The sequence below is a fragment of the Vicia villosa genome, unplaced genomic scaffold, assembly GCF_029867415.1.
Source record: "Vicia villosa cultivar HV-30 ecotype Madison, WI unplaced genomic scaffold, Vvil1.0 ctg.000621F_1_1, whole genome shotgun sequence".
Taxonomy (NCBI): domain Eukaryota; kingdom Viridiplantae; phylum Streptophyta; class Magnoliopsida; order Fabales; family Fabaceae; genus Vicia; species Vicia villosa.
The window spans coordinates 531,643-594,230 of record NW_026705279.1 but is presented as its reverse complement, the minus strand read 5'-3'; the positions used below and the strand labels follow the sequence as shown (position 1 = coordinate 594,230).

The 62,588-nt window shown below is 34.4% G+C and overlaps 6 protein-coding genes across 6 annotated transcripts; 2 read left to right on the top strand and 4 right to left on the bottom strand.

Annotated features, from left to right (window-relative positions):
- Positions 1-11,616: 11,616 nt before the first annotated feature.
- On the top strand, positions 11,617-14,851 carry LOC131629869 (ankyrin repeat-containing protein At5g02620-like). The gene is made up of 3 exons (XM_058900671.1): positions 11,617-12,257; positions 13,136-13,545; positions 13,706-14,851. The coding sequence occupies exons 1-3, from the start codon at positions 11,966-11,968 to the stop codon at positions 14,564-14,566; spliced, it is 1,563 nt and encodes a 520-aa protein (XP_058756654.1). The 5' UTR covers positions 11,617-11,965; the 3' UTR covers positions 14,567-14,851.
- A 433-nt stretch (positions 14,852-15,284) lies between these two features.
- Positions 15,285-16,202, bottom strand: LOC131629870 (probable membrane-associated kinase regulator 3). The gene has a single exon (XM_058900673.1). It carries the CDS (start codon positions 16,094-16,096, stop codon positions 15,536-15,538), a length of 561 nt encoding a protein of 186 aa, XP_058756656.1. The 5' UTR covers positions 16,097-16,202; the 3' UTR covers positions 15,285-15,535.
- A 1,602-nt stretch (positions 16,203-17,804) lies between these two features.
- Positions 17,805-23,638, bottom strand: LOC131629868 (phosphatidate phosphatase PAH1-like). Its single transcript, XM_058900670.1, has 10 exons — positions 23,378-23,638; positions 21,806-23,230; positions 21,114-21,703; positions 20,944-21,017; positions 20,082-20,166; positions 19,014-19,100; positions 18,771-18,887; positions 18,535-18,663; positions 18,342-18,440; positions 17,805-18,248 (listed from the first exon to the last, which is right to left on the bottom strand). The coding sequence occupies exons 2-10, from the start codon at positions 23,085-23,087 to the stop codon at positions 18,189-18,191; spliced, it is 2,523 nt and encodes an 840-aa protein (XP_058756653.1). The 5' UTR covers positions 23,088-23,230; positions 23,378-23,638; the 3' UTR covers positions 17,805-18,188.
- Positions 23,639-29,945: 6,307 nt separating this feature from the next.
- Positions 29,946-31,690, top strand: LOC131629865 (protein CANDIDATE G-PROTEIN COUPLED RECEPTOR 7-like). The gene has a single exon (XM_058900668.1). It carries the CDS (start codon positions 30,106-30,108, stop codon positions 31,423-31,425), a length of 1,320 nt encoding a protein of 439 aa, XP_058756651.1. The 5' UTR covers positions 29,946-30,105; the 3' UTR covers positions 31,426-31,690.
- A 1,651-nt stretch (positions 31,691-33,341) lies between these two features.
- On the bottom strand, positions 33,342-34,456 carry LOC131629867 (uncharacterized). Its single transcript, XM_058900669.1, has one exon. The coding sequence runs from the start codon at positions 34,332-34,334 to the stop codon at positions 33,984-33,986; it is 351 nt and encodes a 116-aa protein (XP_058756652.1). The 5' UTR covers positions 34,335-34,456; the 3' UTR covers positions 33,342-33,983.
- Positions 34,457-60,292: 25,836 nt separating this feature from the next.
- On the bottom strand, positions 60,293-60,649 carry LOC131629843 (uncharacterized). The gene has a single exon (XM_058900643.1). It carries the CDS (start codon positions 60,647-60,649, stop codon positions 60,293-60,295), a length of 357 nt encoding a protein of 118 aa, XP_058756626.1.
- Positions 60,650-62,588: the final 1,939 nt, after the last annotated feature.

The following is a 62,588-nucleotide window of genomic DNA, read 5'->3' as shown; positions in this document are numbered from 1 at the left end:
ATGCATTGTCAACCGTTATGGTGAAGATTTGACGCAAACCCCAACTTCTTAAGTAATCATAAATATATTTCCCAATCATGTCACCCGAGTGCCCTATGATTTGACAAAAGTTGATGATTTTCTTATGCATCTTCCACTCACTATCCACAAAATGCACGGTCAAACTCATGTAACTTAAGTTTTGAGTTTAAGTCCAAGTGTCGGTGGTCAAACAAACTCTAAGTCCAAGTGTCGGTGGTCAAACAAACTCTTGGGCTTCAACTCAAAACTTAAGTTACATGAGTTTGACCGTGCATTTTGTGGATAATGCATAAGAAAATCATCAACTTCTGTCAAATCACGGGGCACCCGGGTCACATGATTGGGAAATATATTGATGATTACTTAAGAAGTTGGGGGTTAAGTCAAATCTTGACCATAACGGTTGACAATGCATCGGCAAACACCTGTATGATTAAATATCTAAGCATAGGGATGAGATCTTGGAATAATCTTGTTTAGAATGGGGAATTTGTCCACATGCGTTGTTGTACGCATATCTTGAATTTAATTGTAAAATCGGGATTGAAGGAGGATAAAAGTTGCATAAAAAAAAATCTCCCATGTGGTTAAATATGTCAAATCTTCTCCTAGCAAACTAGCCAAATTTATGGAATATGTAGTGAAGGAAAAAGTTACATACAAAGGTGTTGTTATCCTTGATGTTGAAACCAGATGGAATTCGACTTATTTAATGTTGAAGGCTGTCTTACAGTATCAAAAATCTTTTGACTTATTCTATGCACGAGATAAGACATTTCGCGAAGAAATGGATAAAACAAATAAGGGAGTTAAGAAAGAGGATTGGATATATGCTGCATCAGTGCTTCCCTTGTTAAAATGTTTTACAAATCGTTTGTCTGGATCATTATATGCCACTAGTGCTTCATATATGACAGAGATATTCTCCATTGGAAAATGGATCATTAAGTATTTAGAGAGTGACAATGAGCACATAAAAAACACGACGGAGAAGATGAAACGTAAGTTCAACAAGTATTGGGGAAATCCTGACACAATAAACATCTTACTGCTGATTGCTTTTGTTCTTGATCCAAGGATGAAATTGTCTATTGCGGAGTTTTATATTAGTCTTTTATATGCTGACACTAGAAAGGTTGATGATCTAAAGAAAAAAATTGAAGTCTTCTCTTTCAGAACTTTATGCTTAATATCGAGGTGTTGATCACTCTCAATCTAGCCAACTAGACACACCACTGAATGAGGACGTTGGTGATACTATTTTCTGTCACTACAGTCAAGAAACTGGCCATAAGTTTGATCTTAAGAGTGAAATTGAATCATATCAACAAGAAGCACGAGTACCATACAATAAAGGAGTTGAGTATGACATCTTGGGATGGTGGAAAGCCAACTTAACTCGATATCCTGTTTTGGCAAGCATAGCTCGAAAAGTGTTGGCTATTCCCGCCTCTACTGTAGCTTCAGAATCTGCTTTCAGCACGGGTGGAAGGGTTGTTAGCACCCAAGATTGGTTGAAAGGAAAACCCATCTCCTTATTTTCTGAGGACCTTGATGAGATCCATCAATTAGAGCAAGGTAAATCATTTGTCTAACATTTTTTTATATTTATAATTTTTCAACTTATACTTCCTTAACCTCTTGATTGAAATATCTGAATCAAATTCGGTTGCTTATGTTGTAATTCTGTGCGAATAGTGTATGAGTTTCTGAAGCTGTTCATTTATATATATATATATATATATATATATATATATATATATATATATATATATATATATATATATATATATATATATATATATATATATATATATATATATATATATATATATATATATATTGTTTTCATAGTATTCTGATTGTGTGAATATTCTTTTTAATGATTCTTGAGGTTAATTACATATTAAGCATGTGACTTATATTAAAAAAATCTACATGGTTTGAATGTGTATATAATTGTATGAGCATGTTGGGATAGTTTTTTCCAGTTGATGTTTTAACTGTATAAAACCGTTGTGGACAGATTTTAAATTAACTCTTTATTGACATGAACATGATTGGTTAATGTTTAAAGATAGGAAAGCACACAATTTTCTGTTGTTATAGTTTGATTTCCCAATAGTAAAGAGAGGGTTTATGGTAGTGAACTTTGATTTGACTCACCATAGCCATTTACCAACAACATTGCAAGAATGGACACAACTCGATTATCATAAACACATCATAGCATGTCTTCAGGATTTTTGCTTTTATTTACATATTAGATTTTGTTGTTGTTTTTAGTGTACCTTTATTGTTTGTTATGGTTATGTTGATATCTTTCTTGTTTATCATTGTAATTTTGGCTTACATTTTAGTTGTGATATCTAATTTGGTTATGGTTATGTGATATCTAACTTGTCGTTGTAATTTTGATTTTGTTTTGTAGAGATAACATCTCCGACATTGGTTAATCTTGATGATGATGAAGACTTTGCAAGTTAAAAGAGTTTCAGAAGACTCTAGTTTAATTTTAGTTGCTTTTGGTTTAAGAAATGGTTCTACTGAATTTTGGTTTAAGAAAAGTTATATTTAGATACTAGGATTGACTTTTTCGAGCTTATCTACTGATATAAGTTTTATGGCACTGTTTGGGAGACTTTAGCAAAACAGCTTATGACATTTTTTATAAGTTTTTTTTAGCTTATTTTTATATGTTCTTCAAGATAGCTTATGAGAACAAACTTATAATACATATAAAAACCATTTAAATTTATTTTATTTTTTGCTATAAAAATCGCTTATGCTTATTCATAAGTGCTTATTTTTATAAGCACTTGTGCTATAAGCTGTTTATCCAAACAACCCTAAATATTGTAAAAGTTGATTAATTTGTGATTTTTTTAATGAGTTTTGCAATTTTGAATAAATTTGAATTTTGATTATGAATGTAGATTAAAAAAAATTTTAAGTTAAAAATTATGTATGATAGTATATTAAAAAAGTTTATAAAAAAATGCTAAAAGTAAATTTAAATAGATTTTTTATTAAAAAAAATCAAAACTAAGTATAACAGTTCGGTTTGGAAAATTTGTCTTCTAATGGTTTGGTATGGTTCGGAATTTCGAACCGTTATGTCAAACTAAAACTTTTGGATCATTTCGGTTCTAAAAAATTGAAACGGTTCGGTACAGTTTAGATGCCTTTATATAATGGTTCAGTTCGGTTTAGTTTTTTGAAAGAACCGAAACATGAACAACCCTAAATATGTCACACAAGACATGACAAATGGAACTTCTGGTTAGAACTATGCACAATTCTTTTCCAGTGACAGATGAGAAACCAACCCTTACCCACTCAGAAACAACATCCTTCAAAGGCACAACCTGACTAAGTGTATAACTAATTGAATTAGGATAAGTTAAACTAACATTTAACATCCTTCATATGATGCTAATTGAATTGTCATAAGTCAAACATATGTGGTTATACTGTGTGCAGGATATCCTAAAGATAATCCAATCTGACTCGAGTTGTTTACCACGGTAAGGGTTCCACCAAGTCCACAAATTGTGGCTACAAAAAGAGTCATCATGTCAAGGCTGAAAAATGGCTCCAAGTATTGTATCATCTGTAGTCCCCATTGAGATACTCCCAACAAAGTAATAATAACACATGCAAGTACTTTCAAATCTATAATCTCTAGAAAATATTTAGAAGCCTATATTTCAAATCAAAACCAGATCCACCAAAAGACCCAAGAGCATTCAATTTTAAAAGAAACTACTAAGAAAGTTCATTCATGCAATTATTTGATCTAAAATTCCATCACATGATTTTCTTAGAACCCTATTTGAAGCAACTCACTTTCAATCTGCGAACCGTTTGCGATTTTATCAAGCTCATAAACAATATGGTTGGCTTCAAAGTTGCGTATCAGTGATGTTACAGAATGGCTCAAACAACAAGTACTCTTGGTGAATATCACCACTAGGAAGTTGGTAATAGTAAACTGAACATTGGGTTCGCGACCCATTCAATAATCTGAAAAATATTGAGAGGATAACATTACATAACATGAAAAATGAAGATGAAGCAAGTTGAATGATAAACAATATATGATTTTGTTACCTTCAATTTTGATTTTGAGTTCCTTCTCTTTGATTATGAACCTTTGATTGTGAGAGCAAGCTTAGATTATTCACCAATTATAGGTTTGATGATTTGGAATCTTCACCAATTTGGGGGTTTAGGATTCTCCACCAATTTGAGGGTTTATGATTCTTCACCATTCTTCATTTGTTCTTCAAAGTTTCCACGGTTCAAAAGCTATTTGGGGGTTGAGTGTTTGAAGTTATTAGAAGTTAAAATTTTGAAACTAAAGTTTTAACGGTTCGGTTTGGAAATTAAATTCAAAGTGGTTAATTGCATATCGGTTCAGTTCCATAACCATTAATAAAATATAAGTTCGGTTCATTAATCATTAATCATAGTTTAGTTAATTTAACTCTAGTTCCGTTCGGAAGTTCATTTCGGTTCGACTGTTTTTTTTAACAGCCCTACTATTGCAGCTTCAGCCTGACGTGCAGACGTGTGCTTATTTAGAGTTGAGATCCTCTCCATTCCTCAAAAGAAATGGAGAGCACAATTACTAAAGTATTTATGTACAAATGTACATATTATTAAAATGTATGACATATATTTTGCATAATTTAACATATATACAATAAAAACATTAGTACTTGTATTCTCCATTTCTAAAAGAAATGGAGAGAATTTCCACCCGCTTATTTTAGTTTTCAAAAACTAAAGCAAAAATATTTTAAGTATTTTAAAAATGTAAAGCAAGAAACACAACAATGCACTTGATTTCCACTTTTCAAATGACTCATGCATGTCTTTTTTAATCAAAACTTGATGTAACTGAAACACACGTAAATATTCAATAAAAAATGCACAGAAATAATCTTGCAATTCTTGTAGAAAATTCCGTAAACTACTTATGAATTTGGATCTTCTCCATTTTCACTAGAAATGAAGATTTCTAATTCCATGCATATTCAGATCGCATATGGATATGACTGTTCTGGTATGTGAATAAGTTATTTTCTTCTCTCACCATGCCTGGAAGTATTTATAACAATCATGGCCTTCATTTATTATCTTGTCTCTTCTTCTTCCAGCTTCAAATGCAGGATTATTATCCAAATCCATCAAATGACTCGAGGTTGAGTTAGCTTCCTGACTCAAAGCCAAGTCGACCTTATCTTACGATGATCTTGCCCATAAAGCATGACGTGACGAGCTGGCACATATGACTCAGGGTCGACTTTGCCTCGCTTATACTAATTTAAGTACTCTTTGGGTTGAAGTTTTCTGATGCTAGATGGGCTCAAATTATTATAAATATAATGGTATAGAATTCCTCAAACACGAGACATGTAAGGGAGAAGGGATTAAGGAAGATGTATAACCATTCGTAGTCTCTCATGCACGAGGCTGGCAAGGGAGAAATAATTTAAGTAAATGGCGTGATGGTTCATGGTCAATTAAGCACATGTTTCTAAAAGCAAAGTGATTAAAGTAAGTGACATGAAGGTTCACTATAAAGGATAGGAAAAGCAAAGAAGAAGATGTTGGAGGAGACAAAAATAATGGAGGGGGCACATTCAAATAATAAGGTGACAATGCAAAGTCTCAAGGAAGCGACCAAGGCTCATGCCTTTAATGTAGAATTCGTGCAAATGGATTTGGAGGAGGCTCGTAGGACTCTCTTCTCTCTTCTGACAAAGTCTTTGAGGAGGCGAAGGAACACATATATTTCTTGTACCTTAATCTCGGTCTTAGGGAGCTTGGGTTAATTAGGAAGATCTAGGATGAGAAGTTAGTGGAAGAGGTTAATGTGGATGAGCATCTTTTGGGATGAATGCATTACCTAAATAGGTTATTTATGGTTCATTAGATTGTAGATAAAAGCATAATGGATTGATTTATGATGCATGCATATAGATTTTTTCAAGTTTAGAGGGTAAGGGTTTTGCGTGTTCGTGTTTTGCATTTTTTTGGTTTTGCCTGGCACAAAAGTCAACTTTCGAATTTTTTTGATTTGCTTTATTTGTTTGATTTTTCCTATTATGTCCCTTGGGTTTAAATTATTTGATTATGATATTATTTTACTAGTTTAATTAAATGTAAATGTCCGACGATAAAGAAAAATTAGACATGGTAGAGTGACTTAACATGTTTATGTTCAGAGGGAATTAGCTAGACCCTCTCGTTCAGACATTGGTGTCACTTCATTTGATGCAGGAGAATCGTATTCCAGAGTTCACGTGTCTTTGACATTGTCCTCCCAAAGACATGGGTCTCCTGCTGCTACCCTAAAAGCCCTAGAAATCCAACCTATTGATGTTGTTCCGGATGTTTTTTCAGGAGGCCCCTAAAACACCTCACTATATTGTATGTATACATACGATGTTGCTAAGCACATGTGAAATGAAGATGTAAAATAAACTTGTATTTATTCTCTTAAATATGTGTTATAAGATTTGAACTTCACATCGATGATGGTTTTTTACAGCACTGTCAGTCGTTGAAATATATCAACCACAATAGGAAGATAGTGAAGCTGCCATAGTCTGATGCACCATGGTTTCAGGACGTAATACAATTATGTAGGCTGCAAGATTTATGTAGGACTAAGTATAATTTTATTAACCATGCTTTGTTGTCTGGTTTCATGGAGAGATGGCTCTTAGAGACTTCTTTGTTCCATCTTTTGATCAGTGAGATGTCCATCACACTTGATAATGTATCATCCATCCTACATATTTCGACCACAGGAAGATTATTAAACTACTCCATACTTACTAGACTTGAGGCACTAGAGATGATGGTGCGATATTTGGGAGATGACCCAAGTGATGTCCAATAGGAGATAAATTATACCAGAGGATGTCATGTCAAATTTGGATTTTTGGAGAGGATGCACATATACCACTTGGATGCGGCAATTGAGGCTGATGATGATGATGTACAAGTACCACACCATAAAGTATGTGCGTTGAGGTCATACGTCTTGTATCTAGTTAGCACATCCATATTTGTGGACAAAAGTGCATATTATATCAATGTCCTCTACCTAAGATACTTCATTGACTTGGAGAGGATTCTTGAGTACAAATGGGGAGCCTCTTGTTTAGTTTACCTCAATTTCAAGTTAGGTGATACTTGCTTATGGAAAATTAAACAAATGACAACAAATAACACCTTATTTACAATAATATATTGCCTCTTTGTTATTAATTTCATAACATTTGTGCTACGCCGTTATTTAATGATCAATATATTTGATTCATATTAAAATCAAATACATTTAATATTCTATAAATTTAAAAAATAAATTTTCTCTTATAAGGAGTAGTTATGATTGTTTTGTGTGCCTATAAAAAAAGGGGTTATGGATGGAAGTGTGAACAAGGAGACAATTATGTTACATGAGATTTGTGTTTTGTGCAAAAGTGAATGAGATTGACTGACTAAGAAGAAACGAGAAAGTGGTAGTGTCGTGGTGGTCTCAATCTCAGACACCAAACCAACAATGAGTCTCTCTCTATTATTCCACCATTACTGCTTTTATTCAGTCAAATTTGGAACTTAGTAACATTTTTTTCCATGTGAGAGACACATCGACCTTCATGAGTTTCGTGAAAGGGATGATGTTATAATTACATGGACTTGTTTTGCCGAAATGTTAGATTTTATCCTTTAAAATGAAAGAAATCATGTCTAACTAGCATCTATGTCAAGGCATGTTTGGTTCAAATTTAGAAAAAATATTATGAGAAATATGATTATAGGAATTTAATATTCTCATGTTTAATTCAAGTTTTAAAAAATTATTTTAAAGAATTTTTATTTTCAGCAATCTTATTTATATATAATTTTTTAATTTTTATTTTAAGGTTTAAAGGGGGGAGAATATAACATGGGAATTAGTTCAACCAATTATAACTTTCTACTACTAAACACATTTATTTATTTATTTTTTTGTAATTTTAAATTAAATATATTTATAATTATTCCTAAAAAAGTTTAATTTCTACCAAACACATAAGAAAGAATAATATTCCTAAAAATAATAATCATTTCAAAAAATATAATTTAAAATCTTGAAACAAACCACATTAACATGAGACTAATTTTAAAAAATTTAAAACAAATTTGAAGATGTTGCATTTCTAATACAGTATTTTTAAGAATGTATTTCAAACTTTAAAATAAATACGTACGCATGTGTGTCTATTAGGTATATGTTTATGAACTTTTTTGTTATAATTTAAAAAAAAACATTATTATAAAAATTATTTTGAATTCATTTATTATAAAACCAAATATTGTTTTTCATATTTGTTTAGAAAAAAATGCATCAATAGTGTAAAATAATTTTACAAATCAATGACGACCGTGTATTATGTCAAATAAGACTGAAAGTTTTAAATAATTTATATGATATGGCGAAATGATATATTCTCAATAGATGATCGTGTAAAGTTTTTTTATAGTGTCGGCGCACCTTCATTAAACCTATTTGTTTATTTAAATTTTTATTATTTAATATCTTTAACAATATAATATTTCTAAAAAAAATTATGAGAAAATTAAGATAATAATTTGATGGCAACTAAGTTTTATAATTTGAGTGTTTGACTTACTATGGAAAACGGATATTTATTTATTTATTATAAAAAGAATCGCCTTGTTTTACAAAATATAGACATATTTATTATAGTTTTTGTTTAAAATAATTCTTTTAAAAAACATATATTGTCAAATAATAAATTATGAGAAAAGATGCATATTATGAAGCATGTGAGTATCGAGTAAATGAGAAAGAATGACATCATCAGAGATTCATCTTAATCATTTGAGAAAAATTAAAGTTTTAAATAATTTATATGACATGGCGAAATAATACATTCTTAATACATATTCGTGTAAAACTTTTTTACAGTGTCGATGCACCTTCATTAAACTTATTTGTTATTTAAATTTTTATTACTTAATGTCTTAACAATAAAATAATTCTTATATTGAATAGACCATAAATTATTTAAGGACGGGTGACTAATTTCCTTAGATTTGTAACAAAAAAAATCCCTTAGGTGAATTTACTCCAAATAATTTGAACTACTATAATTATGAACTTCTTAATGCTTTCTTCACTATCTACGAAATTGGAGAGATTGATATAGATAACATTTGAGAAATCTTTTTACCAAAGATAATGCTATTGGAATTAAATATTATTGAGAGGTTGTATGATTACTAGACATAACCCATACTCAGTCATGGCATATTTATTTTACAATCAAACCTCTTTCAATTGTCATCTAAGACATTGGGAGATTGTAATTGGAAAAAGCGAGTTAAGTGATGAGACATCTCGCATAATTATTGTCTTTTAAACAATCGTGATATAAGAAGACTCATTATGGGTTCAAGCACGGGTTAACCGCATGAAAATGGAAAATGGTTCAAAGGAGGGCTTAATCGTTTCTCTTATTATAAGTTCTCACTATCAATTTTGTTTAAGTAATTTTATAATTTTTTGCATGATGAGTTCAATCGTGATACCATAATTTTGTAGAAGTTAAAACAATCTTTGTGGATCGTTAATTTTAATTACCACTATTCCTTTCTATGAATGTCTATTTACCCAATTGAATATGTGGTTGCCTTTGACCGATTTTGAAGTGGAGGTGTTGAGCTTTTAATAATTTCCCCCTTCGTAACTTCATCCCAGTGCCTGGGATTTTATAAGGGCACACCATCTTTGGGCCAATTATCGGCCTTGGAAGCCCTTTTTCCGGCTATTCTTCCATATCTCTTTTGGGATACATACTTCTCTGAATAATATCTAGGATTAAGGCTTATTTTACTACACCATGAAATTCCTCGGTTTGACCCTTGTGTCGAGAGCTAGGACGATTTTTGGAATCACTATGTGCTGGTAAAATGTTGTACTCTATAGGACTATTCCATGTTATGTTCGATGCCTACTAAGATTTCTCTCTCCACCAACATTTAAGGCTTGCCCCCTCGGCTGTTTACAATTATGTTTCGAAAATATTGGAGTTAGGTCCATTTCAAACATGAGCCACATGAGTATGATATTCATCTAAATTCTCTTACTCCTAATGAGATTAGAATAACGAAAGACCTCGGTGCTTTTTATGAGGGTATTTGTTATGAGAAGGGGTTTGGCCCTTTCGAGGATAAGTCCTATTTGAATAGGAAACAATCCATGGACACCCGTGTTATTGTGAGAGCAACCAATTGTCTAGAGAGGAAATAAATTTTTGGTGAGGACAGAGAGTCATCCCCTCTTCTCCCCACCTTTTTTGAGACTTGATATTTTGGTAATTATAGATAAAATGAGTTCGTTGAAGAATGTTTTTTGACCCCTGGCTAAACTTGCCACCATCACTTCCTCAACTCGGTCCCATATATCTACTAATACTGAAATTCCCCCAGTCCCCACTAGTCAAGACCATCCTTGTGTCGAGGTTGCTATCGCAATTGTTAAAGACCAGGCTCGGTTTGCTACTGCCAATAAAAAAAGGAACTGGGAACAGGATCAAAGTTGTTGTTTCTCTGAAATTATGATTGGCATGAATTTTGGTAAAACTTACTTGACAGCAACATGTTGAAAAAGACAGACTTGTTCAACCTTCTGTCACATCTTTGATTTTAAACGAAGAATCCATCCCCTTCAAAGTATGACCAGTGATCAAAGTCTTGCCCACTTATAGCATAAACATCTCTCTTTCATATGTTAACCCTACATCCTTTACAAAAGAGCTTTTGATATAAAATACAACCTTAAACAACCCCATATCCTACACATTACAAGAATAAACAAGAATAAATAAGACATTATCATCAAAGTCAATACAAAATCCAAAATTTTGAGTCAACACAACATGACCTTTTACTTTATAATAAAAGTCATAACCATTACACCACATAGCCATTTACAATTAAATAGATTCATAAAATCAACTTAATCATTATTTATCAATTTTATATTTTAGAAATTTCTCCAACAGAATTTGATCTTCATATAAATTATTTAGATCAGCAGCTTAACTGAACGTAACAAACTCTAACAACCAAGTAAAACTAAAACTAACTTAGTCCAACTTACTTAAAGTAAATATAGATAGATTTGTATCTCTATTACCAAACAATTTGTGTTTGTTGAACCTTACGATGTTTTGCAAATTTTAAACAATTACATTTATGTAATTTTATATACATAATAATGGATTATACGACAACAAGACCATGTGTGAATAATATTGTCTTGATTCTTCTAATAAAAAAATAGCAACTCTAGGGCGGCGGTACGGGGAAACCATAACTAACAATCATACGTAGTACATAAGCATTCTGTACATAGTAGTCAATTTCACAACTAACTATTTTGGTCAGATTCCAATAGTACCGCTCTTTGACTCATCATTAAAAATCATGACCCAACCAGTAAGCTTAATTACTAGGTTTATTTTTATAAAACCCTTTTAACTAATTATCAAAAACAAAAGAAAAGACATGTTTCAAAACATAGCGAAAAGGGGAACGTAACTTGAGAGGTCACATAAGCAAAACAGAAATTAAGAAAACAAACAAATCAACTCAAACGTCACACTGGTCTTATTCAGTGGAAATTACACGCCAAAACCAATAACCCATTTCTTTCATTCTTCACTTTCTAGATCTATAAGTTTTTATTTTCATCAACAATCAACCATTTTTTCAGTTCCCCAATTAATTTATAGATTTAGGGTTTTTTGTTCCCTTTGATACTGTGGGAGAACTTGATTATGTCTTGAAAAAAAATGTGAATTTGAGAAGTTGGGATTCTGTCAAAGTAGGAAAAGGTTGTTTCTTGGAGAAGATGAAGAAGCAACTGACAGGTTTAAGGGGTGATTCTCACCTTCACTCGGCTATTCGAGTTGGGAATTTGGAGTTGGTGTTGGAAATTATATCTGAGAATCAAGGTGATGAATTGAAGGAGTTGTTTTCAATGAGAAATAACTCCTGCGAAACTGCTTTGTATATTGCTGCTGAAAATGGTCATCTTGATATAGTGAAGGAATTGATTAAATATCATGATATTGGGTTGGCTAGCTTGAAAGCTAGAAATGGATTTGATGCTTTTCATGTTGCTGCTAAAAATGGAAATTTGGGTAAGTTTGTTAGGTTTTAAATGTGTATATAATGTTTAGGTGTGGGTTTTTTACTATATATGGTATGCATGGGTTTAAGTTGACAGCATTTGATGCAACCATAATTTCAAATGTTTATTGTATCTTGGTCTACATCATTCGTCTCCTATATGATTAGGCCTTAGGATGTTTGATAAACCCATTTGTGATTTAACTTACTTTTAAGTTGACTAAACCAAGTTTTGATGAATGGTTATATCAACTCTTTGCTCAACATGGCAAAGATTTTGGTTATTGGTTGAATTAATACCCAATAATGGTTATATATTGTCCCGTAAAGGAACTATAATTGTTGATGAAACAATGGAGTTGATCTAGGGAACGGTGTGCTGAACTTCTGGTGTAGTGGCGTGGGGTGTACCTACAAGGTTAGCACTCCAACGTCCTAGTCAATGAGATTATGAGAAGTGATGCAAAGTAGAAATGAATTTGAATTACCTAGAAATGGTGCGCTTCCTCTCTTTATATAGTGGGGCGGTTAGAACTGCCTATGTGGGACGCGGCATGTTGTGCAGTGGACGGTGTATGTTGCGTAAGAGTTTGGAATTACCTACCCTTGTTGATAGTGAGGACTCACATGCTCCACGCGTATGCATCCTCAGCATTCGCCTTTGGGCTTTCCATATTTGGTCTTTTGGGCGGCCCAAAACAATATATTATTTGCCGCTGATTGAGCTATTGTTTTGTTTCGATATATACCAAATCCTTATGTCCGCCGCCTTTCTTGGTTTTCTATTGACCTTTATTTTATTGATCACACAATTATTATAAACTTGCGAGTTATGACCAATTTAATCTTGAGTTCTGTCTGAGTCCTTTTCTCTTTTTCTGGTTTGTAGAGATATTGAAGGTTCTCACGGATGCATTTCCTGAAATTTCTATGACCGTTGATCTGACAAATACTACTGCGTTGCACACTGCGGTGTCACAAGGACATATTGAAGTAGTAAATTTTCTCTTAGAGAAAAGTAGCAGCGTCGTAACTATAGCAAAAAGTAACGGAAAAACTGCATTTCATTCTGCTGCAAGAAATGGCCATGTGGATGTCATCAAGGCCCTGCTTAGCAGTGAACCTGAAATTGCAATGAGAATTGACAAGAAGGGGCAAACTGCACTCCATATGGCAGTTAAAGGACAAAATCTGGAGGTAGTAGATGAGCTTTTGAAACTGAACCCATCTTTTGCTAATATGGTGGATGCCAAGGGAAACACTGCGCTGCATATAACAACCCGGAAGGGTCGTCTACAGGTTTGAAAAAAGTCTATTTCTCTTTTTTTTTAATGAAGCACTGAACTCAGGGTCGGCCCAACGTGTTTAGAAGCCTAAAACACATTTTATTGAGAGGCCTTAGAAAATAACACACCGTAGTATGCAAACTTATCTTAGGATTCTTGTGCTAATCTTGCAGATTGTTCAGAAGCTACTAGATTGCAAAGAAATAGACACTGATGTCATTAATAAATCTGGAGAAACAGCTTTGGATATTGCAGAGAGAAATGGTCGCTCGGATATCGCCAAATATTTGCAGGATCGTGGAGCTCAAAATGCTAGGTCCGTCAAGTCGCCTTCTACGAACAGAGCCCTTGAACTCAAACGAACTGTGAGTGACATAAAAAGCGGGGTTCATAATCAGCTGGAACACACGTTTAAAACACAGAGGCGTATGAAGGGCATAGCAAAGCGAATCAACAAGATGCAGGCTGAGGGGCTTAACAATGCGATAAACTCCAACACCATAGTTGCTGTCCTCATTGCAACAGTTGCTTTTGCTGCCATATTTACTGTCCCCGGCCAGTATCCTCAGAACACGAAGCAACTCGCCCCTGGAATGTCTCCTGGGGAAGCCAATATCGCTCCCAATATTGAGTTCTTGATATTTGTAATCTTCGATTCTACTGCCCTTTTCATATCATTGGCTGTTGTCATTGTCCAAACATCAGTAGTTGTTATTGAAAGGGAAGCAAAGAAACAAATGACGGCGATTATAAATAAGTTAATGTGGATAGCCTGCGTGTTAATTTCTGTGGCATTTCTCGCGATGTCATACATAGTTGTCGGGGATCAGAAAGAATTGGCTATTGCAGCCACAGCTCTTGGAACGGTGATTATGGCAGCTACTCTAGGAACACTCTGTTATTGGGTGATTGCTCACCGCCTCGAGGCCTCCAGATTACGAAGTCTTAGAACAATGACGAGCAGTAGGCAGTCATTGACGATGTCAGGGCTCTCAGCTTCCGAGAATGAGTACAAAGCAGTGTACGCAATATAAATTTGATTTGATCTTTTCTTAAAAACCCTCCCCCCCACTTTTTTGTCGAATTATGCTAACATAGAAGCAGGCATTTGCTGATTTATAGCATGCCTTTGGAAAACACAGGCAAAGAATGTAATCATAGTGCACATTTTAAGTAAATATGTCATTTTATATTGAAGTTTTGGATCAATAGTGCACATTATAAGTAAATATGTAATCATAGTGCACATTATATTGTAGTCATCCAATTTAGCATCTTGATGCTATCAATTTATCAAATGATCTTTACTTGTGTTACAAGTTTAGCATATATACCTGTAGTTTTTCTGAGAATTACTACTCGCAGCCAGGCACAAGAATAATCAACCTATACTGTCTTAAATGCTAAAGTCCATGCAAAAACTCGTAGAGCAGCGTAGTAGGGGTTAATAAGATGGGTGACCTATATCATGACTCTTATGTCATGGAGATCTCTCGTGAACTTTGTCATTACGGTGCATCTTTTGAAGTAATTGAAATTGCGTGTTTCCGCGTTTTCCGTAATTGCGGATCTCTTGCTGTCTGATCAAAGTTTGAATGAACGCGATCCATGACTGTGTAAAATGCGTCTAATTGTGATTGGCCTATTGCGATCTTCTTTGTTCCATCTGTAACAAAATCTATTATTTGATTGAAACAATTTTAAATGAGCTCCACACTCTTAAAGAAATTGTTAGTCTCTGCATCACATTGACTCAATAAACCAAAAAAATCGAGTATTGAAATAACTAACATTAATTTCGATATCTTATGCTATTATTTTATTATATTTTTAAACTTTTTTGTTCATTACACCATTAACATTGAATACTCAAACTTCATTTAAATAAAAAGTTCATTCTTCTTGAACACACTCTCTCCTTATGTTTTGAGGCAACTTCTATCTGTTTCTTTCTTCCCCCCATTTCTGCAACTTTTGAAGCTAACTTCCAGCAAACCTTGTCATCATGCATGTGAATCTTTCTTTGAACCATTCCCTTGTTGAGACTGTTTACAATGCGCGATAGCTCCCAAAACCAAACCTTCCATCTCAGAATTCAAATCAATTGAAAAATATGAAGATGAAGAAGATCTCCTGTTTTGGTTAACGACGCCGTTCCCACCAACAAAACCTTGAAATAATTTTCTCTTAGCATTCTCAAAATGGTTATATTTTGGTTTGTTCAAAGCAGTTTTTGTAAACAAAGACTTCAAGTAAGCTTTGTAAGAGTTGAGCTTTCGAATCAGCGAAGATTTCCTAGCATGTTTCAACTTCTTTAACCAATGTTTCTTTGATTTAGTGGAACATTGAAGAAGATATTCAGATGGATTTGAATCACAAGAACTGAAACTGAGAGGCTGTGAGCTCATAAAACCAAAAGGGGAGTTGGAATTGTAAGGAAGCTGGTGAAGAGGCATTGACATGTCTTTGTTTTGTTGTTGGGGTGATAAATTTTCATAAGGACTCAAAAACATGTCAATGTAGTCTTCATCTATACAAATAAATGCTGCTTTTTTTGTAGCCATTTTTCATGTGAGTGATGGTGATTTTGATCTCTATTTGTGTGTTTGAGAAAATGAATATATGGCTAAGGGAAATTGAACTTAACTTCTTTTGGGAAAGAGGAAAGAAGCAATGTATTATTTCATGTTAATTGTGAGGAAAGGTGTGGCCAATGTGTGATTTATATAAGAAAATTTGTTTTAATTAATTAAGTTATAAAATTGGGAAAAAAGAGTTTAACTTTTAATTAACTATACTCCTCTTTTACTATTTGAATTATTTATAAATTTTATTAAATCAATTATCAAATATAAAAAATTATTGAATAAATCAACTCCATAATTTTTTTTTAGAATTTTTTTAATTTATTTGATACTTCATGAAATAATTTCAAACTATATTAAAAAGCAATTTTTTTTAAAGTTGTTGATTTATATGTATTAATAGCTTGTTTACATTAGTACATTATAAAAAAATACTAAGAAATGTGTGTTGTGAATATTAATCTAATACATTATTTTTTAAAGAAAATACTAATATTTTTAAAGATAAAGCATGTATAAAATTTTAATTTATCATCAATTTATTTTAAAATTTTAATAATGAAGTTTTTTTTTTTTTATTTTAAGAAATAATTTTCGATTTCATTTCTAATTTCATACATTATGAATCACTTGCAATATAATTTCATATTTGGTTAATAAGTTAGTTGAAGGACATATAGGAAGATTCATGTCTTCTATTTATATTTGTATTTTATTCTTATATTTTTATTCTGATAAAAGAATAATTAAATTCAATTTTGACTTTTTTTTGGTGTTATTTTGATCCCAAAAATCAATATGCAACAAGTATGTTATCACTTTTGTCACTTCAAATACAAAGGTGTGTATTACTATTGTTGTGTCACTTCCATTGTTTTTTTATTTTTGGGATAATACTTGAATGATTATATAAATATATTTAAATTTAAAGTTGTTCTCAATATTAAGATCAACCAAATTTATCTCTATCTCAAGATTGGAAAAAAATATAGTATAAATTAGACCAAGAACCACAAGAAATTGGGTTGTGCCAACAGTTATAGAGAGACCAACCATCATTAAAAGGAAACAAAATTGTCCATGTATTGGTCAATTGGTCAATAGCCACACAAAAAAAAAAATCAATACTTCACCTATTTGTTTGTTGAAACTTATAACCTAATTGAATTATATGTGTATAATTTTAATTTTATATTTTTTAAATTGTGCATTATATATTTATAAATTATAATTGTATAGTAATTTAAGATGATTTATAAAGGTAATTATTATATTTCCGTTATTAAAGTGTGATAAAGTTATGGTGATGTGTATTTATAAAGAGTAATTTATATTATGTTCAAATTTTTCAAAAAAAAATTATAATTATGTTTTAACATTTCATTTTATGTAATTGAAACTCGATTAGATTAGATGATGATAATTTTGATTATAGATCTTTAAGTTTGTGAAAATTATATTTGTATATATTATATTGTAGTTTAATGTGTTTTCAAAAGGTAGTTCTTACACTTTGGTTATTAAAATATAATTAAGATATTGTAATGTGTTTATTATAATAAGAATTTGATCAGTGAAATTCATAATTTATAATAAGTTATTAAATGGATTATCTTCTATCCGGTTATTAATTATTTTTCTTAATTAGAGCTAAAAGGCTATAAAATTAAAAAAAATATGTTAATTGTATGTCACAATGTAAAATGGTTGTAGTACAAAGATGCCTAGTTGAGTCTTGCTATTTAGATACATTTCAACTATGTTCTTCAAAATAATGAGAACACAGTCAACAAGGGGTTGGAAAAAGCTACTTAGTACTATTTAACTATAGCCATTTACATAGAAAGTTACAAATTGTGTCTTTAACTCGAAGCGAAAAGAAACAAAGCAAGGGCAGTATGAACATCACAGTGAATCCTTAAGAAACTTGTATGTCATGAATGAATTTCAGTTAGTAACACACTTTACAAGCACGGCACGTATGTTGAACAAACAGCATTTCTGTTAACATCTTGGTTAGCCCAATACCAAAGAATCCTAGTAAAAATTTGTAACTAAAATGAACATTGAACTAATCAATATCAATATGTGGGCGAGGCAGTCTCCAAAAATTCCAACAGTTAAAGTCCTCCTGCCACAAATAGAAATTGCAAACCAAATTTGTTAGTTTTGAAGTTCAAAAGTAGCCAATCGAATCTACGTTGTTTGGTAGATGCTTTCTCACCAGTTCAAGCACAGACGTAGCTGGGAACATGTCATCGACGAGTGTGTGTAGAGATGTATACGATTTTGCATCGACCCGATGACTTGTTGCCACCTCACCCTGTAGGTATTCATAAGCATTTATTAGTATTCCTGTGAGAAGTAAAGAAAATGCTAACTGTTAGAAATAACAATAGCCCATGATGGATGCACACCTTAGGGTTAATGATGAATATTTTACCCTTTGGAATTCCTATCTTACTGTAACTAAGTTCATCTGTGTCTCTATTGCCAAACCCCGCATAGAATGGATTGTAATCAGAAGGGAAAAGTTTTTTGATATCCTGCAAAACATTATTAGCCGAGCAGGTATGACATTAGTAAGAAAATGTCTTTTATAGACCTTTCAAGTTGCAGATTAGTGATATAAAGATTTGTGTCTGGAGATTACCTCTAGACAAGCAATCTTGAACTCGTGAGGAGCTCTTTTTATTACTTCTCGGTAAAGGGAGGGAATTAATCCATCAGGTGAAATAACAACAGGTCCGGTCGGTAAGGTTTTTCCATCCTGCAAATATACAAACTTAAGGTATCAGCTAATGCAGTAACAATGATAACTGGGATGTCAAGATGTAAGGGTTAAAAAAATGAAAATAAGGTTATGCGTACAGAAAGCCAGATTTTGTTTGAATACCTGTTCCAGGTTAACCAAAAACTTTCTGGTTACGTAAGCTTGGACAATAGCACGGGCACTCAAAAACAGTAGATGGTATCCATTTTCCTAAAGCAACCATAGTCCAGTATTAGACATGAATACTCTTTAGTAAAATTCAATGAAACTATGAGCATCGTGATGATGACAACAAGCACGCTGGGCAACATTTCTTATTAAACAGAATGAAGCAGTTATGTCGAGTGCTGATAATCACGAAATTTATTTGCATCTGAATTCAAAAGGAATAGAAGGTAAGCAAAAATGCAGCAATAAATCAATTTTTCATCAAGTGTGCAAAGAGAAACGGGAAAAAAAGCGTCAACATTGTAAAGCCATAAAAGAGGCTATGGATGGTGTTGAGATCATTTCAGTTTGTTAAGAGGCACGCATTGGATGAGACAAGGCTGGTAAATGATTATATGTGGGAGAAGTCCTGACCTTACAAGCCTATTTTGTAGAGATAGAGTTAGACCTCCAACCCAATTTCCAAGAAGATATCAGAGTCTATGCAGGTCCTATTATGCCACTTGCTATTAGGTCATCACTATCGGACCACTTGAGTCACACTCCAGATGTTCAGTCCTAGATGTGAAGGGGCAGTCCTTAGGGTACAATAAAGACCAGTTTTGTAGGTTCACAGAGCAAAACCAGGCTTTAGGTTCACTCTAATGTGTGCACGTATATTTGCCACAAGCACTTCTAGTTTACAATTCATAGCATCCTTAAAAAAGAATACCCATTAAGTTAACAGAATTTGTTTGGTAAATTAACCTTCTTTTCTTGACTCAAAACTGAAAATTCAAAACCCTAATTTGAAAGCATGCGGACAGGTAAGTAAAGGGACATGTGGTATTAGGAGGTTGTGACATAAACATAATGAAATGGTGGAAACAACAGAGAAAATTTGAATGCATGACCAAGATACAAGATGCTTACTAATGAAAGACCCTTGGAATATCTTCTAACATTTACAATATTAAATGTTTGACATATACAATCCTACCCCATCTTAATAAAATCAATGTGAATGTACAAGTAAATGAATACCTTAATAGCAGAAAAAAGCCTTGCCACTCCAGTCTGGTTCCAATCTTTTCCAACTAAAGGCATGACCTGTCCCAAAACATCAGATCTGAAAGGAAGAAAATAGTAAAATACAAATTTTTTCATTTTTAATGAGAGATTGGGTATATAATATTATGTACAATAGGGAGTTGTAAGACACCATGATGAATATAGTATAACTTGTGCTAGTACTATAAAAGAAACGAATGTGTTCATAGTCATTTTGAAATCACAGTGCAAATCTGCCCTCTATTCCAGCTGCAACTTTTTCTTAGTTTTGTTCAACTTTCACTAGGACATGTATGTCTAGTCTATTAGAAAATGCAATCAAGTAGAACATATCTTGTTGAAATCCAACTATCTACATTACAACGCAGAACCATAAATTGCCAGATTAGTTACTAGTCAGCTAATCTTCACCAAAAATAGCCAGAAAAAGATAATGAAGATGACATTTCTTTTTAAAATTTAGACAATGGATCACCAAGAACGTGTTATCAGGTGTGCACAAAACTAATGGTAGATGTTTAGGTTCACCTCACTCTGACAATCTGAATGAAATTATTCTTAAGGCACAATAATATTACTCAAAACCAAACCATAAACAAGAACCTGCATTTCTTTTTCCTATTTTTTTTCAAGTAAAATATTTTGAAGAATCAACAATTACAAAAATTTACACTGTGAGTCCAAATTGGGGCTTCATTTTATAAAACAAAAGTCTAATTAAGTAGGGAAGTATTGAACAGATATAAGGTAAAGAACACTAGCAATGGCAAAGCAGTATTTTTGTCGAGTTCAAAAGTACAGTTAGTAGCCTGAGAAGTATTGTCAGTAGTCTTACTTGGTAATAGTTCCATCCACATCTGAAATTACAATTCTCGCATTCCACTTCCATAAATATAGATGAGCTTCAACCTGTTACGTAGTTACCAGTTCACACCGAAAAAAGCAAAATCACCAACCAATGTTATAAACTGGCATGGAAACCTGGATTGTTAAAGAATGTCAAACCTGTTGTGCTCCTAGAACCCTCGTAGAGAAATTGAATGTTACCATATTTTGACCATCTTTGAGATTCAATGACTCTATCATTTCATTAGAGGGAACATTTGTCCTTACAAATTGCTTGGGAGGAAACTCACGCCTAACAGAGGTTGGAGTTGGCTCAACAACAGAACCTAACAAATCAGATACGGAATCTAAAAATATATCCTCACTTGATTCATCATTACTATTGTGCTCAGCTGTCTTTACTTTTCGAAAAGCCAGAGGCCAGAGTCTCCACCTACGTCCAGACGAAGATGGTCCAGGAATATCATCGTTAGACTTCAACGTATAATCCTGTCCCACAGGAATTGTATCTTCAGGATCAAAAGGTAAGTCTAAATCAAAAGCTGCCATTCCAAGAACAAGAGGGGAGGCCTTTTCCCACGGTAGATAGCTCTCTCCCACCTTCACTACAAGATTTTTATTCTTAGTTATTGATGGTGCAGAGACTCTAAATTCCTCTGCAGATATTTGATGTGCTTCAAACACTTCAGCAGCTGCGATAAAACCCATACCCGCCTTAAGTTCATGACCACACAGTGAGATGTCGAATCCTGCAAAATTTATTAAGAAAAGTATATCAACAATTGGCTAAATCAAATGATAGCTGCAAGATAAAAGATGAAATAATTTGAAGCACGATTCTTAGTCCTTACTCGAATCAAAATGACTTTGATCCCCGTCGGTGGAAGCAAATGTCTGAGGTGCAGTTACATTATCTTCCTCACTAGTATTTTCAAGTACATGGGTTTGCTGACTATCACTCCACTCCACATCATTCGTACCAGAATGACTGCCAGAATCAGTGTCAACTTCCACTGGTGCATCTTTATCAACCGTTTGAAGTTTTGTTTTTAAATTTGGAGAAGTAATGTTGTCTGAAGTAGTAGGCATGTCAAGGGGAGATAACCCGTCAATGTTTCTAGATTGTATGATGCTCTCTTTATCATTTTCATTAGATTCCTCAGCTGAATTTCGATCGATCAATGAGGACCCTTCATTTTGTAAATTGTCGTTTTCAGCCGGCTGATCAAATTCATGAAAGTCCAAACAACTTTTGAAGACATTCTCTGTATTCATACATGATGCAGCTTCTTCAGTTTTGGTTCCCTCCTCTCTTTGGCAACCTTCCAGCTGGATCCCCAGAGTATTATTATCAATATTGGAGCTATAAATACTGGGTGGTACATCAGCCGTTGAAGCATCCAGTTGACTATTATCATCAGTAGTGCTAAATTCCTCTTCGCCTTCGTCAAAAACAGCCTCTTCACCTGGCCCCAAATGAAACTGAAGAATATCTAACTTCAAATTTTCCTGAGTTGGCTCTGATTCAGAGATAGGAGCTGTCAACATATGACCATCAACACTAACCAAGATCATCCCCGGATGAGAGCCCTGCGAATCCACATACTCCTCTTCACTTTCCGACAAAAAAGCTGAACCTTCCATCACAGGTTGATCATCTTGAAGCTCATAAAATCTCTTATCAACATCCGATTCCGCCTTTCGAAGCTTCGGCAAATCCAAGGAATCATCATCACCCGTCGACCTAACCACCCCCAAATCAGATACACTATGATCAAGCCTATGACCAGTAATACCAATTTTCAAACCACTCTCTTCCGGAGTAACAACCACATTCGAGTCAACATTATCATCAGCATCCACCTCCTTAACAAAATAAGCCTCCCCAGAATTATCAAGATACATATAAAAACCCGCTTCAACCCCATTCACATTTATCCTAACAAACTTCTCAGCACCTTTAAGAACACCTTGAAATTTACCAAACCGAACATACCACGGCGTACTCCTAAAACTACCATCTTCTTGCTGAACAACAATAACATCAACAGCACCACCAAAGGGGTGAAAAGGGGTAGCAACTGAATACACACCCTTACTTATCAAGCTTCTAAATTTCCCTACCATGTCCATTCTGTCAAAATTTTGGGAGGCCCAAAAAAAATATCTTGAATTCGAAAATATGATCCAAGATTATCAACAAATAAGAACTATACACAAATTATCTGAAATTGTTGGTTTCTTTACAGTGATTATGAAATCTTGCAACAACAACACTGCATTGAATTTAGATTAAGTCAAATTCAAGTAAAAAAATTCAAAATAATCTGTAAAAAAAAACGTACATTCATATTCAAATTCAATGTTGGAAATTACTACATGATAATAACAAAACAGGTAGCAGGAAGAAGATTGAGACTTACAGATAGAGAAAAGGAATCTTGCAGGTGAGGTTTCTTGCAGTTGAAGTGCTTTGAATGCTGTTTTATTTTCTTGCGGATTTTTGTATGCAAAATGGGTTGGAAATTGGATTGAAAAGACAAAATGAGGAGCTAGCATTGAATGTGTATATATCATGTAGTTCTTCTTAACTGATTCCATAATTTCAACGTCACGAGGGTATTTTAGTCAATTTGGAATAATGATAGTGGCCAATGGCCATGCTATGTACTACACCGGCCACCTTGTGGCTCTCGTCTTCGAGTTTTTAGTACTCCTTTATTGTAGTGGGGTTTTTTAAAGTGGATTTTGTTTGTTTTAAAGTACTAAACTCTTTTATTTAAGAGGGAAAGAGTAAAGTTTATTATTTATTTATTGATTTATTGATGAGAAATTAATTATTTTTATTGAGAGAAAGGTACAAATATTTAGTTCTGACACGTTGAATAAAAAAAGTGATAGAGAAAAGAATTTATTTATTTATTTTTGGATAAAGAAGGCTTTTATAATTTGTTATTTTTTAATTAAATTACATATTTGACCGACTTTTAACAAGAGAGATGAAACTTCGAACACTTGCTTAAAATTCAAATGATATTTGGAAGAAAACTCTCACCAAGACGAGCTTTGGCAAGCGAAGTTGCTGGGAGCATCCTTGAAAACTCTTTTTGTCTAACCACAACGAATGAGGCAAGGTCTTGCTTGAGGGTATGCGGATTCATTAAGTTCCACCTATTGATTAAAAAACCAATGAACTTTTTAGTGATCTCTTAGTGGTCGTTCAAAGATAATCAAATATCACCAAGAAGTATAATAATTGTATGATATGTGTTGTGGTGGGACGGTATCTGACGACGACGACATCAGCCAAACATTAGAGGTCAAACCACGATGTTACATGACAAATTGAAAAAAAGTGCTTTCTCAACTTTGGAATTCCAACGGTCGCAACCATGAGGCTCATAATCGGCACATACGATCCTTCATAAACCATATCTCGCAAGCTTTGTGACCATCATGGAGGGCGACGTGAAAACTTAGTATCACACCCATAAAGCACAAAGGGTATGGCTCGTGTGATGGCTCCTCATCCCACGGGTGATGACGAGGTTTAAAGGCTTAAGATATGGTCCAACAACTCGTGTTCCGAACTCTACAAACGCTTAATCGTCCATTTCTTGACCTTCAAGAAATAACTGAAATTCGTGGATAGCCTAGGGACCATAAAATCGAAGAAGGACGAGCCCTACTGAAATTCATGGATAGCCTGGGGACCATAAAATCGAAGAAGGACGAGCCCCTAATAAGTTATATTGATAAATATAACAAAGAGATCGTCTTCGCTAAATAGCTTATGATATGATAAAGAGGTGCCTATTACACTAAGGACTCCAAAAGAGGACTAGGTTCACCAAAAACATGGGAATCATATAACCTAAGTACACCAACAGTTTTCCTAGGTGGACAAAAAGTCCATCTAGTACAATAGATGTTAGAGCCCAATAGAGTAAACCTACGACAACTAGGATAGATTGGAAAAAGAGAAGCAAAAAAGAAATAAGGTCTAAAAAAATGTTACAAAGGGACAGCTCCCTTGAGGTACGAGGAATACACGCCATTGAAAGCTCCTAAAAAACATATTTTACAAGAATGTATTAGTGCAAAGTTTCAGAGATAATGTGTATATTTTCCAAAAGAAAAATTCTAATATCACGTGGGAATAGATAAATCAAAATATTTATGGTTCCCCTCACAGTCACTAGCACAACACAAAGGAATGCATTCAATTGAGGGATGTGATTAAAGATATGATCCAAAGGGGAAATATATCCAAATTCACACAAGGAGAAAAGGAAGTGGATAGAAAACATAAACTGAGGAAAAAATTCCTCCCTCCTGAGAGAAAGAATGAGAACTCTAGTATGGATAAAGAGGAAAAATATTAAGAATATGAGGAAAAGTTATAGTTTCTAGAGGCATACATTCTATCATGGGGAATATTCAGCTAGTGGGGGGATATCTCTGCCATCATGAACCTTACTGGGAAAAACTACATTTACTTGGAAGACTTCCCTATTAACACCAAAGAACGTAAGGATTCAATAGAAATATGGATGCATTTGGTCATGTAGTATTTATAGGATTCTAAAGCTCTAAGCAATCATCTTGTGTTGGACATATGACTTCACACACAAGAGGGGTAGATCTTAGGGATCTGAAAACGATAATTTAACACATTATATTTTCATTATTAGAGTTTAAAAATATTTTCAATAAAAAAAAACATTTGATTGATAACAGCGGAAAAATAAATATATAGAAAATAAATAGATAAAGGTAAAGAGATGACACCGGAAGTTAGAGGTTCAATCTAAATGAAGTGATTTAATCCTCTACCCCAAGACTTGATCTTAAGAGTATCTAGTAATGCTTATAAATTTTTAGTATGTTAAGCTTAAGAACCCCCTATACAAGGAAAATGAAGTTTCAAGTTAACCAAACAACGAACAACAGAGAGAAGTTGTTAGTCTTCCTTCCAAACACAAACTTGAAGTGGTTAATCCCCAAGTTAAACCAAGATTTTATATGGTATTATCTCAAACCAAATGCGGAGTTTTGAAACGGCTATCCTCTGAACCGAATCGGTGTTTTACATAGGCTGACCACAAGTCGAATTGGGAATGAAGTTTCAAGTTAACCAAACAACGAACAACAGAGAGAAGTTGTTAGTCTTCCTTCCAAACACAAACTTGAAGTGGTTAATCCCCAAGTTAAACCAAGATTTTATATGGTATTATCTCAAACCAAATGCGGAGTTTTGAATCAGCTATCCTCTGAACCGAATCGGTGTTTTACACAGGCTGACCACAAGTCGAATTGGGATTTTACAACAGGATAATCTTCAACAAAACTGGGGTTTTACATAGGCTGACCACGAACCAAATTAAGATTTTACATTAGACTTGTCTCAAACCAAGTTGAGCTTTTACACGGGCTGAACTCAGGAACTGAACCGGGGACTTAATAATAAATCTCCAAACTTATCTCGAACCAAGTTGAGCTTTTAACGGGTTTAACTTTGAAATAAAACAAATACTCCACTAAGAGAAATTATTCAACCAAGATAAAAATACCTCTTAGTGAATTTACAATATACCCCCTTTTACAAAACAAAAGCCCACTTAAACACAAAGACTTTCTCGAAGCGTTACGGCTAATGTGAAGAGTGAGGAGTGATGTAAGGATGTCAAGTTTATGGATTTGAAAATATGAAGGAAGAGGCCTCTATTCATAGGCTAGAAGTTGGCATAAAAAAGGAAAAGATTCATGGGCTAATTTAATGTCCTAATTGATGGGATGACTAAAAATAATCGATTATCAATGCCCAAATCAGAAGGTTTTTAAAATAGTTGTTTCTCTTCATTAAAATGTTGTCACAACTGATTAAGACATTGTTTTCCCTAACCCAATCAATTGCATATATGTGTCAATCAATTGGACAGTTAAAAAAAAACTTGTCCAAAATATTATGATAGTTCCTAATTCAAATGTCATGGCACCAAATATGTTTTGGTTGTTTTGTTTGATAAATTGATGATTTAAAACAAAGTACGAACCAGAGGTGCAGTACTATGTGTTAGAACAAGATTAGGTTCTGCAAGATATCTCTGAGTTTTGATGATAACAAAGAGTATGTTTGTATGAAAAATTTTGGTACTTTAATGTTTGTAGCTTTGAGCTTTGAACAAACAGGTTCTGAATCTGATGAAAGGCGTGGCCAATACATCAGAAGATACCAAGTCTCGCTTATGCACTACACAAGTTCTAATGAACAGTAGAAAACTACTTCAGATGCCTCTGAAGTTGTCACTCTGATTTGAAGTCTGAAAAAACCAATCTAAAGATCAAGTGCTAAAGACTCTGAAGACGCAGTTCTGAAGACTTGAATCTCTGAAGATTCATGTTTCTGTAGACAAAGGGTACTGAAGACCAAGTGTTGAAAACTCTGAAGACGCAACTCTTAAGACTTTGAAGACCCAAAAGCTTATTTTCTTTTCTTCTAACTCATGTTGTCAGCCTCTGGAGTTCAAGAAGAATAAGAGTATAACATTATGTAGTACGAGGTACAGGGTACAAACGAATGTTTCGTTCCGCTACCATGAAAGGATGGACGCTGCGTACTATCTTGTCTCCCACTACATTCAAGGTACCAAACTTTTGGAAATTCCAGAACTGCCCTCCAACGAATATATTATTATATTGGCTATATAAAGGCATGAAAACTTAAAGAGGAAGCTGTTAATTCAGAATCATACCCATTCTTGAAAGACTGTTCATAGCTTTATTATCTTTAAGTCTAGGATCTGAAAAATATCGTTTACATCCAGCTTGTGTAGAAGCCTTTATTTGTAAACAAACTCTTATTCAAACAGTAGTTTGATTGTTCCTCAAGAGGTCAGTTGGTCAGTATTCTTGGGAAGTTTAGGACTAGTGTGTCTTAAAGGTTGTTAGTCACTTGCGGGTAGGTTGTGCATTTAGTGGTTAGTCACTTGCGGTTAGATTGTGCATTGTCTTGCTAGTCAATTTAGGGTAGCTTGTGCAGTGTTAGTCATCAGCAGTTAGCCCTTGCAGTTGTAATCAGTTTGGTTATAAGGGATTAAGACCTCGTTTGAGAGAGGAGAAATCACCTTGGCGGGTGGACTAGATTAGCTTGATAATTTTCAAGTGAAAAAATATAAACATAACTTGTTCATTCTCTTCATACACTTTATTGTTATTATCAAGAGTCAAGAGTTTGTGGTTTTTAAGGGGAGTTGTTTTTTATAAAAAGTTTTGTTGCTAAAAACCCTATTCAAACCCCCCTTTATAGTGTTTTCACACCTTCACTATATGTCCAGGTCATTAGAAGTTGATTCATCAGATGTTGAGGTTCCAAGTGTTGACCAGATCCTGATCCATTAGAGTCTGAGTTATATACTCTTTTCTTCATAAGTTGTTCAGAAAGAATGACATACTATAGATTGAGTTGTTGGATAGAAGCGTTTACCCATAACTCTTTGATGGGATTAGAGTAGGTGTGTCCTAAAGAAGAATGAAGTAGCCACCCCCTCCTTGTTGAAAGACTACCTTTTGAATATCATAGCCAAGAGCTAACAACTCTTCAGAATCAATCAGCCTTTCATTGATTAGTCCTATGTGCTTCTTAATATCAGAAAATAGTTCTAGAAGTCATCTCAGGTTGAGTGATCAGACAAAGAGAAAGGAAGAAATAAAACTATTTTGGAATAAAATAGATTCTCAAAGATATAGCCAAGACTAATGCAGGACAACTGCTTTGCATAGAGACTTACTCAACGACAGTCTTTAAAAAAACTAAAACAATTTAGAAGTACAAAAAATAAAATAGGTGAGCTATTAAAACATATGAAAAGACAAGGTAAAAACAAAAGAAAGATGACAGAGAGAGAAGTACAAAAGAAAATTAATGAGGTTCACATCATTACCCAAAAAACTTTAACCTTATAGAGTACTATGAAGGAAAGACAATTATATGAAGTATGGAATCTTGAGTGAAATAGTTGTCATCAGATGACAACAAGATTTTTCACTAAATTATTATAAGAATTAAATAATCCATTCTTAAGTGTCAAAACCTGAAGTATTTCAAAAATCACTTTTCATCAGAGTTACTTTTTCAAACTCTGACCGAAGGTACTTCTGTCTTACAACAAACTATGATACTCAATCTAGATTATTATAAGAATTAAATAATCCATTCTATGTATCAATTTATTTTATAACAATTTGTATGATGTATTAAATAACCACGTCGGACATCATATGGTCTGAATATGTCTTTATAAGTGGAGGCAATCTTTATCCTACAAAACTGGCTTGTAAGTTATAAGTTCTTTCAATGCTCTATCTCTAACTAATGTGGGACTTGAAATATTTCCAATACACCCTTCACGTCCAATACTCTTTTGGGCTTGGTGAGTTGATTTAAACGGTGGACGACCCATGATCCAATCTATAGACTCTGACACCATCTTTTTTAAGGCTCTATCTTCAACCAGTGTGAGACTTTAAATATTATTAATACACACGTCCAACATTTTTTTTTGGAGAATCTTTCCAATACATCCCTTGCGTCTAACATTCTTTTTGGACTTAGTATGTGGACTTATACGGTGGACAACACAAGTTCCGATTGATAAACTCTGATAACATATGTATAAGAGTTAACTCTTACAAATTTAATATCCTTACAAAACCAAATTTATAAGTTAAGAATTAACTCCAATTACAAAGACATGTTGGTGTCATATATTATTCATGTGAATAAGCTCTTACAAATTTAACCACACAATTATAATATCTCAAAATTAAATTTAAAATAAATATTTAAATATTAAAAAAAAAGATAAAATATTTAAGTGAACAACATGAATATTTATGAGTATTTGACACTTAAATTAAATTATATCCTCAAATTATTCAATTAAGATTATATTTTTACATATGCATAAAGCCTAGCTTAGTCAATTAATCTTTGATGAGTAAAATGAAATTAAATTAATCCCACGAGCGTAGTTAACACGTCGTGATACCAGTGTGTTGCGGTGACAACATCACATTCAGAATCAGATCTCTTCTTCTTCTTCCTTCTTTCATTCATCCCAAAATTCCCAATTCTGTAACAGATTCAACAATGTCGAAACCCTACATTCCCTTCCTCCTCCTCTTCTCCACCCTCCTCCTCCTCTCCCCCTCCTCCGCCGAAATCAAATCCCTCACAATCACCACCGACACCCGCCCCATGATCCTCTTCGAGAAATTCGGTTTCAACCACAAAGGCCACGTCAACATCTCCGTCTCCTCCGTCTCCGTCGCCCTCCTCTCCTCCTCCTCCCAACCCGAATCCTCCCGCCTCGGCTTCTTCCTCCTCAACGAAGAAACCCTCCTCCAAGTCCTCATCGAGATCCAACAAAACCCCTCCTTCTGCGTCCTCGATTCCCACTACATCTTCCGTCTCTTCACCTTCCGTGACCTTTCCCCTCCTCCATCAGCCTCCTTCAGCCGCTCTTACCCCGTCACTTCCCCTAACGAATACAGCCTCTTCTTCGCTAATTGCGCTCCGCAAACCTCCGTCTCCATGGTCGTCCGCACCGAGATTTTCAATCTCGATTCGGATGGCTCCAAGGACTATCTCTCCGCCGGACAAACTCAACTCCCTTCAATCTTCTTCCTCTTCTTTCTCGCATACCTAACTTTCTTCGTCTTCTGGGTCTACACTTGTTACACTAACAAACACTCTGTTCACAGAATTCATCTCTTAATGGCGGTTTTGCTTCTCATGAAGGCTTTGAATCTCATCTGTGCTGCAGAGGATAAGCATTACGTTAAAGTCACTGGTTTACCTCATGGATGGGATGTGTTGTTCTACATTTTCCAGTTCATTCGTGTTGTTGTGTTGTTTACTGTTATCGTTTTGATTGGCACCGGTTGGTCTTTTCTTAAGCCGTTTTTGCAGGATAGGGAAAAGAAGGTGTTGATGATTGTGATCCCTCTTCAGGTTCTGGCTAATTTGGCTTCTGTTGTGATTGGTGAGACGGGTCCTTTTATCAAGGATTGGGTTACTTGGAATCAGGTGTTTTTGCTTGTTGATATTATTTGTTGCTGTGCTATTATTTTCCCTATTGTTTGGTCGATAAGGTCGCTTAGGGAGACGTCGAAAACCGATGGGAAAGCTTCGAGGAATCTTGCGAAGTTGACACTCTTTAGGCAGTTTTATATTGTTGTTATTGGGTATCTGTATTTTACGAGAATTGTTGTGTTTGCTTTGAGGACTATTGCTGCTTATAAGTATCAATGGGTGAGTAATGCTGCTGAGGAAACTGCGAGTCTTGTTTTCTATATTGTTATGTTCTACATGTTTAGACCTGTGGAGAAGAATGAGTACTTTGTTCTCGATGAGGAGGAAGAGGAAGCTGCTGAGATAGCTCTCAGGGATGAAGAGTTTGAGCTTTGAAGTTTCTGTTTATGGAATTTTGCAACCATCCCTTTTTTGTTGACCTTTTTGCCATGGCAAATTTGATACTGTATTTTTATCTAGCTTACCCTTTTCTTCATTGTTACCCTATCCCCTCCAAGCCTTCAAATTGTCAAGAGTAGAAAAATGTCTATAAAGGAATACTCAATACTTCCTGTATGTTTAGTTTCCTTTTGTTGATGGTGTTGTTGTTGATGAATTATGTGGGATACACAAAGCTTATATATGTATGTATCTTGAGAAATTGTACACTCAATTATACTGAATTGATCTTTTACTTATCATTCTTATGTGGAATTTCTTGATTGAGAATATTTTGATAGCATAGTGTTAGAAACAAACTATTTTCACATTCACTTTTTTAAGGGTGAGATCAACATAGATTTCACATCAACAAGAGAGTGAGTGTTAGAGAAATGTTCCTAGCACTCTTCTATGTTATTGAGGATGGTTGATATACATTTTTACATTCGATGATGGATTTCTTGCCTCTCCTTTTTCAAGTTTTTCATGGTCATACATTATTGTTGCCTTCCTTGACATTCAGCACTCTGCAATTGCATCTCATGTGTTTTCATATAAGAGGAGTGCTAGTCATATACTCTTTATGTTTTATGTTTCATTAGGCATTTCTTTCTGTAATTCATAGTCATTCATACTTATTTTAGTATAAATAAGATATTGAGAATAAAGTGCTGGTCATATACTCTTTTTGTTTCATTAGGCATTTCTTTATGTAATTGATACTCATTCATTCTTATTACAATAAGATAATGAGAATAAAGTGGTTAATTCCATTAATGTTTTCAGATTTTCCATTTATTGACATGTCCATCATTATCCAAAGTACTCTTGATCCATTTGCAAATGGAACTCTAAACACCTGCAAAATCTGAACACTCGAAGAAAAGGTGAGAACCGACTCCTTCCTCCCTCTCTCTCTAGCACATCACATTTAACTTAAGTTGATGGCTACATGAACTTGTACATGGCACACTTTGAGTTGTATATAGAGCAACTTAGGAAAGCTTATGGGTGTGTGAGTGGGGTTTTTACTTGTTAGTCATAGTGTATGTGTGATATCATGGTTGTTGAACATGATTCTTACAAACCCACTATGCAGATAGACTCATGGTACTTGATTTGTTACATGTAAATCTCTTGAGTGAGTGAGATTCTCCCAACAAAAACGATATCTTGTAAGTCAGTCTACAACTTGGTCTCTCAGTTATCAACATATTTTCTTTATTCTTGAAGTGTATAATAATTCGTTTGGCTATTCCATAGTTTGGATTCAAATGAAAAGGAATGCATATAAAAAGTTTGATTGTATTGCAAATTTTATCATCATACAGATATGAGAATGTATTGCAAGATTCTCGAGAATACAACTTGCTCAAAAAGATTGTTTTATACTTTGCAACTAGTAGAGAAAAACATAATAATCACATAAACATTTTCTCTCTTTATGCGAAAACATATCGGGCGAAATTAAATAATTCTTTGAAATGATTAATTTACACATCCATTCACGTAGCAAAACACAGCTCTTTCAAAGCTTTTTTTCTCAGTGTTGTTATTAAAATATTTTAGTATTAGTTTGACACTTAAAAGAACTGAATGCTGATGGTCTCTAAATCCGTCTAAATGTGTAGCTGGCTTGACAACCATGGAAGGGTAGTTTTTTTTTTTTTTTTTAAATATTATTATTATTATTATTATTATTATTATTATTATTATTATTATTATTATTATTATTATTATTATTATTAATTTTGGGAAATATCAACAGCAAAAAGAACAATTTAGGATTGTAATTTAATATAACCCAGTGAGTATATGATTATCGAAGTATAGATTTTTAACTTATTTCAAAAAAAAATTATTATGGATAGTTCAAGAAGAGAAAATCGAGCAACTTAAAGGGTTAGGGTTAAGAATTTTTTTTGTTTTTCTCTAATCATTTTTAGAAAGGTAGCAATTCTATATATTTGTTAATGGTTGGATCAAGTTTTTTTTATTTTTAAAAATATGATTTATGAGACACAGTGCTACACTCTCACCGTTCGAGTCATCAAAACAAGTTATGAGGAGGGAGATAACAGTGCTACACTCTCACCGTTCGAGTCATCAAAACAAGTTATGAGGAGGGAGATAACGTGTTAGAACATAATCAAATTTTTTGGGATGATCTACTAAGGTATGAAAGAAAACCTAATAGGTATGGACTCCTATGGAGTTGGTCAACTTCTATGGAGACCATCTCAACCTCAAACACAAGAAATCTTTTACACAAGCTCTTCAAAATGCATTTGACATATATCAAACACCTAATAATTTTGATTAAAAAAAAAAAAACCTAATAATTAGAAGAATATCATCCCATGCAGCCTTTACATTCACATTTCCCACATTCTTATCTTAAATAAAACCTTAATTTATTAAACTTATATAACACCCACAAATCATTTCTCTTAATTCTAAATAGGAAAACAAAACAACATGAACAAACAAACCTTAATTAAAACTCATAATTTTCATCCACAAACATCAACACTAGCACAACAAGACAAGAACCTCCGAAAAATCCCAAACAAAACAGAACAAGAACTCTTTTTATCTTTCTTCTTAACAACCACACGTTTCTTCGCTTTCACCTTCACCTTTTTCTTCTTCTCATCTTCTCTGCAAAATGTGTAGCTTCTCAGATACAGTTGTCTGCAAGAGATACTATCCACCACCTTCGGATGTTCTCTGCCGGAACTCACTGACCTCACAAAAGCAGCATCTGATTCCGGCCACTTGTAGAGGTTCACGTAGCTACCTCTCACCGGAACACGTGGGTCACGTGCATCGTTGATGCAGTTCGATATGCAACCAGAGTTCATGGTGAAACTTTTTCACGCTATCATGTGTGATGATTAATAACCACTATTTTTTTTATGCGTTGTTATTATAACATTTTACAACGTTTATTATAAAATGCGTTTTTGTTGGAGCCATAAGGCGCCAAAATAGAAGCAAATGAAAGAATCATGTTTTTCATTTTTTATTTATTTATTTATCCTTTGTTTGCCTTTTCTGTTCTTATGATGTGACTCTCTTGTGATATTTTTATTATTGAAATAATAAATTGCCTTTTCTGCACGAAGGTGCTGAGGGAAAATAATTTTTTATAAGTTTAGTAAATTGTATAAAATTTTGAAGAGATGTTTGTTTTTGTAACTTTGTTGTGAGAATGGATGAGGGAATGAGTTGGTCCAATAGGAGATGGGAATGGACAAGGTTAAATTTGTTTTCAACAAGGCAAAATATATTTATTGTTTATTACTCTGTAATTTATTAATATTTTTTATTTATTGTATGTAAAAATAAATGTACACTTGCTAAAGTTATTGCACCGGTCTTTATATAAGTAATCAACGGTAATTAACTACTTAATTGAATAATAACAACTAGTTCTAAGTTAATCTTTCATATCAAATTTGAGTTATTATAAGATCTAGTGTCAAAAATAGAAATAAAGGAAAGAAAATACAATTAGTTTTAAGAATTAATTTATATATACATTATGTTTATATATGAAATAAACAATTTGTTACTCCACATTGTCAAACAAATAAGTTAATTTCAAGGGATATTTCTTCGGTCGATCAAAAGTTAAGTGAGTACAAGTATAGTTGAATACAAGATAGTTAACTAACAAGTCTTCAAGTTTATTGATGTCTACGAAAGTCATTGAAAGGTTAGAATTAGTCAAAATTCATTACGACTTTATAGCATCACTGATTGAAGAAAACTAAAAGTACGGACTTGCACACATCGGAGAATCAAGTCAAACGTGGGGTGAGTAGCAGGAAAAATCATGTATCACCGACATTATCTTACATTTTATGCATTTTTAATTTAGTAGGTCAATCATCGTATTTAACAATTTATGGAATAGTTAAAGAACTCACACCTGAAAGACAAAGTTCTTTCTTTATTGTGATCTGTGAGATATTGGATCGAACTCTAGTATGGCCGAAGGGTAGCTTCTTGGTTCGACAGGATTAAGCATGAAGTCGAAGGTTGTTCACATGCTTGTGTCAAAGATGCTAGGGTTGTTAGCATGTTAAATTAGGTTTTAGTGTTTAAACCCTAATTTGTTAAGTTAGCTTGTTTATTAAGTTGGCTTGTGTAATGGGCCTTGTGGAAAAAGCCCATTAGTTAGTATGTTAGGTTTTATTATAAATAGCATACTAGTCTCTCATCATTGCTAAGCTGCAAATCCTAATTTAGGGTGAGAGAGGTTATTTGTTATTCTTGTAAACTTGTAATCTTGTTTTAAGAGAAAGTAAAAAAATAGCAGTTATAACCAATTCTTGTGTTCTTTTTATCTTCCCTAATTCCTATTATATTTTGTTCTTGACATCGTTTTTCACAACATGATCTCTTTAAGAAAATATGATCAATGTGAGAGCTATTAGTCAATACTCTGACTTATTTTTAATTCAACAATAAATTTAACAATGCTCGTTAGGACACTACAACTAAAAGTATTAAAGACAATTTAGTTCTTTAGGTCAATGCTATGTTTTGTTTATGCACGTGTACTTAAAAAAAATTGAAACATGAATCAATCATCCATTAACATCAAAGTTGTCAGGCCAACAAAGACCCGAACAACCGCCACAAATGTTAGGAGTGTGTTAAGTGCCAAAATGTAGTTATTTTGTGATTGTAAATAGTGGCACTTATCGATACTTTTTGTTAATAACGTTTGAATAATACCCCGTTTTGTGCATAAATACGTATACTTTGTGAATAGATATATTTTCATACACTTTTATACTTTTTGATAGTTTTCTACTCTTTTTATAGGTATTCTTGCGTATTTGGAGCATGAGCAATAAAGTGTCGAAGACACGGCTTCAAACGCGCGATTTTGAGCGGCGGAATCAATTCATTCGGGGAATAAAGCTCAAAATCAAAGAATAATAAATCACCAATTTGGTTGATATGTTGTCATTGTTAGATAGGAAATTGAATAAGCTTTCCAACGCTTCGAACCGGGCGCAAATCGGAGTTACGGTTCTCAAGTTACGCCATTTTTACTAAAAGCTGTTTTTTTCAACTCAGCGAGTTGGGCGCGATGCGCGCTCCTGCGCGCGACGCGCGCTGTACCAGATCCAGAATTGTATAAATAGGCGGAAATCAGATATTTTAGGGCATGGTTGGATATTTTAGAGCTCCAAACCATCCAATAGCATTTTTTGAGTGGAAAGATGCTAGAAAATACATTGGAGCTGTCAAATGGATGATCCGAGGTTGAATCCTTCATCAATCGGAGCCGACAAACCGTGAGATTTTTGGGTTTTTCTTCTTTTCTTCTCTTTGTGGTTTCATTTGTGGGTTTTGTATATATATATATACTTTGATCTCATGTATATTTGTCGCCCATGGTGTTGTATAAAGTTGCTTTACAATATAAACTTGTTGTTTTTCCTGATTTTTTACATCTTGATGTTTGGGTTATGTTTGGTGGGTTGTTTTGCATCTTGATGTTAGGGGTTTGTGTTGTTGTAGAAATAGACCTCACAAATCTTGATTAGGAGAGATAATCATTAGCTTCTTGATTGTAGAGATAGATGAAGAGTTAATGTTCACTTTGTGTTGGTTTGTAATGCTACCGGGTTGTTTGATTGGTGGAGAGATCGTCGATCGAGCAATACGGTAAGCTACCGTATGTTTGGTTGGTGGAGAAATCGTCAACTAAGCATACGATAGAACTCGTGGCGGTGTTTGGACACGAATGCCGACAACGGGCAACACGTGAATGGTTTAAGGAGTATAGTAAACTGAGTGCAACTGGTCGATAAGTTTAAGTTTGTGAAGAGTAGATTATATGCAATACTTGATAGTTTCTTCTATTTGAAGAATGTATTCTTTTTGTGTTGATATTTACTTTTCCATTTCATTATTTAAATTCATTCAAAACCAAACTCATAACTAAGAATCCGTCGAACGGCAATTCGGTATCACCAATCTCTGTGGACACGATAAATTCCCGGATAAATATTTCCAAAACTTTTGTTGCTTGCCGCTTTACCGCCCCAACAAAATGGCGCCGTTGCCGGGGATTGGTGTTTTTATTAAATTCGCATTGCGATAGTTTCTTGGTTTTTGAGTTTTGTGAATATCGTATATTTGTGAATTTCCTTATACTTGTATACTTTTGTATAGTTGATTGTATAGATACATGTTCTAATTTTGTTTGGTGGACTTATTAAACAAGTTGAACTCGGATAGTTCTTTAATTTCAAATCTTCACTTTTCAACTTGTTTAGTTAATTTCACCAAACTTTTGTAAAAATTGTGTTTTTACTTATCGTTACGTGTTTGTTAATACGTGTTGTTTACGTATTGTTGTATATTCTCTTGTTTCGTAATGTTTGTTAGTGTATGCTTAGGACATTTTCTTTAGGTTGCGTTGAGGCGAGAGCGTTGACGTATCGTAGAGGAAGCTACTATCGTGCACAATAAAGGCGTCGAGCTTACGACGTAAAACAAGCGCTTGTTGGGAGGTACCTCAACGGTTTTGTTTTTCTGTTTTTTCTGTAAATGAGTAGTGCAGGTGATAAGTGGAGGTTGCTCGTGGTTTGTGTTTTGCAGCACTGGTTTTTGCTTTTCTGGTGTAGCGCGCGTCGCGCGCAAAGGGGGCGCGTCGCGCGGCCTGGGAGCTGAAGAGCTTGGTTTGGCAGAACTTTGCGCGCGTCGCGCGGTCTTGAGGGCGCGTCGCGCGCCTTGTAACTTTTGGCCAGTGAATTCTTTTTAATTGTTCATTTGCCTAGTTTTTTTTCCCACTTACACCAAGGCTTTGTAGTATAGTATTTTATATTTTTATTTTTAATTCTCTTGTTTGTGTTTAGATTCAAATTTTGGCCCGATCGCTTGAAGTAGCATTTGGTAATTCTCCAATTTTGATTGATTCAACATGCCAATTGTGCGGTAATGATTGTTCAAATTTGTACGTCGCAAGGTACTCGTTTATCGCTTTCTATAGCATAACATGTTTATGAGACTTTTCATTTGTACAAATTTCATATTACTCATTCTTTTTGCATAACTTGCTCATGACTTGAATCACAATTAGTTTTCCCTTTTTACCATAAATGTGAGGTGGCTTTCCATTGTGTATATATGCGAGAGACCGACATTTCTTGTTTTAACTGGATATTATTATGTTTAATCTTTCATTTGTATTGATTTTGTGAATGCACGAAAGTGATCAAGGCACTTGTTTGATTTTGAGCACAACTACCGTAGCCAAATGTCAATTTACCTTGTGAGTGTGTGACCATTCGTAACCCCTTTGAGCCTTTTTTTATCATTGTCCATTTTGTTTTTGAACTTGAGACATAGTTCACATTTTTGATGGATTTTGATTATCGTTTTTCTTGAATCCTTAATTATGATGTTTAGTTGTATTTTTACCTTGCCTTAGAAAGTAGGGAGTATTCACTTTATGTTGTGGTTGAATTCAAGTTGGGGAGAGGATGCTTACCCATTTATATTGTGGTTGATATGAGGTTGTGAAAAGAAAAAGAAAGAAAAGAAAAGAAAAAAAATGTGTGAGAATGAAGCCTCTGATCATCTTTCTAGTCGAACAGCTTCGACTACTAAGCATTACTTAGTCGAACCACTTCGACCCAAATGGCAATGTAATTATTTAATTGAGGCCCAATTACCAATTTAGGGCCTTTTTACCAAATTGAGGCCCAATTGCCCATTTGTTGGTAAGTCGAAAACCTAGGGTAACAAATTGCCCCCCAAGCGACTTCTTTCGACTGACTTTAGGAAAGAGAAAAGATGGCGTTTCAGTTCTTTCTTGGGTTTCGACTTTTGTTACTTCCCATTACGCCATGATTACGTTTCATTTTCCCAAGCACTAATTATTACCTAAATGCTAGGTAATGGGCTATTAACTGCTCCCAGCTTGCTTGTGTCAGTTTCCAAGATATTTAATACGATTTTTGATCTTCTAACTTCCTTCCCCCACGTTTGTCTTGCTGAAGTAACTACACATTCTCTATATATAGTCTCATTCCTTCCACTTCTTTTTTACATCTCCTTACGCACAACACCTTAAACTCTTTCATCTTTTCAATCTTTTCAAACTATGGCACAACCTTTAACAAATGCCAACATAAGATCCTGCATTAAGAAAGAATTTAAGCTTTCTGCAGAAGAGTTTGATGCGAATCATATCAATGCTCGTGCCCTCTATGCTAGCCAGGGGCTTGCATTTTATCCTGAAATTCTAGATGGAAACATCTATCCCTGCATGCTGATTGAGTTCTGGAGATTTGCATCTTTGCGCATATATCCAGAAGGGAGGACTACTATAACCTCCACCATTCGAGGGGCTCATGTCATCATCACTCCCTCAACAATCTCTGATTTGTTGAAATGCAGCAATATCGGTGCAACGTTTGTTGACAACATCTTCGACATGAACACTTCTAATATGTTAAGGGATCTCATGGACAATGACCCCTTTTGTGCCAGAGTTATCAAAATTTGGCACCAACTTTTGGTAGGCAACTTTCGTCCGCGCAACCATATTAAAAATAACATCATGGTGGAAGACTTGGAGTTCATTTCTTATGCTCTTCAGGGAAAGAAAATTAACTTTCCTCTTTTAATTTTTAAACAACTCGTGGAAGCTGTCTCTTCTACAGCCTCTCGTCAAGGAATGGTGACTTGTCTTCCTTATGGAAGATTCTTGTCTTACCTATTTCTCAAGCAAGGTGTAGTGAGGAAAATGCGCAGGGCCTGGCGCATAGAGATGTTCGAAGCCGAAAGTCTGCCTCTACTATCTTTGGAAGACATCGATCAAAGAGTTCACTAAAATTGGATATTTTAGTGGCTTTTGGGTTTTCCAGTTTTTTTTTCTTTTTTGTAATGACTGCGCCTTTTATGAAGGCACTTTTTGTAATGACTGGCCAAGACTTTTAGCCATTTTAATATAATCTCTTAGTTTTTACTCTCTTATGTGAATTTCTTGAAGCATAGGTTTATATATATTCAAATATTTACCATTTATCCTCAAGATTCGACCATCTGAATTTAGTTCTTCAATTTCATATGCATTGTTTGAAAACACTTGCAAAATTTTAAACGGTCCTTCCCAACTTGGGGACCATTTACCCAATAACTTATTCCTTTGATCCATGGGCAGAATAACTTTCCATACATAATTACCTACCATGAATGTCTTCTCTTTGACTTTCTTGTTGTAAGCCTTCGCCACTTTTTCTTTTTGTCTTATTAACCTATCCAACGCTGTTAGCCTTTCTTCGTCTAATTCTACTAATTCATCTAACATCATATTCCAGTATTCGTCAGACGAGGGACTATTTTGTCTTTGAATTCTTGTCGACTGTAGATGAATCTCTGCAGGCAATACAACATCATGCCCAAATGTTAAACGAAATGGGGTAGTTTTTATTGCTTCTTTTGGTGACGTTCGACAAGCCCAAAGGATTTGGTCGAGCGTTTGATGCCAATTTCTTGGCTTTTTTCCCACATGCTTCTTTATTAAATTTATGATAACTTTATTAGCAGCTTCGACCTAACCATTTGCCTGGGCATAATATGGAGTAGATGTTAGCAATTTAAACCCTGTTTCTGCTGCGAAAGCTTGCATTTTTTGACCAACAAAAATTGATCCCTGATCAGTAGTAATAGTTTCTGGGATCCCATATCTGTAGATAATGTGTTTTTGTATGAAACTGATCACTGCTTCTTGATCAGCAATAACTAGTGGGATTGCCTCTATCCATTTAGTAAAATAATCTATTCCTACTAAAATGAATCTTTGTTGCTTAGAAGATGCAGGTTTGATTTCTCCTATAAAATCAAAGCCCATCCTCTAAAAGGCCAAGGTTTGATAATCGCATGCAATTCACTGGCTGGAACATGTTGAATGCCTGAAAATTTCTGGCACTCTTGGCATCCTTTTGCATATTCAATACAGTCTTTTAGCATTGTTGGCCAATATAAACCTTGTCTAAACAACAACCATTTCATCTTATGGCCTGATTGATGAGCTCCACAAACACCACTATGAACTTCTGACACAGCCAAATATTCTTCAGCTTCACTTAAGCATTTCAACAACACACCCTCAGCTGTTTTCTTGTATAAATCATTTCCTAATATCACATAGTTTAGAGCTCTGTATTTAATCTTTCGATCAGTTCCTGCGACTGGATTATTTAGGTAGTGGACCAATGGGTTCCTCCAATCAGCATCAGTCATATTGTCGATGGCAAAAATTTCCAAGGCATACAAATTTTCAATTTCAACATCATCATCTACCCCCTCGAATTTTGACGTCGACAATTGACCCAATTTGTCTAATACTTCATGAGTTTCTTTATTCTTGATCTCGACCATATCTTCCAACTTGTCTTTAGAAACTCTGTACCCAGAAGCAATTTGTGCCAATTCATTGGCAATGTAATTGTTGGATCTTGGTACATGCAAGATCTCAACATGTTCGAAGCTTTCTAATAAGCGTATCACGATTGCATAATACATTATTAGATTTTTTTTAATGCACTTATACTCTTTTTTGATTTGTCGAATCACTAGTTCAGAATCACCTCGAATCTCAACCCGGGTTGCCCCTAAATCTATTAGGGCCTTCAAACCAGTAATCAAGGCTTCATATTCGACTTCATTATTAGAGCATACTTCTTTCATTTTGTAATGAAACTTAGTTGGAAGTCCCTTAGGGGAAATAATTAGGACTCCAATGCCTGAACCATTTTTGTGACTAGAAACATCGAAAAACAATTTCCAGTTAGTTTGCTCGACTTGATTTACAGACAATTCGACTAACCCATGGTCGACTATAAAATCAGCCACAACTTGTCCTTTCATAGCTTTTAAAGGGACATATGTCAAGGAAAATTCAGTTAGCGCTAAGGCCCACTTACCAATTCGACTATGCAAAATTGGTTTAGACAACATATGTTTAATAATATCAAAATGAGAAGACATATACACATCAACAGGCTTTATATATTGCTTAAGTTTATTACATGAGAAATACAAGCATAAGCATAATTTTTCAATATCATTATACCTAGTTTCAGCATCTACTAGGGTTCGACTTAGATAATATATGGCTCTTTCGACGCCATTATCATCTTCTTGGGCCAACATACTCCCAATTGTCGAGCCTGATGCAGCTATGTATAACTTCATACTTTTTGTCCTATTGGGGGGTAACAAAATAGGAGGCTTAGTTAAATAAGCTTTTATTTGGTCGAATGCCTGTTGATGTTCTTGTTCCCATTTGAAGTGATCTTGGTTCTTGAGTTTCACAAGTGGTGAAAATATCTTCGTTTTGCCACTTAGATTTGAGATAAATCTCCTCAAGAAATTAATCTTCCCCAACAATGACTGGAGTTGTTTCTTTATTTCTGGCGCTTTTAGCTCCAAGATCGCTTTCGTCTTATTTTGATTTATTTCAATGCCTTTCTTGTGAACCACGAAACCCAGGAAATCCCCTGCATGTACACCAAAAGCACATTTTAAAGGATTCATTTTGAGTCCATATTTCCTCATACGTTCAAAAGATTGTCGAAGATGGTCTAAGTGACCATTTTCAGAGTTAGATTTTATTACAATATCATCAATATAAACCTGCATAAACTTGTCAATAAAATCATGAAACATGGAATTCATGGCTCGTTGGTCTGTAGCTCCAGCATTTTTTAAACCAAAAGGCATTACTACCCATTCATAAGTTCCTAAAGCACCTGGGCATCGAAACGCCGTCTTAGGTACATCTTCGTCAGCTATAAAAATTTGGTTATAACCTGAATATCCATCCAATAAACTGAGATATTCAAATCCGGCTGCAGAGTCGACTAACATTTCAGCAACTGGCATGGGATATTCATCTTTAGGAGTAGCCTTATTTAAATCTCTGAAATCTATGCATACACGAAGGCTACCATTTTTCTTTATGACAGGCACTATATTAGCTAACCATTCGACATACCTCGCAGTTCGAATAAACTTGCTTTTCAGCAATCTCTTTATTTTGATTTTTTCCATAACCTCTGGCGCAAATCTTCTAGGAAGCTGCTTGATAGGTTTCTTCCCTGGGTTTAGTGGTAGTCGATGTTCCACCACATGTCGACTTAAACCAGGCATTTCATTGTAATCCCATGCAAAACAATCTTTGTATTCTTTCAAAAGTCGAATAAACTTGGTCTTTAGGTCACTTGTAAGCCTTGTACTTACATAAGTAGGCCTTTTAATGACTCCATCACCTAAGTCAATTTCCTCAAGAGGATCTTGAGCTTGCATCCTTTTTACCGATCTTGATGGATCCATTTCGAAACCTAAAGGTTCGTCATCGTATATCCCGTCAAGTCGTTCGACTTGGTGATCGACTTCTTGATCGTTTTCATTTTTTACTATCATGGCCTCAATCGTCATATTTTTCTCTAGTTCGGCTTCTAAAGCCGCTTTTTCTTTGTTTTCGGCCAAATAGGCCGTTATTCGAGCCAGGTATTTTGACTCAGTGGTCATCGTCTTTGATTGTTGTCCTCTGCTCTGGAGGACTTTCATTGTTCAATGGTTCATTAGGATCTTCTTTATTCCAAATGAAACCATAATTTGGGTCTAAGTTCAGATACTTAGACACGCTTTCATCAGAAGGATATACATCTTCTGCTTTATAGCAAGGAGCTACATTTGCCAAATGCTGGTCGAAGTGTCTGCGACCACTTTCAGTTTTGTAATAACTTTGGTCAGCTTCAATATTCTCCACTATACCATCTGACCTCCAAATGGCCACACGCTGATGTAAGGTGGAAGGAACTTCCCCAATACCATGGATCCATTCTCGACCCAACAGCAGTTTAAAATTTGCCTGCGATGCAATCACCATGAAGACGGTTGACCTGACAGACGAACCAACAGCTAGTTTTACTTGAATTACTCCAAGTATTCCACTTGTCTTGCCCTCATAATTTGACAGTACCATATTATGGGGTCTTAAGTCTTTGTCAGACTTTCCCACTTTCTGAAGTGAAGAATAGGGCATTAAGTTTACAGCAGCCCCACCATCGACAAACACTTTGTTTATTAGAACACCATCCACTTTCGCCCTTATGAATAAAGGCTTCAAATGATACATCATTCCTCGACCTGGCCTCTCAAACACAGCCTTTTGCTCTTCTACTACCCCTTTTCCCATCACATAGTAACAAACAGGTGTTTCTTCCACACTCTCGTCAGGAAGAAAATCATCTTCATTCTCAGATACCTCAGAGATTCTGTCGAACTCAGCCGGGAGTATAGAAACAATCCCACAGTCGATTAGCAATTCATCTGACTCTATGTCAAAGTTATCATCGACTTCTTTGTCTGACAATGGAGAATACTCAGGCTCTTTTTCTGTATTGGGGATTGGAGCATCGTCGTCGACCAATTCTTTGATCAATTTCTTTCCTAGGATCATCCCAGCAGCTAATCTTTCATTTGCTATTTTAGCCTGCTCCTCAGTCAACTTCCTATGAAAGGGTTTTGACTGATAGTGAGAAAATCCTGCCTGCACCATTTTCGAACCTTCTTGTCCATTCTTGTGGCTTCTTTGGTAACGTCTCCACTGCGTTCGAGTCATGGGGTTCTTTCCTTTGTAGTTTGGAGATATGTAATATTTTCTTTTAGATCCACTATCAGTCCAAGAACCTTCAGCATTGGTTCCATCGCCTTGAATCTGCCATTCTGGGCGTTTACCTCTGACGTTAATGGGTCGCACCCATTTGTCTTCAGGGACATCCGTTTTGGGACGGAAAGTCCTTGGCTTTTCAAACATCTTCCTGTATTCTCCAGCCCTTCGACCACTATTTTCTCCTGTATACATGTATTGACGATTCTTGCCTCGACGAGGGTCGAACCTCACTTTGTTTGCAGCATCGACATTAAAAACAACATCACACCTTGGGCATAATCCAACTTGAGAGTTGTTATTGTGGCATCTCTCAAGAAATTTCAAAAGACTCTCTTTTGGTTCAGGATAAACCATGTTTAAAACTTTGCCATCAGTAGCACCGTTTTGCTTTCTGACGAAACCATCAGTAGTTTCGACCATCATCACGTCAGCAAGCTCAGTATAGTGAGCCTCTTCGACTTGCAAAGGACCAGTATCAACTTGCATTGATGACTTTGGCTTTTCTCCAAACTGTAACCTTCCTTCTTTCAAAGCTTTTTGCACTAAATCCCTGAAAAGGACACATTGAGAAGTTTTATGACCCAAGAAATTATGAAATTTACAAAATCCTCTTTTTTTCTTTTGTTCAAGAGGAGGATTTTTAAGTCCCGGGGGTACTATGATTTTCCCATCAGAAACCAACAAATCAAATATTTCAACACATTTTGTTATATCAAATGAATACGTTTTACTAGAAAATTTTTCATTCTTACTTTCAACCAGATTTTTATCTTTTGAAGGTTTAAGCAATTTATAGATATATGGTGGTCCTGGCTTTAACTCAGCCACGTTGACCTCTCCCTCATCGTATTCACTGTCGCTATTAGAGTCGAACTCACTTGTAGTAACATAAGCTATTTTTTCTTTCTTATGATATTTACTAGCTCTGGCTTTTTCAGCTTTTAGCCTTTCGACCTGGCGTACTCTATCTCCCAGTTGTGCCATGTCTCTCAAATGTTGGGTGTCTAATTTCTTCCTTATGGAATAATCTAACCCACCTGCAGCCATTTCGACTAACTCATGTTCAGGAATTTGTGTAAAACATCTAGCTTTCAGTAACCTAAAACGGTTTAGATAGTCATCGACTGGTTCTGTACCCTTTTGCCTAACTCCAGCCAACTCTTTCAAGCTGATTTTCGACTGTCCCATATAAAATTGTTCATGAAACAATCGTTCTAATTGGTTCCATGAGAACAAAGATTGGGGAGATAAGGTCGTGAACCAAGTAAATGCGTTTTTCGTTAAAGAACTTGGAAAATACTTCATCTTTAGATTTTCATTGTTTGCTATTTCTCCAGCCTCTGTCTGGAACCTAGCAATATGTTCGACCGTCGACTCGCCAGTCTCACCAGCAAATTTGGTGAATTTTGGGACTTTCCACCCCCTAGGCAATTCTGTTTGCCTTACATATTCTGACAACGGGGAAACGAAATTTGGTCTATGCAAACCTACATTTATTCCATTCTGAACTAAAATTTGTTCAACTACATTAGAGATATTATTGTGTCCAATATTGACATCTTGCTGGATGTTCCTAAGAACCTGGTCAGCATCTTGATGCCTTTGTACTATTCTAGGGATCTCTGGCTCAATTTGATCTCCTTGTCCTATAGGTTCGACCACTCTCACATTCGACCCTTGAGTAGTCGAAAGGTTTGGTTGTGGGGGCGCTCCAAAGAAATCTGCAATTCTGGCCATTTGTCCCGCCAATATTTCATAACTTTGATTCGTGTTATTTATCATGGGAGTAAAAACAGTTCCCATTTGTTGAGTAAGGGCATTCACCATTTCATGATTACTTTCGTCCATTTGTTGTCGAATTGACAACATTGACGTAGTACTTAAAGATGGCAAAACCTGGTGATTATATCCTATGCATATAGGTCGACCCCCTGTATTTGATGTGCTTGTAGCCATCATGCTGTCAGAATATAATGAAGGATTTGCGTGCGAACCTTGCATCATAGACGTGGGCATTCCAAACTGAGGGTTAAAACCTGGTGGAGGCATCATTCCATGAAACGGCGGTCGTAATGGATTCAACGGTGACCGTACATTCGTTGGTGATGATACCATTATTGCTGCCGTCGATCCACCAGTATTTGTTGTTCCCACTGGGGATGAATCTGCGGCATTTTGCGGTGTTGCTCCGGTTAGAACACCTCCTTGATTTCCAGAAAGATCAGAATTATTTGTATTAACTTCAGCCATGTTAGTTAATTTCCGACCACTTCTTAATATCATACATAACTATTATACTAACAAATATAAAACAAACAGCAATTGACGGGTCCCACTGGGCGTGCCAATTTGTTTACCCAGAAAAATGGTAAACAAACGCTAGTTTTCCTTTTTAAAGGTTACTTTTGCGGAATCAACTAGAATACTCCAGGACTAATTACTTTATTTTGTTATATTATGTGTATCTGATTTGTATTAAATGTAAATAGTGACTTTAACGTAAAAGTAAGCACTGAAATTAAAGGCTTTAAAGTAAAAGTAAATCAAAGCAATAAAAAAGACAGTAAATGTGCACTGAAAGATAAAATGTAATATAAAATGATTGCATTTAATTAAACTGGTACGCATACGTACATTCCAAAGTTGCACTCGTTACTCATTGCGCAGAGATTTGAGTTTACTTGTGTTTATGTAGAAAATGCGGACCCCTAACTATTCCTATGAAACTTGCTTAAATAGAAAAATAAAATAACTACTACTAACGGTCGACTGGCTATCAGTCAACACGTGTCTTCGACATGCAAGATCTTCAATTGTGAGACTTCCACGCGTCCTGTGAGAACTGCCAGAAAAACTGCCTGGAACTGCCTCTTAACTTCTACTGCCTCTCGACCTCCACTTCAGTTTCTGCAGCAAAATTCTTAAGTCTTCACATACTTCTGATCGAACGCTGAAGCCTCTGATCATCTTTCTAGTCGAACAGCTTCGACTACTAAGCATTACTTAGTCGAACCACTTCGACCCAAATGGCAATGTAATTATTTAATTGAGGCCCAATTACCAATTTAGGGCCTTTTTACCAAATTGAGGCCCAATTGCCCATTTGTTGGTAAGTCGAAAACCTAGGGTAACAGCAAGCCAGAGTTGGAGGCTAAACAAGTCTGTTCTGGTGAGAATTATGTCAATTCTAAAATTTAAGAAGTTGAAGAGGATCAAGGTCAAACCGAAATTGTTACTCAAAGTAATTTGATCGTTATAAAGACATGAACTTCACCAGTTCATCTGATTTGTGTACATCATGCCCTTTGTATTTCTCTAAATTCTTAGCCTAGCTTTTTCCATAGTTAATCCCAATGGAAAATTTAATGGTGAATGATACGTTTAGTTATATTAATCTTCAAGTTGGACATGTGCATAGTAGTTGGACAAATTGGCATATTGCAAGTTTCATCTTACAACAATGTTTGCAAGCAAACAAGACGTCCTACGTTGGAGGAAAATACTTTGACCTAGTAGCAGGAAAAAAAAAGGGTCCATTTTTCTTTGTTAATCTGAAGTCATACATTCCAAGACATATTGTATCGGCTCTAACCCTTATGGGTTCGACCACACCAAGACCAACTCGTGGATATATTGGTGAACATAAATGAATTGCTAATCCATTTTACCAATATAATGTGTTAGTGGTATTAGGAACATATGTGAGAGATAATGTTGTGTTAAATAAAAAGAATCCATGGGGTAATTATCCACCTCAAGCTCAATTTCAACATCGTTTCTCGAACCCCCTAGAGAAAATATGGCTTCATTCAGCTACAGTTGGGACGAGACGTCTTAGAAAATAGTAGTCAGATTCCTACCTCATAGTCCATACAATCTAGAGGAATTTTGGATAAAATTTAAACCTATGGATAATTCTATGTTTAGGATGTCTTATCTTAGTGGGTGGATAAATTGGTGCATCTTCCCATAGGTTATAAAACCTTACTGCAATGAGAGAAACCATAACGAATTCCATAACATTATGATGATCTCTTTATCTTTGACATGGACAACATTTATGAGGCATTCACTCTCCCACCAAAACTAATACAAACTAGGGAAAACATGATCGTGTGTTTCCATGAAAGATTTTAGTGACCTCATCCTAAAGTTACATAAGCCAATTTGATCAACTTGAAACAATAAGTGGAAGAAGTAGATGGAGAGTTTATATAAAGGTTTAGAAAGAAGGGTGTGAAATGTTCGATCCAATTTTCAAACACATAGTATGCATTAGTGACCATCAAGCATCATCAGCTAATAGAGAAGTTGGAAGGATGTGATTTACATGATATGAATGAGTTGGCTTTAAGAATAGTACACATCAAACATTTCATTAAAGAAAGGAAAATTATTTGTGCCAGGTGAGGAAGAGGCTGATATCTATTCATCATCATCAACATAGAGGAATCCAATGACACCAAATCACTAAAATGCAAATTCAAATATGCCTTTGATATAACTAAAGTTGAATATATATTTGATTATCTATTGAAGATTAGAAATTTGGCTACAAGGTTGTCTTAAAAAATCCTCGAAGAGATGAAATCAAAGACAAAAGATATTGCAAGGGGGCATAAACCAGATAACTAATTCCTAACTAACTGCATATGCTTAAGGAAATTCATTCAAAAGGCTATTAAGGGAGGCAAATTTATGTTAGTTGATGAGATTTCTTAAATGGTTATTGATAATGATCCTTTTCCATATATGATGATGACTATGATGTCATTTTATAATCCAAATGATTTCAAAACAAAGAAATGGAAGCATATTTTGAATGAAGTCTTATACCCTAATCTACATCAGCTAAATCCATACAGCGTGTGGGGAAGACAAATTAAGCATTAATTTGTATATGAGGGTTGATTGTTGCAAAGTCCAAGGTCCAAGGTCTACAACTGAAGGCTGAAATGAAATTGATCTATATGAAAGATGAAACAAGTCTACAACTGAATTGTCAAAGTCCAAGATCTATACTAAAGAGTTGTAGTACCCAATTTGTTCAGACTTTTAAAAATTAAAAAAAACAAGGATAATATGCTTAATCTTATGATATTCTATTCGTTAAAAAAAATCTTTAAAAAAATGGTTATTTTAGTCAATTAATTTGATTTTTATTTTAATCACAACTTTTTTTTTAAAAATATTTTATTTCATAAAGTAAAAAAAAAGTGAAAAAGAATAATTTTAGAGAATCTCTTACCCCACACCTTCGTCTGTCAAGCATCACGCGTGTTGCCAAAAATGCCCTCTGTTTTCGTAGATGTACATCCGAAAGTTTTTTTTCTTAATTTTGTTTTTTTCGTAGGTATATCTACGGAAGTGTAAAAAACATAGTGAATGTTAGAAAAATTCAAATTATTTTAGTTCAATAAATATAACTACGGAATATTCTACTCCCTCCGTTCCTTTTTAAGTGTCGTTTTAGCAAAAAGCTCTTCAACCAAGATAGTGGCTTATTAGAGTTACTTTTTCTATTATACCCTTATTTATTTTTCTCTTTCCAAGTAAATTCAATTATACACTCTTTTTTTCCAATAACTAATTGAAAAATTTGAGGTGGAGTTATTGAGAAAATAAGGGTATAAATGACAAATTATAACATTAAATTATAAAACGACACTTAAATAGGAACAAAAAAATTCTTCTAAAACGACACTTAAAAAGGAACGGAGGGAGTATTATATTTTGATGTTCCATTTTTTAAAACCCTAAGGGCTAAGGTAATGGAAAAGAATACATCGCATAAATTGCACTATAATTTGATGTTCCATTTTTTTTAAGAGAAAAAGGGATATGCATTAATAGTGTAAAATATTTTTACACTATTAACCAATCACAACCATGTATCCAAAACACAATTTTAATTTTAAAAAACTAATACGACATGGCAAGTATAAGGATTTTGATTGGTTGTATGTGTAAAGTTAGTTTACACTGTCAGTGCACTACTTTTAAACTCTTTTTTTTAAACTCTAAACCCTAAGGCAATAGAAAATAGTACACCAAAACAATACACCGTATACATTGTATAAATTGCACTATAATTTAATATTCCGTTTTTGTTTAAAAAATTGAAATTTAGAATGCTCCGTAGGTACATTTAGGGAACACTATATTTTTAACACATTCCGTAGATGCATCTTTGGAAGATTTACTAAACTGAAAAGATTTGCATTTTTTCAACGTTCATTATGTTTTTAAACTTCCGTAGATATATCTACGGAATAAACCAATTTTTTTATAAAAAAATATGTTTTTGAATGTGCATCTACGAAAACGGAGACATAATTAAAATTTTACCAAGTGACTGTGAGAATCAAGAGATGTAATGAGATATTCTTTTTTTATTGTTTTGCTATATTTAATCTTATTATTTATTTTTTTATTGTATTTAACAATATATATATATATATATATATATATATATATATATATATATATATATATATATATATATATAAACAAAAAGTCCCATTTATCTTAGCCAATTTTATTTGAGTCCAAGTCTACAGAGAAAAAAATCCACTTAACATACAATTCAAAAAAAATTGAACAAAATTGAAATTAATACTCTCTCCAGAATCATCAATTCTAAAAAAAATTCATAGTATCGCAATGTTTACTGTGAATTTTAGTAAATAAATGTTAGTCTTAAAAAAAGGTTACTTGCAAGATTGAATAGTTAATCCTAGGATATATGTCCATAAACTCTTAAAAGTGTATTTGGTTATTGTGTAAAATGTAAAGGATTTTGACGTGGTCAGAATCTTTGTAAAAGACAAAGTAAAAGGAAGTCGAAATGCTAGCAAAAAGACAAGTAAATGTAAATGAAATTTTTTACTTAAATATGTAAAGGGTGTTCAAAATCATGCATAGTTTCCTAATTGACCTGTTTTTCACTGTTTGGTTGGGTACTTTGAGTGTTTGAATTTCTGTAATGAATTTGACACCCTAAATCCCAACTCTAGAACTCTTATTTACACTAATAAATGACTAACTATCTACAATGGCTTTCTCCTTAGAAGTCGACACATATTCCGCTGCATGTTTCTTGCCTTAGATTTGCTTCCATGTGTTTTCTTGGCATCGATAAGACCAAAAAACAGTTATTTGTCTTTGAACTTGCCAGTCGCTCTAACTGCTGATGTCGAAGTCTTAGATAAATAATTTTGAGAAAAAAAACTAAGTCTCAACTTCAACTTCTGAGTAGCGACTTCAACCTCTTGGACTAGGACTCTTTATGTAGAAATGCTCTTGACTCCAACCTCTTAGGATAAAATTTCCATGTCAAAATACTCCTTATATATGTCCAAATTTCACAAAGTATCCTTCGAACTCCTATTTGTCGAGCTCAATGACGTCTCCAGGTTAACAAATTGCCACAAAAATGCCACGTTCGACAAATTGGAGAAAATGGCATTGTTGGCTTCTGAACCCATGAAGAAACTTAAACCTAGAGAAAATATGTTACTTGCTGGACCTTATTGGTTACTTTAACTTTGGATGAATGCTATGTTTGAACATTCTCTACAAATCAACACCCCTAATCATGAAGTTGAAGAAATCAAGAACATGCAAATTGAAGGTACTTGACTCGCTTTAATGACTCCAACTGATATAGGGCATAGGACACAAAAAGCTTTCATAGAGTATTTCATGATGTTTTCCAAGTGTCATTCTTTTACTCCAACAATGGCTTCCTTGCAAAGCGAAGTTAATCGGTAAATTAGCAAGTGTACTAATATGTCAATGTAGTAATAATGGGAAATCCCAAAGTATCGATCTCAAGGATTGCATGGTGATATAGAGTTATCGTTTCAATTCAGTTAAACAAAAGCCTTGGGGCTTTTTTTGGAGAATTATAAAATAACAATAAGTAAATAAGAGATTATTTTTAACAAATATGAGTAACATGCCATGGTAGGTGTTTGCATTAACATGTAACAACTCTGAATCCTTATTTCAATAACGAGTTCTAAATGATCAATTACTGGTCCTTAAGGATGTCTACTCTTTAATCCATAGTGAGTGTCGCCCTCGGTTTTTTATATCTCGCGTGAGATACGAACTGACTCTTCTTTTATTTGTGAGTTTTGAAAATCAGAGAGTCGCCACCGACTTTTATTTTATCCAATTAAGGAAAGGTTTATAAAAGAAACAGAAAAAGACCTTTAAGAGATTTTGGGTTCGGGGGTAGGTTATACAAAGGGAAGGTATTAGCACCCCTTTGTATCCATGGTTATCCATGGGCTCTTAATTGCTTAGCTCACTTGTTTGAATCATTTGTCTTGCCTTGAAATGCATGTATGTGGTTTTAAAATACATTTGTAAATTGACTTTGTAATGATCCTTGTGCGGATGTATATAAAGTGTTTTATCTTTCGAAAGATGTTTTGAAAAAAAGATCTTTAACTTCGTAATGATCCTTGTTTGGATATATACCAAGTGTTGTCTTTTTTGAAAGTTTTACTTTGAAAAACAATGGATATGTGAGACATTTGTTGTTTTGATTTGAGCAAGCAATTAGGAGATCTACCCTAGATTTATAAGGTCCTTTCCCATTTCTTTTAGAAAATTCTCCTTTGACCGGATGTAAACAAAAGTTCGGATTTGTGTTTGAAACAGTAGAATTGATTTTGAAAAGAGTAACAGAGGGATTACCCTAAGAGGTGCAAGTGTGATCGTGTTCCATTTTCAGGTATTTTTGTCTTTGAAGTTAGTGATCTAACGCTTCAGTTTTTATCTTTTGACATACACGCAGTTTTATATGTATAGAAATTAAAGTGCGGGAATGTAAAATGCGGAAAATAAATCTACGCTATTACATCGATTGTGCGAGAAATGTAAACTACGCTATTTACATGATTTTGACAACCTATACACTTATCTATGAATTTAAATTGCAATAAGATAAAAGGAAATATTTTTGAATTTTTTGGATGGTTGATTTTAATTAAAATTAATGCATAATTAATTTAATTAAATGAGAAAAAGGTAGAAATAAAATTTAAACCTAAAAAATTAAGTCTAAAATATGTTCATATTGCTTGTTAATTAATTTTAAAATAAAACTAATTTTTTTGGGATTTTTGAGATTGTTTTGGAAATTTATTAAGTTGAATTAACATATAATTATACAAATAATTACACACATAATTTAAACTTAAAGAAAAAATATTTTAAATATGTACAAAATTAGTTTATAATATATAAACTTAATTTAAATAAAAAGAAAATATTTTTTTGATTTTTTTGATGGGTTGAAATAATTAAAAAGCAAATATATAAATATATACTAATTAATTAAACAAAATATTTTAAATATAAAGAAAAATAAAATATTTTTGGTCCAGAAATTAAATTAGCATTTTATCAAATTAATAGTAAAAAGAAAATATTTTTTGGGTTTTTGGAAGTATTTTTAATTAATTTTGCAAAGAAAAACAAATAAAATAAAAAAAATAATATTTGTAATCTGGTGTGTCAAAGTTGAGGATCTATAATATGGATAGCATGCTTATGCGCGTTGGATTTGGATTAAATGAAATTGGAAGGCTGAGATTGAAGAGGTGCATGATAATACGCGTGGGTGGCCAGCATAGAGTCTGGCTGAATTTAAAATCCACACGCGCGCGAACCAACCAATCAGAGGACTCCACGTCCTCGTCTTCTTCCTCAGATCACATCTTTTACACCGTTCTTTTGCAGAGAGCTGTAAAATCTTTGATCTATTATACCTGTTCAACACGAATAGGGGTTAGACACAAAAGAAATTTGGCGCGAAGTCATGGTTTGATTCGTCTAGTTCATACGAATTCAATGGTACCACTTAGAACCTGTAATTTTGCCTAAATCATGAATCCCTAATTTTGAATTCAAGAACCCTAAAATGGTGGTTCCTCGTACAGGTGTCCAAACACCAATTAAGTTTCCAGAAACGTTCAGAGTACCTATCTAAACACAAATATGCATTTACATCTTGCTAAACATGCATGTATGATTGTATTCGAGTTAGTTTTTATTTGTGCAAACCGTGAGCTATGGTGGATGATTTTGAGTGCTTTGCTTGTTGCAAATGATTGGGTTATATTCAGTGGAGGTCAGGGAACGTGTTTGAGTGTTTAATTTGTATTGAAATGAGCTTGAACTTAAAATTCGAATTTCAAATTTCCTTCAAAATTACAAGTTGTTACAAGAGTGGTATAAGCATAGGATTGGCTCTGAAATCGTGTGTGTGTTTCTACTGAAGTGTTCTACTTCATTTATAAGCAATGAATGAGCTTCAAACTTAAGCTAAGAAGCATTGATGATCTTTGAATCTTTGAATTCTTTAATATTAAAAAGTTTGAATTATTTGGCCATGGCTTTGAATTTCCTCATCCCTCTTGCTCTAGGCCTGCTATGTACCTTCCATGCTGCAGAGTTGATTCATTCTTGATGGCTTTAGCTTAAGGTTAAAGCATTGTAGCATTATCCTTCACCATTTCTTTTTTAATTTAACTTTAAATGTAATAAAATTAAACCAAAAAAGAAATAAAAATGTTATGGGCCTTAGGTTGGTCGTGGGAGGCCCTTAGCATTATTGGAATCATGTTTGGATCATGAAAACTTGGCTTCTTTTGGAAAAAAACATTTTTGATCAATGTTGGTTTCATGCATTTTCCCAAAAAATAGCCAACTTCAACAAGGCATAAATCCCTCAATTTTGATCATATGAAGGAGTTCTTGTACTTTTTAGAAACCTCAAGATGTCCTCTACAAGCTACTTTGGAAACGTTTTTTCATTTGGAGAAGTTATCTTGATGTTATGGCCTTTGACAAAAAACCACTTTTTGTTGACTTTGAAAATGACCTGTAATGTCTGAGCTCATATTTTTCAAATGGTGAATCCAATGACCATGGGATCAATTGCATTTGAAAGATAATTGAATTTCCTTCAAAACAAGCTTTGGTTGGAATTTTTTGAATGAACGAGGAGAGAGTTATGGCCGATCAAAGTTCAGTTGACTTTTTAGGAGAAAACCCTAATTTTGAAACTTAGGGTTTTGTTGATTTTTGATCTTTTCTTGATGAATTATGATCAACCATTGATCAAATGATGAATCTTATGACAAAATATGGATGTTGACAAAAAATTTCATTTTTAACTGTCTGTTGACTTTTCGGTCAAACTGGTCGTCTGTTGACTGTTTGAGCTGCTGACTGTGCGTCTGAGTGAATTGAAGTTTGAAAATTTGTATGGTGGTACTTTGAGACATATGGAGGTCCATGAAATCCATTTGAGGTCTCAAAAAACTTGTTCTCCTGAAAAAAAAACAAAAACCCTAGTTAAGGACTGTTTGTGTAGGAGACAGTTAAGCGTACCTGATTTTTGTGCAGTGCTGAGTCTCTGCTGATCATGTGATTATCAGAAGACTTCTAGAACAAAAATCTTGGAATTTTGAAATGCAAAAGATTGATTTGATTGATGGTGCAAAACACGGAGAATCGCGCTGTCAGCGAGTTTGACTGTCAACTGGCTGTCCGGGCATTAACGTAACAGTTAAAGTGAAAATTCAACAGTTAAAGTTAATTTTTTTCTTTTTGTTTTTTTTGTTATGTTAATGGTGAAAATTTATTTACATGAGTTGTTAGAAAAAACACAAACATAATAAATAAATAAAATATATTGTACGCAAACGAAATTACCGAAAATAACCTTGAAAAATATTTAATGCACAGAAAAATAAATATTTAACTGGCAATAAACACACATAATATTATCTGGATAATTAAACTACAGTACGACAGATAGTACGACATTTAATACTGACAATACAAATATTACATAATATAATGAACAGTACGACAAATAAACAGTACATTATTTGAAAACAAAAGATACGACAAACTTTAATTATGACGATTAAAAACTCATGCTATAAATAACAACATATAGATGATTGGGAGTGTAACCAACCCAGGTCCGCATTTTTCAGGACTATGCAGACAGAAAAAGGACATGATCACCACCAAGACGGTGATGACCATAAGAAAACACGTATCCATCCACTTCGCCATTTTTGCCGGGGAAGAAGAGAAAATAAATATGAGGTAGAAATTTGAGAGATGAGTTGAAATTTGATGTGAGAATTTAAGGAAAAAACTGAGAGGTATTTATAGAGTGAAAAGAAGGATAGAGACGTTGGGGAATGAAGTGATTACGTACAAAAAAGGAAAATTTGAGTGGTAGTAGGATTTGAAAGAAAGTGTATGGTAGGGTTTGAAAAGAGATGTATAGAATAAAGTTAGGATTTGATTTTGAAAGAAAGAGATTTGAAAAGAAAGGAAAAGATTTTGAAAATAATAGAATATAGTACAAAAATTAGTGGGAAACAAAAAAACTAATAATAATTTACTCGTTACCAGTACAGTCCGAATCCCCGGACTCTGCGCCTGCAAAATTTAATTCTGTACCAATTGCGTCAGTACTATTTATCTGCAAATAAATCTCAAATAAACAGCGTGTGTGAAGTGATAAACAGTAATTGGCGTTTGTGTAAGAATAAATTCAACAGCGAACCAAAATACCGTATAAGAAAAATTCTAAAAACCAAGTATTCATAAAATCAGGATATTTATAAAATAAAATCCAAGATTATATGAAACTCCCAATTTTTAGACAGAAGTCTGTTGCCTTCTTTCTGAAAAAGATGCGGGCAAATTTTGGGGTATAACAATGAGCAAACCTTTAAACATTCAATCCTAATCCTAATGGCCTTCGAGATTAGTGATGAAATCAAGCATTATTATTATCATCAAGAATGTTCCGGTTAGTATAGGGTATCCCTAGTCCTAGGTGATATCTACTATAGTATAATCGATCAAAGGATTTAACAATAACGGTCCAACCCTAATTGTTAATCATGAATCCCTGTTGGTCTGACAGGAAAAGCATTAAAAACATTGAACAATTAAATCAATTATGAAAAACTAATAGATTATTGAGAGTAAGAATTAAAAGTAGTTTACAATGTCAAATCAGGGACACCCCCTAGCATTAGGAGTTTAGCCACACATATTGTTCAAAATAATTGCAATACAAAAATTAGACATTACAAGGAATTGGGGAACTTTGATCTTCAATTGCTTACACTCATGAATCTCTTCATCTTTCTGATAACCTTGATCTCTCCAATATTCAATTGTGTAAATCAACCGTGCTGTCAAAAGTCCTCTCATTCTTCTTCAAAACTCATTTAAATAGCACACATTCACTTAGGTTGGTTGGAAATACTAAAAATACCCTCGCAGGCCAGCTATAGAGCAAAATACCAAAATTTACTCAAATCAGCGTCGCAACCCAACACGGGCCGTGTCAGGCAACATGGGCATCCATGTTGGGTCTCTGGCAAATTATTCTCTTTTCTCAAGTCCCCAGACGTGCAACACGGCCCGTGCCAGCTGACACAGCCGCCCGTGTTGCACCACCGACTTCCACATTTATTTTGAAGCATGTTTTTTGCACTTCCTCCAAATCTTCGAGTTTTTCACTTTTCCGCACTGATTTGTCCTAATTCATTCATTTGAGTCTAAAGACAGTAAACCACACAACCAGAACATAAAACGAAGAAGAAAATAATGAAACGCTTAACAATATAAAGCAAAGACAACTAAAATCAATGTTAACTAAATGTGTAGAAACCACTGATCAAAATCCCCCAAACTTAAACTGTTGCTTGACCTTAAGCGACAATTACAAGAGCTAATGAAATTCATAGCATACCGGTACTCATACGTGAGGCTTCCGTTCACATTGGTCAAATGGTAGTTCGTTCGGTATTCACATGACGCGAAGAGTTTTCTCGAGAACAATTTAAACCTAGGCTCCCCTTTCAGAAGATAACTTTCTAACTATGCTTTGTACTTAAGTCTTTTCTTCGAATTTTCCTCCATTTTCATTAGGACAATCAAATTAAGGAAATGGAATTTATGATAATCATCTCATGCACAAGACTAATCAAGAATTTTTAGTTTATAAATTATCCTTATTTGGACTACGTTTGGATATCAACCCGCTTTGGACTGAATAACCGGTTGAGGGTTACCCAACTTAGTGGGCCAATTGCCTTTTACCTCATTTTCATCATTTGGTGACAAAAAAATTTATTTCCAAACCACTCATACATCATGTGAATCTAGTTTATGCCAGACTGTCAAAATAAACTACTCAAGGAGTACGTACTTCTCAGGATACAAGCATTATGGTACAAATCTACACGTTAGACTCATATCTCCTTTTAGGAAACAAGAGGGAGTTAAAAAATCCCTTTCTTTCACATTATTCCGAACTTCCTACACTCAAACAACCATCCCTTCATCTCTATATACTATTCCCGGTCGCTTTTGAGATAAAAAACTCTTATGAAAAACAAAAAAAATTCAGTCAAATTTGGGAAGAACTCAATGTATGGTTTTACACATAGCATAACACAACATAAAGAGAAAAAAAAATGCAAGGACCCCCCCCCCCCCAAAACTTTAACTAAACATTGACCCAAATGTTTCAGAGCAAGACCGAGAGGGGGTGACTCACAGAGGGTAATGCAACTCCAGTTGTCGCTTCCTAATTTTCACCAGAAAGACCCAATTTTTATCACCTAAAAACAAAACAAACACAAAAAGAAAACTAAGTTGTTAAAAGTGTGGGTTGCCTCCCACAAAGCGCTTTGTTTAACGTCGCATGGCTCTACGGTCCATTACCCTTTATTATGGAGGGTACTTCCTCATCCATACATTGTTTATTGTCATTTCCGCAACCAAGAACTCATGTAGATGAAAAGTATGAACCATTTTTCTCTTCAAATCAATTCCAACTTTCATTTCCTCACCTTGATGCACCTTTTTCTTTTTCTTTTTGACTTATTGAATGAACTTAGGAATTTTGATAGATTCATGAGATAAAGCCACCTGAGAAACTATGCTTGAGACTTTTTCTGTGACAGGTTTTGAAATTTGTCTTTCTCCTTCAAGTTTGATCATACCAACTGAAGATTGATTACTTTCATCTGCACCTTATTTCTTGAAATCAACTGGAAAGACAAATTTGTCAATTTCCACCAATACATCTTTACCTATCCCATATGAATACTTAATGGTGTGATCAACAAATTTCATTTTTGTCCCACTCTCACTTATCTTTCCAATGCCAAGCTTTTTTAAAAGAGATAATGGCATTAAGCTCACACTAGAACCATAATCAATTAGCACCTTCTTGAATGTTCTGTCATTTATAGTGCAAGGTATTGCAAACTCTCTAGGATCTTTCTTCTTGATTGGAATCCTCCTTTTTAGAGAGCTTCTACCCCACTTTTCAGTTATAGTTGCTTGTTCATCTCCCACTGGTATCTTCTTAGAAATCACATTTATCATAAATTTTTTGTACAAGGGCATTTACTCAAGTGCTTCAAAGAAAGGCATATTGATCTCTAACTTTTTGAACAGTGTAGCAAATTTCTCAAAATATTTTTCTTTTGAATCCTTCTTTGCCACTCTAGTGGGGAATAATAACTTAATCACCGGTTTATCCTCCTTTCGATCTCTTTCTTGCAACTACCTGTTATCAGCAAGTAATCGAGATAGAGACATAGTTCACTCTTCTGTCTTCTTACATATGCTCCATGCTCAATTGTGCACTTCACAAATTCCTTTTCTCTTAGGAAACTGTCAATCTTCTTATTCCAAGCTCTTGGAGCTTGCTTAAGTCCATACAGGGCTTTATGCAGCCAATACACCTTTCTCTCTTTGCCATGTTTCACAAACCCAAATGGTTGTGCAACATAAACTTCTTAGTCTTAGGGGTCATTCAGGAATTCACATTTTATATCCATCTGGCATATTTGCCAACAGTTCAAGTTTGTTAGACCAACAACAGGTGCAAAAACTTCATTGAAGTCGATTCCTTCCTTTTGAAGAAATCCTTTCCCCACAAGTCTCGCCTTGTGTCGAGTTACTTCCCATTTAGAATTCAACTTCACCTTGTATACCCACTTCATATCAATTGCTTTCTTGCCTTGAGGAAATTCGATAAGTGACCAAGTGTTGTTGACATCAATGGACTTCAGTTCCTCATTCAAAGCTTTCACCCACTTCGATTCCTTTAATGCCTCATTTTCATTGACTAGTTCGACATCTGCATAGAAAGTACTGTGTACCAGATCACCTTCATTATCGACTGCATCATCTGGTGTAATTACACATTCTTGCAACCTTGAAGGCATGTGTCTAGTTCTTTGAGGTTTGCTTGGACCAGCATCACCTCTGAATTCTTCTTGTCAAACTTTTTTTCTTTCGACTTCAGTTGATGGTTCTTCACATAAGATTCTTACTAAATCCTTCTTTACATTTCAGTCCGATCCCATTCCTTAAGCTCATTTATGATCATGTCCCTGTTGATCACTACTTTCTTATTCACTAGGTCAAACAGTTTGTATTCTCCAATCGAATGATGTCCTATTAGGATCATTTGACTCGACTTGTCATCAAGTTTTCCTTTACACTGACCAAGCACATGTCTATGTGCTATAGATCCAAATATCTTCAGATGACTTAAGCTAGGATTGACACCAGACCAACATTCTTCTAGCGTAATTCCTTCCAGCTTTTTCGTCGGACATCTTTTCAAAATGAATGTTGCAGTCGACATAGCTTGATCCCAAATTTCCTTAGGTAAATGCTTGCCTTTCAACATACTTCTCACCATGTTCATGATGGTTCGATTCTTCCTTTCTGCAGTTCCATTATGTTGTTAAGTGTATGGTGACACCACCTCATGCATAATCCCTTCTTTTTCACATAACATTTCGAAGTATTTCGACACATATTCTCCACCACTATCAGTCCTCAAAATATTGAGGTTTCCACCACTTTGTCTTTCAAACATATATTTAAACTTGGAAATACCTCAATTGCTTCACTTTTATTCTTGATCAGATAAGTCCACAATCTTCGGCTGAAATCATTTATGAAAGCGACAAAGTATTTTTTACCTCCATTTGAATGCACTTGGATTGGAGCACACACATCTGAGTATATGATGTCAAGAATTTCCTTCGACTTGCTTCCTGCATCCTTGTTGAAGTTGTTCTTGTGTTGCTTCGCCTTCACACATTCCTCACATACCTCTTTTGGAATGTAGATTTATGGCAATCCTGAAACCATATTTCTTCTTTTTAAATATCTTATGTCTTTGAAGTTGAGATGGACAAGTTGATAGTGCCATATCCATTCATATATGCTAGCTGCAGTTGTAAGGCACTTGCGCTCCATCACATTAAGTTAAGTTTTGAAGGTTCTATTTTGAGACATTGGG

Coding starts and splice junctions, on each gene's coding strand:
- LOC131629869 (XM_058900671.1), top strand. CDS start 11,966: ATGAAGAAGCAACTGACAGGTTTAAGGGGTGATTCTCACCTTCACTCG. Junction 12,258..13,135: donor TGCTAAAAATGGAAATTTGG/GTAAGTTTGTTA, acceptor TCTGGTTTGTAG/AGATATTGAAGGTTCTCACG. Junction 13,546..13,705: donor CCCGGAAGGGTCGTCTACAG/GTTTGAAAAAAG, acceptor CTAATCTTGCAG/ATTGTTCAGAAGCTACTAGA.
- LOC131629870 (XM_058900673.1), bottom strand. CDS start 16,096: ATGGCTACAAAAAAAGCAGCATTTATTTGTATAGATGAAGACTACATT.
- LOC131629868 (XM_058900670.1), bottom strand. CDS start 23,087: ATGGACATGGTAGGGAAATTTAGAAGCTTGATAAGTAAGGGTGTGTAT. Junction 21,018..21,113: donor GGGTTCTAGGAGCACAACAG/GTTTGACATTCT, acceptor ACTACGTAACAG/GTTGAAGCTCATCTATATTT. Junction 18,249..18,341: donor CTACGTCTGTGCTTGAACTG/GTGAGAAAGCAT, acceptor TATTTGTGGCAG/GAGGACTTTAACTGTTGGAA.
- LOC131629865 (XM_058900668.1), top strand. CDS start 30,106: ATGTCGAAACCCTACATTCCCTTCCTCCTCCTCTTCTCCACCCTCCTC.
- LOC131629867 (XM_058900669.1), bottom strand. CDS start 34,334: ATGAACTCTGGTTGCATATCGAACTGCATCAACGATGCACGTGACCCA.
- LOC131629843 (XM_058900643.1), bottom strand. CDS start 60,649: ATGATAAATGTGATTTCTAAGAAGATACCAGTGGGAGATGAACAAGCA.